Here is a 72089-nt window from a genome sequence, read left to right on the forward strand (position 1 = left end):
AAGCTAATGGAGAAGTGGAACGGCAAAATGCATCGCTGATGAAGAGGATCAGGATTGCTCAGGCTGAAGGACTTGAGTGGCAGAAGGAACTGAGAAGATATGTGGCAGTGTACAGAGGACTCGAACATCCTACCACCGGGAAAAGTCCAGCGGAACTTATGTTTAACCAGAAAATAAGCGGAAAGTTACCAGAACTGTGTGGGTCGAGCTCAACAGCTTTGGACGTTCGTGACAGAGACGCAGAACAAAAGGGTCAGTCAAAGCTGTATGCAGATGAGCGAAGAGGAGCACAGTATTCCAAAGTGGATGTTGGAGATATGGTACTGATGAAACAGGACAAGATGGACAAGTTTACTACCCCATTCAACATAACACCACATAACACCTTCTTCTCCAGCACTCAGAGAACACAGACGCTTTTTTCTTCAGCTCCCTTATCTGCTTCCCCAAGGCTCTTGTCCTGTCTGCCTACAGAGCACTTCTCTGCATTTCTCCTGAAATCACTACTCTTTTTTTTGGAAATATGGACTTAATTAACTGGTCATTCAACGTGATTGATAAGATTTTTTCTATGATGAGAACGGAGAAGGGGGCTCCCACCTGTCCCGAGGGGGCATTCGCAGCGGGATATGCACTCGATTCTTGGGAGGTCTGGCGAATCGTGTGCCTCTCTCAGTTGTCCATCAAGGACATGGAAGATTTGTGGATATTCGGCCTGATGATCACTGGATTTCTTCTGATTGGAGTGGGAAGATATCTGGTTTTCTGGAAATTTGGGAAGACGGGAGCGATTGGAGTGCGACCCGCACCCACGGATTGTGCCGCCCGGGCGGTAACCTCACAGACTGGGACGTTACTCGAGGTGAACCGTAAGCTGGACAATGTCCTCGCAGCGTTGCCTGTGTTAGTGCGCAAGATGGATGTCATCTCGGAGAGGGTCACCGGACGGTGTGGGGATGTTTAGAACGCATAAATTGGCTTCACTGGTGGACATGAATGGCCACTTAATAGACTCCAAGGCAGAGAGGAAAATTATCTCTGTCTGCCCTAAACAAAGTCTTGCTTATCCTTATCTGACGCCAAGCAGCCTCCAAGGCTGCCTTCAACTCACCCCCACGAAAGGAGGAATGCTGACAGATGCTGTGTCCCGACCTTCCCCCCCTGCCTTCAGATTGTGACTTCGGCTTCGAGGTCATCGGACTCTGATGTGTGTATCTGTGATGTTCGTGCTTCTATGTTGAGGAGTTTTTTTTGTATAATAGAGTTACTCCCCGCTGGGTCTAACTCTGCTATGCCTTTTTTACCTTACCCCAATTATCCTCATGTAACACCCTTTTCATCTAATGAAATGAGCGCCGTTATGGCTGCTCTCGTGACTGCCTGTACCTGTTTTTGTCTACATGTGTGTGTATTTAACCTTGGTCAGGTTGTGTTCACAGAGTCAAGTTCCTATGCTCTGGGTCGCTGGAGCGCTGGCAATAAAGCCGATTCTGATTCTGATTCTGATTCTAAAGTTGTAAGTAAATGTGGCAATCAGGTTGTTGTTGAATCTCCAGCTGGAGTACGTTATCGCTGGAGTACTTCACATGTGAAAAAGTTTGAAAGACAGGCGACCGAACAGGGGCAGAGTGGACAAGAAGAGATAAATGAACCCGTGGACATTGACACTGAAACACCACAAGAGGGCATAACCAGGTCTGGAAATGACCCAAGAGACTAGACCCCAGAGACTCAGAAAGATGCCCCAGAGACTGGGTGATTTTGTGTTAAGGTAATAGGTATTACATCTTTAAAGAAGCTTGAAGTGTTCGTAATAAAATGCAGACGTGTGTGTGGGGTAAATATACAATTGTTTGAGTGACAGAGGTCAGAGTTAAAGGGGTAACACTGGTGGTTCTTGGTGTGGGAGGTTAATGATATGTATTAAGGAGTAACATTGTTGTTTAAAAAAAGTGATGTCATGTATTGGGAACGTGATGACATCACGGGACATAGGAAGAAGAACAAGGAAGTGGGGGCATGAGATGAGGCTGGCGGGAAGCAACATGTAATGACGCAGTTGCTCATTAAAGCAAGTATTGATTCAATTCAGAGTGTCCTATCTGATTAATGAAGTAAGATAGACACACAACATGCTCCATTATCTAAATCTGCAATGCAATATGGTCTTTTTCCACTTTGGCTAAAGGAAACCACAAACATATTTTGTAATTCATTGGGTGCAGATGACGTAAATCTTTGTTTAATATAAAGCCCTCGTGAAAAAAGTAGTTAGAGCAGGATTTACTCTCAAGCTTCAGTGAAGGAGACTTAATTGCTTTTTTGACATCATCAGTGGACATCATCACCTTCAAAATCATCATTACCATCATCATCATCACCACGATCATTCCCATCATCACCATAATAACCATCATGAAAGAAATTGCCATCGGTACAAAATTTACAGAATCATTATTGTACAGTTCTACATGTATATATATATATATATATATATATATATATATATATATATATATATATATATATATATATATATATATATATACTCAGGAAGCAAAGATGGCGCCGAGTATGGCTGCCTTGTTGCGAGCTCCACCAAGCAACAGCTGTTTTTTGTGTTTACTACTTTTTCTTTTTCTTTATTTTTTCACGAGTAGCACATGTATCCTTGTGTACGACCGACAAACCTTACTGGACATAAAAGACAGAGTTTCTCATTGCTTCCCGGAGTTCAGGTCTTTCATCACGGACCCGCCATTTGCAGATCTCCCATTCATCTCACCTGAGACGCCTTTGTTATGGGCCCATGGGGGCCGCAAGCGCCGACGCAGAGGGAGAAGATCTGGCGTTCTGGTTCGACTTAGACGGCGCACTAACCGACCACCATTACCCAGTTTACTACTGGCTAATGTGCAGTCCCTGGAGAACAAGCTGTGCGAGCTTCGGGCTCGGATCTCATTCCAGCGAGAGATGCGGGACTGCAGCGCGATCTGTCTCATAGAAACCTGGCTTTCGGACAAAGTACCAGACACCGCAGTACAACTACCGGGGTTCTCCGTGCACCGCGCGGACAGGTCACAGGAGCTTACTGGGAAAAGCAGAGGTGGTGGTGTGTGTTTCATGATCAACAACAGCTGGTGTGATTATGCGAACGTGCACCCGGTCAAATCCTTCTGCTCTCCGGACCTGGAGTACCTGACGATTAAGTGCCGGCCATTTTGGCTACCGAGAGAATTCACAGCGGTGGTTATGACGGCTGTTTACATTCCCCCACAAGCCGACACTGACCGAGCACTCAGAGAACTGTACAGCGCGATCAGCAATGAGGAAACCGCACACCCAGAGGCGGCGTTTATTACGATCGGGGACTTTAATAAGGGTAACCTGAAGAAAGTCTCACCAAAACTACACCAACACATCCATTTCAATACACGTGGAGACCGGCTACTTGACCACTGCTACACCTCTTTCCGAGATGCGTACAAAGCCCTCCCCCGCGCCCCATTCGGCCAATCAGATCACCGCTCCATCCTGCTTATACCTGCCTACAGACAGAAGCTAAAACGGGAAGCTCCAACCCTGAGGGCGGTGCATTGTTGGTCGGACCAATCGGAGTCTGCGCTGCAGGATTGTTTTGATCGGGCGGACTGGGAAATGTTTCACGCGGCTGCTAGAGACATTGATGAGTACACAGACTCAGTCTGCGGATTTATCAGGAAATGCGTGGAAGATGTTGTCCCATCCAGAACAGTTAAATCCTTCCCGAATCAAAAACCCTGGATTAATGGAGGTGTGCGAACGGCGCTGGCGGCGCGGAGCACCGCCTTTGCCTCCGCGAACACATCAGACTACAAACACGCACATTACCACCTCCGGAAGACGATCAAAGCAGCCAAATGTGAGTACAGAGACAGGGTGGAGCAACAGTTTGACAACCCCCGGAGTATGTGGCAGGGACTAAACACAATCACAGACTTTAGAGGGAGAACCAGCACACCGCAGACCACGACCTCTCTGTGTGAGGATCTAAACGCATTCTATGCCAGATTCGACACAGCGAACTCCATGAGACCGGACAGTGAGCGCACCGCGGATGACGTCAGTGCGCACACTGTGTCTGAAGAGGATGTGCGGAGGTGCTTCAGGAGGGTGAACGCACGCAAAGCTACTGGTCCAGACGGGATTCCCGGCCGCGTCCTAAGGTCATGCGCGGGTCAGCTGGCTGGAGTGTTTACACACATCTTCAACCTTTCCCTCTCTCTGTCTGTAGTCCCAGCCTGCTTCAAAATGGCCACCATTGTCCCTGTACCCAAATCCTCCACCATCTCCACATTGAATGACTGGCGACCTGTAGCCCTGACCCCCATCGTGAGCAAATGCTTCGAGAAGTTGGTCAGGGACTTCATCTGCTCTGCACTGCCCGATTCACTGGACCCTCTACAGTTTGCATACCGCCACAACAGGTCCACTGATGATGCCATAGCCCTGACACTCCATGTTGCCCTGTCACACCTGGAGAAGAGAGACACGTATGTGAGAATGCTGTTTGTCGATTACAGCTCAGCATTCAACACCATTGTTCCCTCGAAGCTGGACAGGAAACTGCAGGATCTAGGACTGAGCAGCTCCCTCTGCAGCTGGATCCTTAACTTTCTGTCTGACAGACGCCAGGTGGTCAGACTGGGCGGCACCACCTCATCTCCCGTAACACTGAACACTGGTGCACCGCAGGGGTGTGTGCTGAGCCCTCTCCTGTACTCACTCTACACCTACGACTGCACGGCCACGAGAAACTCCGACATCATTGTGAAGTATGCGGACGACACCACAGTGGTGGGTCTCATCACCAACAAAGATGAGACGGCCTACAGGGAGGAGATCAGCGCCCTGACCCACTGGTGTCAGGACAACAGTCTCACCCTCAACGTCACAAAGACAAAGGAGATGATAGTGGACTTCCGGAGGTGCAGAGGAATACACCCCCCCATCACCATCAACGGCGACGCTGTGGAGAGGGTGAGCAGCTTCCGCTTCCTTGGAGTTCACCTGGCAGAGGATCTTACGTGGTCAGTGCACACGGAAAATACAGTGAAGAAGGCACAGCAGCGCCTCTTCTTTCTCAGGAGACTGAAAAGATTTGACATGAGCCACCGCATCCTCAGGACCTTCTATCGCTGTGCCATTGAGAGCATCCTCACTGGATGCATCTCCGCCTGGTATGGCAACAGCACCGCTTACAACCGCAAAGCTCTCCAGAGAGTAGTGCGGTGTGCTGAAAGGATTATTGGAGGTGAGCTTCCCTCCCTCCAGGACATCTATAAGAAGCGGTGCCTGAGGAAAGCGGGGAGGATCATCAAGGACTCAAGTCACCCCAGCCATAAACTGTTCAGACTACTTCCATCAGGAAGGAGGTTCTGCAGCATCCAGTCCAGAACCAGCAGACTGAGAGACAGCTTTTTCCATCAGGCCATCAGACTGCTGAACACGGCGCAGACACCTCACCCTCACTACTGAAACTCCAACATTACACGCTCCATACTGTACATTAATGCCACAGTTTTGCACATACCAGCCTCTGTATATATTATATCTCTTATCTTATTGTTTACTTTATTCATTTGTATATTTAGATTAGCCATTTTTATATTTTACATGTTTTTAAATTACTGTATTTTTACAACGCTGTTGCTGTGAAGCTCGCACACAAGAATTTCACTCGCATGTACTGTACCAGTGTACCTGCACATGTGACGTGACAATAAAAGTGATTTGATTTTGATTTGATTTTATATATATATATATATATATATATATACATATATACATGCTGGTATGTGATTTAAGACATCATTTAGTTATGCAGCATTGGCACCAATTATCTGAGGTTAGCATTGAAAGCTGCAAATTCAGAAAAAGCACTTAATCTACACAGGATGAAATACGTTATGTAGTAATGATAATAGCCACCCATGGGTTCTCAAGACTTAATATGTGTCTCTTTTTTTTTTTTGGTTTAGAAAAATATTAAATTAAATGCATGAGAGACAGATTTATAATATACTGCATAGTACTAAGCAAAATCTTACCAATGGGATGGGAAAATTTACATTTTGTTTTGAAAGAAAATAAATGTTATCTTTGTCAGAAGAAAGAAAAAACAAAGTAAACTGGTTAATAAAAACAGCCTTTCACTGGAAGCTTCTTTATAGAAAGATCTTTGTGGACATCTTTTTCATCTTTGTGCGCATGTGTGAGTGGCTGGGTGGCAAAAACAAACAGCATATGGCCTGCTATCCATACGCAATATAATCTTCTAAGATAGTGTGGGCCAATTTCCCGATATATAAACACTTTAAAACCTAAAGACAGGAGGAGGTTTAGAGAGAAGTTTAAAATCTGTATTGAAGACAAAATTAAAGTGAATCTTTAATGTTCTTTAAAATGGTAGAAACCATCACCTAAGGTCAAAAAGTTACTTTGGTAATCCATCCAAGTTTTCAGATAACTAGCAAGTGTTTAAAAAGCAAGTCACACCAAAATTCACTTTTTTTGCAGATAACTTGTATAAATGAGTGTCTAATCGTGTTGTAGACATGTGTAGTCATTATTTTTGCATTTTGGTGCATTTTCTTTAAAAATTCTAAATTTTGCCTAAAAACGTCAGTTTAGCACCCTCTTCAGCTAAAAACTATAGAACTCATTTATTGTGAGCGAGTTTGAATCCACTCTAGCTAATGGCTAACGAAAGTGATGCTATACGTAACCAAGAAAACCACTATGTAGCAGCTCTGTGGCTGCAAGTTATAAAAGCACCGTGGTCTCGGCCACGCCATGTAGCAGTTGGAACTCGGATTAGCCGCAAATGAGTGTTTATGCTATAGCTTAGCTATGTTCAGAATTAGCATTGAAGAAGAAGAAGAAGATTCCATTTCTATAGCGCCTCTCAAGATAAAAATCAAGAGGCACTTCACAAAAACAAAAAATGTAAAAATATAAAAAAGAATTTGGAAAATGGGTAAAAATATATTTAAAATGAGCAAAAAATAGACAATTCTGATTATAAAAAAATGTTAAGAGAGAGAGAGTGAATAAGAAAGAGGGAGTCAGAGTCCTATCAAAGCTTCTAGTATTATGGGCGACGTGGCACAGGAGTTAAGTGCTCGCTCCGTAATCGGAAGGTTACAGGTTAAAGCCCCGCTTAGTCTGTCACTGTCGTTGTGTCCTTGGGCAATACACTTAACCCACGTTGCATGCTGGTGGTGGTCGGAGGGACCGGTGGGGCTAGTGCTCGGCAACATCGCCTCTGTCAGTGCGCCCCAGGGCAGCTGTGGCTACATCGTAGCTCATCACCACCAGTGTGTGAATGTGTGTGTGAATGGGTGAATGACTGATTGTGCTGCAAAGCGCCTTGTGGAGTTCCAGGACTCTAGAAGGCGCTATATCAAATACAGGCCATTATAATTATTTAGCTTTAGTAGCTTGGCTATTAGATTTCGTAATTTAGTGTTTTTTACTGGGTTATTCAAGTTTATTTATACAACGCCAAATCATGACACGTCGTCTCAAGGCACTTCGCACAGTAAACATTCCAAATACAGGTCAGTTCAATAAGCCAATCCGTAAAAGTGACCTATATAAGAAACCTAGCAGGTTGCATCGAGTCACTGACTAGTGTCAGTCTTTACAGCAATTATCATACTAAGCAAGCATGCGGCGACAGTGGAGAGGAAAACTCCCTTTTAACAGGAAGAAACCTCCAGAGGATCCTGGCTCAGTATAAGCAGCCATCCACCATGACTTACTGGGGATGGAGAAGACAGAGCTCCCACCAACCAATTATCATCAGAGAGAGAATGTTTAAGTGGTTAGCAGCAGTGTTCAAGCCGATGGCCCCCTCTATGAGGCCACCACAGCTCAGCAGATGATCACTGTAGTTTCTTCTGGGGAACAGAACAGTTAGAGAAAAAAGTTAACAGCTGAAATAGCAGGAAATAATGCAGTTAAAGAGTAAATTGCAGAAGAAAGTAGTCGAGTGTGGAAAGTGGTCAGTGTGTCCTCCAACCAGGGCTGGACTGGGACAAAAATTCAGCCCGGGCATTTTGACTGGAGACCGGCCCATCACCTGTTTTTTTTGGAAAAGACATTAAGCCTTACGCTGTTTCTGACACACACCAACGTACACTTTCTTATTGGTAGTATTTATGTATCAATCTAATAAACGTAAACCTACACCATCCTTCCTATCCTGGTATTCTAAAAAGTAGGGTTGGGGGTAATTGATTATTTTTAAAATGATTATTCTGACGATTATTTTATCGAATAGTCGACTATTCTAATGACTATTTAGATGATTAATCTAGCGATTACTTTTCTATTGCACAATTAATAAAAACTAAAAAATTCTCAAATAAATTCCTCCAAAAAATTGATAAGTTGTTACTGTAAGAGAATAAACACTACAGGCCTTCCATTTTGTATAACACTGCTTTTATTGTGTTGCGGTTGGTTATGTTCTGGTGACGTGTAGAACTTGGGAGTGCAGGCTGCTGCCTGAGAGGTGGTTGGAGATGGAGTGTCTCCATGCTGCTTTGATTTGTTCACTTATGTGCATGAGGCAAGTGGTGTTACGACCCTTCCTGGGGAGTCACGTGTTTCTCCTATTTTAACTGTAAATCCTTCTAGCTGTTATATTTATAACAAGAAACAGATATTCGGACAGAATATTTTCACGTTTATTCGAATATGATTGTGGAACACACCCAGCATCATAATACATGAAGTAATATTTATGCCAATTTAAGCCTTTATGGGTGACCAGGACTCTGTGTTTATGAATGTGGAAGACACCCAGCATCCTGTGATGGCACTAATAACATCAAGAGATAATAAATAAGGTAATATTTAGGTCAATTTAACCCTTTACACGTGACTAGGACACTGTAATCAATTTTTGGCAAGGGAAATGATCATTTGTTGCCATTTTTGAGGTGTTTATGAATATGAAAGACACCGGCATCCTGTGATGGCACTAATAACATCAAGAGATAATAAATAAAGTAATATTTAGGTAAATGTAACCCTTTACAGGTGACCAGGACACTGTAATCAATTTTTGGCAAGGGAAATTATCTTCTTTTTTTTTTCTTTTTTTTTTTTTTTGCCATTTTTGGGGTGTTTTTGATGATACAGTAGACAGTATGAGTACAGTAACGTCAACAGATAATACATAAAACCCTTATTTGGTCAATTTTAGCCTCCATGAAAATCTTAGCGATTCAATCACTTTTTGGCAAGTAAAATGCCATTTTAGTTGTCTACAATTAAATCATCAATAAAGAATTTAAAGATATTTTGAGGCATTTCTTATAGGTAAACGGGAGGGTGTAGTCTATTTGGCAAGTGACAATCTTGATTTTATGTGCTGAAGTGCTTTTATCTTGTTACTTTTAAATAGAGCAATGTAATGAATAGCAACCTACACAGTGTCATTGTAAAGCCAAAGCTTGATCATTTTAAATACTTTTTTTCAAGTAAAAATGTGCCCCAAACTAGTTAACTGTGGCTCCATGTCAAGTGGACTAAAGAAAGGAAGGGGAAAAAATTAAATCGCTGGAGAATTGTTTATTTCCATTTATACAACGTTTACATTCAATACAGGGTGCCATTTTACATTGTTTATTTATTTTTTTAGTATCAAGGCTGTAACATAAAGAAAGCCAGTTCTTACCACAAAGTTTGTGGCACAAACCATCTTTCAATCGCAAATATTGCAAAAAGGATTAATATATCCTCATTGTGAACGTTTAAGACAAATAGCAACACTTAAAACAACTTCTGAACTGGAAAAACTAATGTGGCAAGGTGCAGAAAGGAATGCCCGGGCGGGATTCGATCCCCAGACTCCTGGGTGAGAGTCATACGCTCTAACCAGTCAGCCAAAGAGACATCTCCTTAGCCCAGTAGCCAGGGCGCATGATCAATCGGGACATTGAGACAGGACGCTCACACAACCACATCTTCCTCCCTCTTTCCACAAGCACGTCCTCGTGCTCCCGCGCAGGGTGCCACAAACACTGCCACACTAATATCCGCGATAAACATCTGTTTAAGTACCGGAAGAGGTTATCTTTGCTTTCTGAATGTCCATATTGCTAGATATGCTGAGTTTTAGGGCGAAATCCTGGGGAATTTTGTCTAGAAATGCAATTGCCTAATCGTGCGCGATCCCGCGGTGGCTAATCATTTTTTGGCAGCGAGTCAATTTATGGCACAACACCGGCTCGGGTTTCTCCTCCTCCTCCCTCTTTTCTTCTCCAACCTGTCGCTGGGCTGAGGCTCCATCACTTCCTAAATTGATTTTACTTGAACCTTCACTACCAAACAACTGTGAGATTTTAACACATGTGCCAGCACATGTTGGCCAGCATCAGCCTGCAGGGCCAGTTTCTTTTTTAGTCGAATTTTCTCCGCTTCTCCTTTCCGTTTTTTGTTCTCCATTTTGTTAAGCTCGTCTGTCTGTTTACTGAGATTCACAAACAACTGGCGGGTGCATCCGACCTCTGGCTATTGGTCCAGCCCAGAGTGTATTATTACCAATTGGCCAATCCACCAACTTTTACGAGGCGTCGCGTGGGGCGGCGCGGGCAAGTTGTCCGCAACAACTAGAGGCCAGGAAAAAAAAAAAAAAAAAAAAAAAAAACAGACACCGGCCCATAAAAGATGAAAGGGTTGGCCCAGCGGGCAGTTGCCCGCTATGCCCTATGGTCAGTCCAGCGCTGCCTCCAACAGTCTACGCCTATAGCAGCATAACTACAGAGATAACTCTGGATAACCTAGCCTTTTAGATGGAGGCATGTTGGAGGACGGGCAAGTGAGAGCCATCTTTGCCGACTGTACACTCCACCTCCCTCTACTCCCCCACTTGTCCAGATTGAGGCTAACATCAGATTTTAACCATAGGCCCTATCAAATAAAAATGTTTTAAGCCTAGTCTTAAAAGTAGACAAGGTGTCTGCCTCACAGACTAAAGCTGGGAGCTGGTTCCACAAGAGAGGAGCCTGATAGCTAAAAGATCTGCCTCCCATCCTATTTTTAGATATTCTGGGAACCACCAGTAAACCTGCAGTCTGAGAGCAAAGTGCTCGGTTAGGAACGTATGGAACAATCAGATCACTGATGTACGATGGAGTTTGATTATTAAGAGCTTTATATGTGAGGAGGATCTTAAAATCTATTCTGAATTTAACAGGTAGCCAATGTAGGGAAGCTAAGACAGGAGAGATATGATCTCTCTTTTTAATTCTCTTCAGAACTCTAACTGCAGCATTTTGGACAAGCTGAAGACTTTTAACTACATTCTGTGGACTTCCTGAGAGTAATGAATTACAGTAATCCAGTCTTGATGTAATAAATGCACGAACTAGTTTTTCAGCATCACTCCTGGAAAGGATGCTTCTAATCTTAGCAATGTTCCAAAGGTGTAAAAAGGAAATCCTACAAACCTGTTTAACATGGGATTTGAATGGCATGTCCTGGTCAAAGATAACACCAAGGTTCCTTACTTTGTTCTCGGAGACTAATTTAATGCCGTTCAGGTCAGGTGACTGACTAAGCACTTTCTTTTCTGAAGTTCCGGTCCAGAGATGAGAACTTCAGTCTTGTCTTGTTTTAAAAGCAGAAAATTTAGAGTCATCCATTTTTTTATGTCCTCAAGACAAGCCTGTAATCTACCCAACTGATTAGGTTCATCAGGGTTAATGGATAAATAAAACTGAGTATCATCAGCGTAACAATGGAAGTTTATCCCATGCTGTTTACAGCTCTCTGTTTAATGCCCTTGCAAGACGGATAAACAGCTTTAGACGGTACATGTCTGGAATTTTCAAACCATAAAACATATTTTTGCTGGAATTAATTGTCAGCAGAATTAAGAACACAAGGTTGATCAAGCCCCGGTTGCAGGATTTTAGCTTTGGCAAACTTCAGGATTTTAGAGCATGCTCTATTACCAGTCACCAAGCATAACACAAATAAACAGACAAATGAACACATTCACACCCTTCTGAAGGTAAAACAATCTTGTAAGCAAAAGCTTTGAGTAGTATCATACTTGATTGTTTTATTGTTTTTATTTTGTTAAGAAAGATTGAACTGGGTTGTTACTTTGTTTCATACTTGTACATGACTATATTTGCACCTTCCTTTGTTAGCACTACTAGCAAGCTATGTTAATGCTACATAAACAGATATGAACGGGACGTTATGAAATAATAACTGGTGACAAACAGATCAGGAACAACTTAGTCATTCATGTAATTTCTCTGTTAATATCTTCACTTTTTGTGTTTAAACATTCAGCATCTTCAACTCAACTCCTTCATAGTATGAATAAAATAATGATGACTGATTTGTAAGTATAAACTTATGTCTAACACATGTTTTATAGAATGTGTGTGCTTTTATGTCCACCAAGAGTCCTTATTTGTGTCAAGTTGCTGCATGTGAGAACATAAATCTCTGCAGCTTCCTCCAGTTCTCCTTATTCAAATGTAATTTAAGTAAAACAGTGACTGCAAATCTCTGATATGTAGTTTATGTAATTATTTTACCAATTCTTCATCTACCCACAAGTGTACAGCAGAAGGAACCACAACAACACCTGTGAGATGCAAATGCAGATGAAACCGACAGCAAACCAATTAATGTAGAGAACAAAACGTTGGCTACTCTGTGTGAGGATTGACAAAAAAACCATAAACGTTTTTTTTGTGATAATAAAATGTAATGAACTCATTTTTAATTAAATAAACAATTACATTTTATTTATTTCTTTATTTCAAACAAATAGTAATAAAATAATACAACTTACAAATACCTGAATGAAAAGGAGCATATTGAAAGAAATGCATATATATATATATATATATATATATATATATATATATATATATATATATATATATATATATATATATATATATATATTGTTCTGCCTTTTATAACTCAAACTGGATGTTATCGTTGTAAACTGCCCTGGAGCTCCCTCTAGTGGCTGCTTTGTAATATAGGTTTGGTTACTTTGGGGAAAAAAATTGAGAACGTGAAGAAGAAATCAAAGATGGTGGAAGGTGACGTCGTAATGTTATTGTTCTAAGCTGATACGGACCTTAAAATGTTGCTGCCTTGGATGAGATATGTCTGTAAGTATGAGTGTCGATAAAATGATCATTATCTTTTGTTTTATGTAAAAATGGTACGATAATTTGTACATTTGAAAGTTTTATCTTGTTAGCTTGCAGCAAGCGGGTAACAAGCTAGTTTACAATGTTAGTTAGCTAATACAGTATTTTGTACTTTCAGTTTGACGATGGTCAAAGAGAAGGCAATGGTCAGAGGCCATTCTTCAATAAATCAGCACAAAAAAGGAGAACAAGTCTGGTTATTGGAGCATCGTTATCTCGCTGTCTAGCAAGGTGAAACTAAGAGTCACAGGGCGAGGACAGCACAGTAAAAAGACATTAGCGCGGCGGGCGCAACCACGAGGAGCTATTTTCAGCGCATCAGTTATGAGTCTACGGTCAGGAAAGCAATATCAACTGGGTCTTCCAGAAGAGAAAAAAACATCAGACCAAAGAGAAACAGAACAAGTGCACAATGCAGAGGATATGGAGAACAAGGATAATGCAAGCAATACAGACACACAGACGGAGTCTAGACGCTCGCGAACATCCAAGCGGTCATCCACAAGCTCGGCAGCACTTAAAGCACGAGCAAAAGCAGAGATTGCACGTGCACAGCTGGCGTATTCAGAAAGGGAAGCAGCTATAATGAAACAAAAAACCGAACTTGAGGCAAATTTACATGTTTTGAGTTGTCAAAAGGCTGTTGCAGTTGCAGAAGCAGAGGTTGCAGTTTATGAAGAAGAGGATGAGGGACTTTCCAAAAGTGAACTGCCCTATCCATTGGTGGGACCACCCGCTAGTCCAAAACAACGCATGGCGGAGTATGTACAAAAACACTCAGATATTTGCCTTGAAGGATTAGAATTAAAAGTAGATCCACTTACCTGTCACAGAGTCGCACGAGAACAATGCGAAATGGCTATGAATGCAGATATAGACAATGACGGCTCACACAGTGCTCAAAAGGCTAATGTTAAAGTGGAACTCCAAACACAACAGAGAGAGAGACTGGATTCCCCCAAACCTTATCCGTACAACACTCTTCAAACATCAACAGAGATACAGGGTGTCCAGGATATTACGAGGTACCTGACAAGGAGGGAAAAGTTAAGTACTGGACTTTTGCAGTTTGATGACCACCCAGAAAACTACTGGGTGTGGAAGGCATCATTTCAAAGTGCTATTAAAGACTTGCATGTTACAGCTCAAGAGGAGCTAGATTTAATGGTCAAATTGCTTGGAGTTGAGTCTGGTCAGCAGGCCAAAAGAATCCGATCGGTCCATGTCTTTAATCCAGCTGCAGCTCTTAACCTTGTATGGCAAAGACTCGAGGAATGTTATGGATCTCCGGAAGTGGTAGAAAATGCACTGTTAAAAAAGATTGAACAGTTTCCCAAACTAAACCACAGAGACAACACAAAACTAAGAGAGCTGGGTGATGTTCTGCAGGAATTAGAATGTGCAAAAGATGGAGGATACCTACCAGGCCTCTCATATTTGGACACAGCTCGCGGGGTCAACCCCATGGTGGAAAAGTTACCCTATGGACTGCAGGAAAAATGGATTGCAACAGGAGCAAAGTACAAAGAAGAACATCAAGTTGCTTTCCCCCCTTTCAGTGTCTTTTCAAAGTTTGTAAGACAACAAGCCAAAATAAGAAACGACCCAAGCTTTGTCATCACACCTCCTGCCGACACAAGCTTCAAGAAGGAGAAAAGCTTCAGAGGCAGCAACAGGCAAGTGATTAGTGTACATAAAACGGACATCCCTGCAGACACTAGTTCACCTCAAAATAGTTACAGCAAGCTAATAGAAAGCCCTGACAAGGTATGCCCAATACATGAGAAACCTCACCCTCTTAAAAAGTGCAAGAGTTTCAGAGCAAAGCCCATAGATGAGCGCAAGTCATTTTTAAAAGAGAACAGAATCTGTTTTAAATGCTGTGGTTCTACTCAACATCTAGCAAGGGACTGCAGTGCGCAGATAAAATGCATGGAATGTGGTAGCGACAGGCATTTAGCAGTACTACATCCAGGTCCACCCCCTGCTCCAGCAGAGAGCTCTGAAGCTGATAAAGATGATGGCGGGGAGACACAGGATAGTGCAATTGCCTCAGTTGTTTCCAAATGCACAGAAATCTGTGGTGATGCAGATAGCCCACATTCGTGCTCAAAAATAAGTCCTGTGGTAGTATATCCAGAAGGCGAAAAAGAACGGGCTAGAAAGATGTATGCAGTGCTTGATGAACAAAGTAACAAGTCACTAGCTAAGTCTCAGTTTTTTGAGCTCTTTAATATTAAGACACGCTCAGAAACTTACACGCTCAGAACATGCTCAGGACTGTCGGATAATGTCGGCAGAACGGCAACAAACTTCATAATTGAGTCAATGGATGGTAAAGTGAAGCTTCCACTCCCAAACCTGATTGAATGCGACCTGATTCCAGATGACAGGAGAGAGATTCCCTCTCCACAGGTTGCCATGAAGTTCCCACACTTACAGAAGATAGCTGAAAAAGTACCTCCTGTAGAAGAACAAGTACCTATTCTGTTGCTGTTGGGAAGAGACATTATACAAGTACACAAAGTCAGAGAGAAAATCAATGGGCCACACAATACACCTTATGCGCAGCGTTTGGATTTAGGCTGGGTTATAGTCGGGGAAGCCTGCATGGGGAAGACGCATAAGCCCTCTAAAGTGAGTGTTCTCAAAACACATATTCTTCCGAATGGTCGTGCTTCATACCTCTGCCCATGTCCTAACACGTTTCAAATCAAAGACCAGTTAAACACCGCACCCAAACCCAAAAAGGACAAGGGAAACACAAACACAAATCAACTGGGAGAAACTGTTTTTGTCAGGACAAAGGATGATGACAAACCAGCACTGTCAGTAGAGGACAAAGACTTCATTGACATCATGGAAAAGGAGGTGTATCAAAACGCATGCAACAGCTGGGTGGCACCTTTGCCATTCCGCTCTCCAAGATCAAAGCTTTCAAGTAACAGAGAGCAAGCATTCAAGCGCCTCCAATCTCTCAGAAAGACACTGGAGCGGAACCCTGAAATGAAAAGACAATATATCGAATTCATTCAAAACATGCTGGACAACGATCACGCAGAAGTCGCTCCACCTTTGGACTCAAACAAAGAACACTGGTACTTACCATCCTTCAGTGTGTACCACACACAAAAACCTAATCAGCTGAGAGTAGTCTTTGACTCAAGTGCAGAATTTCAAGGACAGTCCCTTAACAAAGTCTTATTAAGTGGACCCGATCTAAATAACACACTGCTAGGTGTCCTTATGCGTTTTAGGAAAGAGCTTGTAGCATTTTCAGCTGATGTGCAACAAATGTTTTATTGTTTTGAAGTGCGAGAGGATCATAGGGATTATCTGAGATTCCTTTGGTATGAAGCTAACGATCCCGACAAAGGTATTTGTGACTATAGAATGAGGGTTCATGTTTTTGGGAATAGCCCTTCCCCAGCTGTAGCTATTTATTGTATGAGGCGTGCTGCAGTCGAGGGAGAAGAAGAGCACGGACAAGATGCAAAGCAGTTTGTGATGAGACATTTTTATGTTGATGATGGTCTCGCATCCACAGCAACGGTGGAAGAAGCTGTTGAGACACTCACAAGTGCTCGAAAGATGCTGGCACAGTCAAACTTGAGGCTACACAAAATAGCCTCTAATGACCACAAGGTAGTAGAGGCGTTTCCTGCTGCTGAGAGAGCCAAGGATCTGAAAGACTTGGATTTGGAGTTGGATGACATACCCCTGCAAAGGAGCTTGGGGCTACTGTGGAATCTTAAAGATGACTGTTTTACTTTTCGCGTCACCACTGAACAAAAGGCGTTCACCAGGAGAGGTGTCTTGGCCACTGTCAACAGTCTATATGACCCGCTGGGTTTCGTGTCACCCATCACAATGCAGGGAAAAGCTCTTCTACGTGAATTGACCTCAGAGCAAAAGGACTGGGATGAATCGCTTCCTGCAGAAAGAGAAGAGGAATGGAGCAAATGGAGAAGCTCATTGAAGGATCTTGAGCGGCTACAGATACCGAGGTGCTACCTACCGTTCTCCCAAGCCGTTGCTGAGAAAAAAGAACTGTGCATATTCTCAGATTCCTCCACCATGGCCATAGGAGCAGTGGCATATCTGAGAGCTCTTGATGGTGAAGGTCAGTGGCACACAGGGTTCATCATGGGCAAGTCCAAAGTAGCCCCAAGACCCGCTCACACTGTTCCCAGATTGGAGTTATGTGCAGCAGTGTTAGCCGTAGAGATGTACGAACTCATCAGAGATGAGATTGACATTGAAGTAGACACTGTCAGATTTTTCACAGACAGTAAAATCGTTCTTGGTTACATACACAACAACACAAAGAGGTTCTACACTTACGTGGCAAACCGAGTGATTAGAATCAGAAAGACTACACATCCGTCACAGTGGTTTTACATAGCCACTAGTGACAATCCAGCAGACACAGCCACTAGACCGATTGCAGCTTCTGCATTGGTTTCCACGAACTGGTTCAGTGGTCCTTCCTTTTTGACACAACACGACACAGAGAAGTCTCACTGTGATAGCTTGACACTGATTGATCCCAACACAGATGCAGAGATCAGACCTGATATAACAAGTTGTTACCAAAGCCTCAGTAACACAGCTAGAGCCATGCCGTTTTGAAAGATTCTCTCATTGGATGAGATTGTGTCACACTATTGCTTCACTAAAGCATGTGGCAGCATCATTCAAGAAAACAAACACAGAAGGTAAAGGCTGGAAGTGTTTCAGGGAAACTAACACTGTAGATGAAGTGTCTAAAGCAGCAAAGTTCATCATTCACACAGTACAAAGTGAAACGTTTAAAGAAGAGTACAGATGCATAAAAGAAAATCAGCCACTTCCAAGGCAAAACTGTCTTCAAAGATTAAATCCAGTTATTGATGAAGATGGGCTCCTCAGACTAGGAGGTCGATTGACACCTTCTAACCTGACAAAAGATGAGAAACATCCACTCATTATCCCTAAAGCTCATCATGTGGCCATCCTTCTTATTAGATACTATCATGAGAAGGTAGCACATCAGGGGCGTCACCTAACGGAAGGAGCGCTCAGAAGTGCTGGATTTTGGATTATTGGCAGTAAACGGCTCGTCTCTTCTGTTATTCACAAATGTGTTCTCTGTCGAAAGCTTCGAGGACGACTTCAGACCCAAAAGATGGCAGATTTGCCTGTTGACAGGCTGACACCAATGCCACCGTTCACTAGTGTAGGACTGGATGTCTTTGGACCCTGGACGGTCACCACACGTCGCACCAGAGGAGGAAGTGCAGACAGTAAACGCTGGGCTGTGCTTTTTGCCTGCATGTCCACGAGAGCTGTGCACATTGAGCTCATTGAATCAATGTCGACATCCAGCTTCATCAATGCGTTAAGGAGATTTTTCTGCATCCGTGGACCTGCTCAAATACTCAGATCTGATAGGGGTACAAATTTTGTTGGAGCATGCAATGAGTTGCAAATTGATCACAAGGACACAGAACTAAACTTATACCTGCAAGAGAAAGGATGCACATGGTTGTTTAATCCTCCACACTCATCACACATGGGTGGATCGTGGGAGAGACTTATTGGAGTGGCAAGGCGGCCTAGATGGTATTCTGTTGAAAGCTGTGCATGTCCAACTGACACATGAAGTGTTAAGTACATTCATGGCAGAAGTAATGGCAATAATGAATGCAAGACCACTTGTACCAGTCTCAACAGATCCAAACAAACCAAACCTTCTCACCCCAGCAATGCTCCTTACACAAAAAGTCAACGCATTATCTGCACCAACAGAAAGCTTTGGACCACCAGACCTCTACTCAAAGCAATGGAAGCAAGTACAGTGTTTGGCAGACTCTTTTTGGAAACAGTGGAAAAGTGAATATCTTTCAACACTACAGCAAAGGAGAAAATGGACTGATGATAAAACAAACATAAAAGCTGGGGATGTTGTGTTATTGAAAAATGCTCTCGCTCACAGAAATGACTGGTCCATGGGAAAAGTTGTAAAGACATTTGAGAGCAAGGACAACAAGGTTCGAAAAGCAGAAGTAAAGACTGGGAAAGATGGAAATGAAAATTTGCTTTTGAGACCCATCGCTGATTTGGTTTTGCTTTTATCAAGTGATAAATAAGTGTTTGAAATAGCCGTAACTGTTCTAAATGTTTATTAGAAAAGTTTGTTGTAGTGGCACAATTGCATTGTACCAGGCGGGGAGTGTTCTGCCTTTTATAACTCAAACTGGATGTTATCGTTGTAAACTGCCCTGGAGCTCCCTCTAGTGGCTGCTTTGTAATATAGGTTTGGTTACTTTGGGGGAAAAAATTGAGAACGTGAAGAAGAAATCAAAGATGGTGGAAGGTGATGTCGTAATGTTATTGTTCTAAGCTGATACGGACTGTAATAAAAGTAGCCGTGGGCAGCACGGGCAGAATATCTTGCCCTCCGGTCAGAACCTGAACACACCACCAGTAGGCAACGACTTATAAAAGACACACTTTATTGCACAACCAATAATAAAACACAACGATAAAACACCATGGCCCAAGCCCTCTCTTGTAAAACCAACTGTCCAGCATGAGTCACGTAAGCAGCGGTACTTAGCTGTCACGGATGGTGTGACCCCCATCCCCGGGGTCTGAGCTTCCAACGCCGTCCAACGCCCCGGGGTGTAGCTTGCGAGGACGGCGGGTAAATCCACAACATAAGTCCACTGCCAGAGTCCGTAGCGGCAGATGTCGGCACGGCCTTGGCATCACCTATGCCCAGCCCTAACTGTCTAAAGAAGGCGACCAGCCTTCCCTCCTGGCGCTGGAACACTAAACACCTGTTCAGCTATCTTCGTCGCCGGCAGCCCTACCCGGCTGCGAACGACCCCACCCCCCAAAGTCCGATGCCACAATGACGGGTCGACCACGCACACCTCTCAGTAGGTCTGTCACCCTTTTATCCTCCCTGGCCTCGTTATCCATAACGAGGACCAGCTGGTGTCCACTCACCACATCCTCGGAGCTCGACAGCTTCCGTCTTCTGTCCATCACACTCTCCCCCTCTTTGTCCTGAAGGACTCGCCCTCGAGTCCTAGATCTCCACATGATAATCCTTATGCCAAACAGGGGGTCTCCTCTGACGAACCACGCGTTGCTCCACAGCTCCAGGTCCCTCGACCTTCTCAGGGATACGTCCTCCCGATCCTCTTCCAACCGCACCCCCTCGAGCAGCCTCTCCATGCAATGGGGCAGGGTTGCTTGAATCACCGGAGCCCTTCGTCTCCGAAAACCGTTGAGCACTCCTGCTGATGTCCTCCCAGGTGGCATCCGGCTGATGAACCACCCGCTGTTCCGCAGCTCCACGTCTGTCGATCTCCCCAGGGAGACGTCCTTCCGGTCCTCCTGCAGCAGCACCTCCTCAAGCAGCCTCTCCACGTGATGGGGCCGGGTCACTTGCGCCGCCAGACCTGCTTGTCTCTGCAGACCGTCGATGAACCCTGCTGGTGTCCTCCCAGGTAGCATCCTGCTGACGCAGACTCTGCCTCGCTCGCTCTCGGGACCCCACAGCCAGCGGTGCTGCAACTAGTGGAAGAGAAGTGCACGGCTTAAGTCGGTTGAAATGAATCACACTCTCAGGACCCCCCTCAATGGGTACTAGCCTGTATAACACGTCTGTCACCCGCTCGAGGACCCTAAACGGTCCCCTATCTCGCCTCTGAAGCCTGGGACACACCCCTCGTCTCCTCAGCTTATTTCTGACCCACACTAAGTCACCTGCCGCGTAGAACCGGCGGGAGGCCCTAAAATCATGTGCCCTCCTTTGTTGCACCGATGCTCTGCCCTGATGGCACTTCACCGCATCCACCATCGTAGTGAATGTTTCCTTCAGCCTCGTCACATACTTGTCTACTGAGGCAAAGGCTTCACCTATCCTGGCCTTCAAGTACCCAGCATTGCCTCTTCCTACAGGGGTCTCAACAACAGAGAAGGGGGCGGGCATTTGACCCACGATACACGCCCCCTCTAGTTTCCCTGCACGTAAGGGCAGTCCCGACGTAAATGCCGGTTACAGCCACACTCCCAGCAGCCTCCAAACCTCTCATTTCCTTCCCTCCGGGAATATTCTTGCCTAGGCTGCAAGGTTGTGTTCTGAGCGTCACGACGGTGGGGACTAGATGCAGCAGGTACTGACAGTGTGTGCACCACTTCCTGGAGGGATTTCACCTCCTGTCTCAAGCTCTCAACCACCCCCATTAGCGAAGCAATGCTTTTATCATCAGCATCTTTCACAGTTATCCCCCTCACTCTTGCGTCCGATACTGAGCTGGTCTCCAAGCTCCTAATGAGCTCAAGCTCCGCCGCCAGGTCGATGGCTGCTTCAAGCGACGCGGGCTTGGCGCTCCGTAAACACACTCTCATGTCTCCATTCCCCTCATGAGCTATAAACTGATCTTTAGCCAACATGTCTCGTATATTGGGATCCACTGTCGGATAAGCTTTAACGACAGCCCGTCGTAATGCCATCCCAAATTCTCGGACACTTTCATTATGCCACCTGCGTCGAGCGGAGAAAACAGCCCTATTCCAATCAGCGCTGTCACACGGATCCAAACACTTCCCCATTTGCTCTTTTAACACGGCATAATTAGCTTTAACGCTCCCCGACAAGCCATTGTAAACCTCTCGAGCCTTGTCAGACAACAGAAGACACAGAAACTTCAGCTTAAGGGGCTCATCCCAGTTATTTACATCGGCTGCCATTTCAAATTGTCCAACCCAGTCTGCCCATTCGCGGCCAACACCGGAAAAGCTCTCCGGCATAAAAATCGGCCGAGCTGCTGTGCTCACGGGTTGATTTTCAGCTGGTCTCAACGGAGGAGGTGTGTTATTTTCAGGTTCTGACATTTTGGATTGCTAGATCCCACTTCTGACACCAGTGTAATAAAAGTAGCCGTGGGCAGCACGGGCAGAATATCTTGCCCTCCGGTCAGAACCTGAACACACCACCAGTAGGCAACGACTTATAAAAGACACACTTTTTTGCACAACCAATAATAAAACAACGATAAAACACCATGGCCCAAGCCCTCTCTTGTAAAACCAACTGTCCAGCATGAGTCACGTAAGCAGCGGTACTTAGCTGTCACGGATGGTGTGACCCCCATCCCTGGGGTCTGAGCTTCCAACGCCGTCCAACGCCCTGGGGTGTAGCTTGCGAGGACGGCGGGTAAATCCACAACATAAGTCCACTGCCAGAGTCCGTAGCGGCAGATGTCGGCGCGGCCTTGGCATCACCTATGCCCAGCCCTAACTGTCTAAAGAAGGCGACCAGCCTTCCCTCCTGGTGCTGGAACACTAAACACCTGTTCAGCTATCTTCGTCGCCGGCAAGCCTACCCGGCTGCGAACGACCCCACCCCCCAAAGTCCGATGCCACAATGACAGGTCGACCACACACACCTCTCAGTAGGTCTGTCACCCTTTTATCCTCCCTGGCCTCGTTATCCATAACGAGGACCAGCTGGTGTCCACTCACCACACCCTCGGAGCTCGACAGCTTCCGTCTTCTGTCCATCACAGGACCTTAAAATGTTGCTGCCTTGGATGAGATATGTCTGTAAGTATGAGTGTCGATAAAATGATCATTATCTTTTGTTTTATGTAAAAATGGTACGATAATTTGTACATTTGAAAGTTTTATCTTGTTAGCTTGCAGCAAGCGGGTAACAAGCTAGTTTACAATGTTAGTTAGCTAATACAGTATTTTGTACTTTCAGTTTTACGATGGTCAAAGAGAAGGCAATGGTCAGAGGCCATTCTTCAATAAATCAGCACAAAAAAAGGAGAACAAGTCTGGTTATTGGAGCATCGTTATCTCGCTGTCTAGCAAGGTGAAACTAAGAGTCACAGGGCGAGGACAGCACATATATATATATATATATAATCTGCCCCACTCACACCAGATTTGAGGTTTCGCTTAGATCAGGGATGCGCGAGCTGCCGCTAGGGGGTGCGCGAGGTGAAAAGTGTAATGGCTGCGGAGCTCAGAGAAGTCTGTCATATGTTACCATTAGCGTAGCCAGAAACTCATTTGTGGGTGGGCCAAAGAAAAAGTAAGTGGGCACAATAAATGTAATTGAAAACAAGTATATTTTTGCGCGTGTCCTCCGCATGTGCCCTATAGCTTCATAATAACAATGCGCCGAGCTTCAGCACTCTGGCCTGTGCACGCCGATATGTTCCGTCGCGCACGTGCGTGTCCTCCACATGTGCCCTAACTTCATAATAACAATGCGCCGAGCTTCAGCACTCTGGCCTGCGCACGCCGATATGTTCCGTATTTGATCATTTTTAACGGTGTTGGAGAAATCTGAAGGTGGTGAGTCATTCTGGCAGATTGTAATTAACACCTGTCTCATGCAGGTGTTCTGACGTTGTAAACCTCACACACAGAACATTGTGGATGTAACTAAATAACAAGAAATGATTCCCATTCAGGCCATTAACAGCGCGCTGAAGATCTGAAGTTCAGAGTGCGTCTGTCAGAGGTCAGACGTGTTCCGGCAGAACCATAGCTCACGGGTGCACAAGTGAGCACATCTGGGCTGGGCAGAAGTCATTTTACAACATTGGTTTAAATAGCGCGAGACGCGGTGACTTGAGCGGCTGTGCCGCTCGCGCACACACACAGATTCAATAAGCGCACACGCTGCTTTAACTCCGGCGTGCCGTCAGACTGAAGGCAGAAATGAACGCTGCCTCCACCGTGATAAAAACTTTTAAGAGGTTATTTTTCATTCAAGGTCAAATTAAGATATTAGCTTCTGGGATGAGTCGGGTCCGCTCCAGCCAGTGACTCCTCATGAACCTGACCACAAGTCCTGTTGCACCATTTGTTATTCCAGTCCGCAAGACAGCGGATCGCAGATTCAGCCACACCATGAAACAGCAATAAGTCGGTCTGAGGTAAAAGTGAACATCATGGCTATATCTTGTCCCCTATTGACATTTGATTATGCACAAGTAGGTGATCAGCTCAAGTTTACGCAGAGCAGACGGAAGGAGAGCGCTCTGGCCGCACAGGTTAAATGTTCCTACTTTAAGAAAACCGTTAAATTGCATTCTTTATGTGCTACCTGGGCACTCTAAATATTTATTTAAAATGAAATCAAAGGAAATTGTAATGGTATCGAATGTTTATTAATTACTATTTAAAAAATGAAAGTGATGGGGTATTTTTTAACCCTGTCTGTTTAGCTTGACATCTGATATATATCTATATATATATATATATATATATATATATATATATATAGATATAGATATAGATAGAGAGAGAGAGAGAGAGAGAGAGAGAGAGAGAGAGAGAGAGAGAGAGAGAGAGAGAGAGAGAGACATGTGGGGGCTGGGGGGGGGGGGGGGGGCGTCGACATGGTCGGGACATAGAAGGGGGTGCGCGGCTAAATAAGTTTGGGAACCACTGGCTTAGATAGTTGATTTCATATGAGCTTTATAGACCAATTGTAGAGTCCTATAATCAGCCAGATCGCCCAATTTTAATATTTGTACCACAGCCAATAATGCATTGGTTGGAGCTCTGACTACTTAGACTAATGATTGCTAATTTTTTGTAAAATCATAAATGGATTAGTGTATGTTTATATGTAATCCACAAATTTCAGTGCAATCCAGCATATATGGGACAATCACATGATTATATAAAACATTAAGCATTATATTTCAAAGACTCATTCACTCTGTTATCTGGTTATGCTAAAATGTCCACATACATTCAAGTTTTTATTTGTCTACACACACACACACACACACACACACACACACACACACACACACACACACACACACACGCACGCACGGACACACACACACACACACACACACACAGAGGCTGCACTCGCATACCGGTAAGCTAATGCGGGCGCGCTGACACACAACACAACTTCTCCTGCTACACTTCTTCTATAGGATAACAATTTTGATTGTTTTACTAGAAAATCCTGCAAATAAAATGTTTACCTCTCATCTGGACATTTACATCACACCACAAACAAGATAGCCGAAAATGTTCGTTATGCAGAACTGCAGCGATAAAAAATATGTCATTGGTGCTCCAGTCTTAGGTTTATCATATGGATCCAAACCATTTATAAGTCTGATTTTGTCCACATTCCGGTCCCCGACATATTTCTATAACATATCCCTGTTTATTCCGCATCCTTTAGGGATTTTATAATGTTGTTTAACACTTTCTTTCACCCAAATCCACTTCTTCTCTGCGACAGTACTGTTTGTTTCACGCTTTGTTTACACTTGTCAAGCTTCCAACATGTCCGCACACATCCCATAATGCTTTGCGTAATCACGTATGATCACAGTCTGATATTCAGGGTTTTCAGCTGTAATCATCACAGTTATAAGAAATAAAGGCTGAAACATCTGGATTTGCGTGGAACGAATCTGTGTCATCGTTTCACCTTTTAGGTTGTATTACTGACACTGATGCATTTTTGCTCCAGATTCTCGTTTTTCGAGGTTCACCTGTAGGTCTAACATGAAGTAAAGCGCTTAAATTGGACGTTTACTTTGAAGTCCTGACCGGATGTTACGTCGTTACCGTAACAACAAACTTGACATGAGGAAAAAACCCTTGAAGTTGTGGTATGTTGCTCGAACGGCGCTTATGTATTGAGTTGATAGCCATTTAACATCCTGTTTCCTCAGATAACCAACGAGTTAACAACACCTTTGGTGTTCATGTCTGTAACCAGGTGGGTGCTGCGGCTCTGCTAAACACGGAACTCTCTGGAGGCCCGGGAGGAATAAATACAGTTTAGCAAATAATACGTAGCCATCATCCGCGGGAAGCCCTGCCATGCCTCCTACCTGCCTGCGTGTTCTCTGATCACAATGAGAAATGAAACACTCGGAGGTCACTTCAGACTCTATTACCAATGAGGCTAACACCTAGCGTTGCAAGGTAGGCAGCAGCGGATTTACACTAGCTTGCTAGCTCGTGAGCCATGGCGGATAGCTTTGGAGAGGAGTGTGGCAGTGGTGCCTTTGGTTTAGGCGTCACCGAACAAGGCAGTGGAACCTTTCCTCTGCCGACTTTGGCCAACTCTCTTCCCGAGGGACACTCAGCAGCAAGCGGTGTAAACGCCAGCGCCAACTCGGCCTCTCCTCCACCCGCCACCACCGCACAGAGTGGCCTAACTGCTTTGGCTCCTGTCGCGTCTGCTGTCGGCTTTGGAAACACCTTTATTACGGGGTCATCACCACCTTTTATGGCAGTGTCTCCGATTGTGCACGCGTCCTCCTCTCTGCCCACCGTGGGGCTAGGGGTGGCAGGAGGGGGCCTCTTGTCCCAGATCCACGCCACTTCCTGGGATCCGACCCTCAGCACAGACTGGGACAACGAAAAGGCTTCCCAGCAGTGCATCTTGAGGATAAAGAGGTAAATTCTGTTTTTAATCAAGCCTTAAATTATTTCTGGATCCTTTCTATCATGTGTGTTTTTTCTATATAAGATACTCATTAGCCTTTGAATGAATTGTTTCTTGTGCTGCATCGTCTCCGCTGTCTAATCTCTGATTACTCAACCTTAATTCTGTCTTTTCCTTTTAGCTCTAAATTATAAATTTATTTGGGTTCTCATGTTTGTTGTTGTTGTGACATTTCATGCTAATTGTAAAGCATATTGAATTGCCCTTTGTTTGAAATGTGCTATAAGCTACCTTGCCTTTAATTCAGCTCCAAGGCTTTCCTACTAACCGTCACTGAGGTCTGCAAAACGATTATTAGCTTAATAAGAATATTTTCTGTAGAGTTTGCCTTTGCCAAAATAAAGAAATCATTTTGGTGACTGTGTTTAAGGACCCAAAAGTCATTTCATGCTGGGGAAAACCGAAAGTGTTTAACCAAAGAAGTAAAACCAGGAAATAGAACCTGATTCTGACGTCACTCACAAGGAAACCTGGTTTATTAGTGACTAAAATGTGTTGCTGATGGGATCATGGATCTCCCCTGTGCTAAAAGATTGCATAGGTTACAATATGACTATAAATAAAATTGTAAAAGGTAAGGAAACGCGTAGCACCGACACACCTGTCATTGGATCACAACAGAAATGAAAGCAGAATGCCTTCTGCAATAATAAAAAAACGCTAGTGTAGGGCTGGACGATATAGAAAAATATTCAAATTCAAATTCAAAACTACTTTATTAATCCCAGAGGGAAATTGATTGCTGTAGTAGCTCAGAATAATAATAATAATCAAGTCATCAAAGAGTTGTTGTATATTACAATGGCTGTTGGCAGGAAGGATCTCCAGTAGCGGTCAGTGTTGCAGCCAAACTGAAGAAGCCTCTGACTGAAGACACTCTTTCATTGTCGGACAGTCTTGTGAAGAGAAAGCTCAGGGTTGTCCATCATTTTCTTGATTCTCTGGAGAATCCTTCTTTGCATTATCTCCTCCAGCGGTTCCGAAACTGCCGAAACTCTGGCTGAGTCCTTGAAAGGGCTTGGAGTTCCTCCATCTTGTTGGGCAGTGATCTCACATTGCCCATTATGATCGATGGAAGAGACTGTTTGAATTTCCTCTTTCTCCGTCTCTGTTTAGCTCCCGCTCTGCACCCACGCTTCTTGCGTTTTAGCTCATTTGGGATTTGTGGCTTCAGTTGAGGTATTATTTCAGCCTTTCCAATGTTAATCAGTTGTTCCTGATTGTAAACCAGCTTGTTGCCATGGTTACGCATCATAAAAAATGCTCAAAAATTGAGAAAACCTAAAAAATAGCAGTAAAAATCCTCCAAGCTTCACAGCACCAGAAACGGAAAAGTAAAATGTCAAAACAAATACAGATTTTCTTGAGAAACTAGAAGAAAAAATGCCCAAGAAAAGGCAAAATTTACATACAGTCAACAGAGCTACTCCAACATGCAGCCGCCCAGAGCAGCGCAGTTCGTTAAAAATGTTTTTATATTCATCAATATAGATAATTATTAAAAAATATTTAAAAAATTGTAGAAAATATATTTTATGTGCAGCCCTGGCCGTTTTATTTTTGGTATTTTCATTTTTCTCCGTCTCTTCTTGCTGCGACATCTTTAGGATTGCCACAAACAACTATTTTAATAACCGACTAATCGCCAGTTTTGTTGACGATTAGTCGACTAATCGCCAACAAAACTGGCGATTAGTCGACTAATCGGGTCGTTCATAAAAGTTTAGCTTATTGCACCAGGATGCTCTAATATACTCATCTTTAGCTTCCAGGAGAGGTGTGACCAAGTCACTGCTTTGCAAGTCACAAGTAAGTCACAAGTCTTTTCAGTCAAGTCCAAGTCGAAGTAGAGTCCAAAGTCAATGATGTGGAAGTCCAAGTCAAGTCCAAGTCCTTAACTTTGAAGTTTCAAGTCATAATCACGTCATCTGTCCAACTTCAATTTAATGACAATCATAATAAATACATTCTAGAAATAAAACTTCTTAAAGCTTCATTTATTTGCTCAAACAAGCAGAACGTGCAACTGAATTATAAACAAAGTGCTGCTGCATTTAGAGGTACAACATCAAACCCAGAACGGAGAATGATTTAGGATTTTTGTCCATGTTGTGCCACTTTTGTGCTAAAATGTCAAATATGCTCAAGTCATCAAGTGAACAAATGCAAGTCGATTCAAGTCGCAAGTCATTGGCACTCAAGTCTGAGTCGTTGTGAGTCTTAATAGATTTTATCAAGTCAAGTCAGAAGTCATTAAAATAATGACTCAAGTCTGACTTGAGTCCAAGTCATAGGACTCGAGTCTACACGTCTGGCTTCTAGTCTGAAGTGTGATCAGCTATGTGCCATCTAATAATAAAGACAAGATGATAGCTTATCAAGCAACTTTAACTTTGTAACCTGTTAATGCAAATGCTGCAGTCACATGGTGGTAGGCACCTAAAACCAAACATGACTTGTGTTCACAAGAGGCATGGTGGCCAGGTTGAAGCTCTTCATCTTCCAATCTTAATTCAGGAAAAGGCAGGACACACCAAGGTATGCCTCTGTAGCACGGCTGGTCCACACGTCAGCAGTCAGGGACCATCGACAGCTCTGAGGGTCTGCTTTAGCATGAAGATAAGATATTAGTTAGTTTATTTACCAGATTAATAATTCTGTTCAATCATATCAAGTTGGTTAAGATTTAAGACAAAGAAAATGTTTTATGCTTTAAAATATATTTGTTTTTAATTGCTCAGTCAGTAACCTTTTTATTTTATCATAAAACACATTATATTATGTTTATTTCATGTTTCCACAGCAAAACTGAGTCAAAGATGCAAGCATGCCCGTGCACACAAACACACACACACACACACACACACACACACACACACACACACACACACACACACACACATACACACACACACACACACGCATGCACACATTCTTTAAAGGTTGTTTCATATCATGGTGGTGAAATGGTATCGGCCTGGTAGGTAGTGGTCGGTTGAACTGCTCGATCATCTTTGTGAAACCTGGATCACCAACCATGAACAGGAGTCTTGTGACCACCATGCCCACAATGGCCTTGGTCAGGACGTTAGCTTGCTGAGATGTGCACGCAACAAACTCGTCCACTGAAGAGGAGCACTTTTATTAACACTGTAACGTAGTGGGATGAAATAAATTATTAGTGTTTGTAATTAGATCAAACATACATGACATAAAAACTTGTTCTGAAGGTAATTAAATCACCACCACTACTGATGTTGCTACACCTATGAATACAAGTAGCTCTCTGTTGATGTTAGCAGCTAACAAGAAGTAAACTTGCCGAGGCGACTCTTTGTTCTCCACCATGACGTGCTTTCTCTTAAGGTGCTCGTCCATCGCCGATGTGCTTCTGTGAAAGGAGTTTCCCTTTGCTGAGTTAGCACTCTACTAGGGTTGTCACGGTGTGAAAATTTAACCTCACGGTTATTGTGACCAAAATTATCCCGGTTTTCGGTATTATCGCGTTATTTTTTAAAAAGTGTTACATTTTCAGACGACTAAATAAACCCTGTATATCAGGAAATATTGTCCTCAGTTTGTGTCAAAACTTTGCCTAAAATGTGTTCTTTTGTAATTATGTTGTTTATTTGTTTACATATTTCCCCTTTAGTCTTTAAAATACCAATATTTGCCCATAACTTCTTCTTTTTTGTCTGTTTGATGTCATCATTTTAAAAATATTAGATCAAATGATACTCAGTACTCAAGTAGCCTTCTAATCAGATACTTTTTTACCCTTACTTGAGTAATAAACCCTACATCAGGAAAATATTGTCCTCGGTTTGTGTCCTTCCAGTGAGCTTTGCAGATGTGGGAAAATGTCATCAGGCAGTAATCGTTGTTAAATTCATAATTATTCTCGGAGAGAGACCAACTCTTATCTGCCCCTGGGAGCCCCGTAATGCACAGCGTCATTTCAACATGGGGGTGTCCGCGACACGGTTTATATGCAGGTAGCGGCGCTGCGGCTGCTTTATATAGCGACTCGTTGCTTTCTCCCTCAACCCAAATCCTCAGATCACACATTTTAGCTAAAACGCTAACGTTAACTTGTCTTGCGTTGACTGTAGAGTTGTGGGTGATGGTCACGCAGATGTGTCATGAGATTTGAAGCGTTGCTGCCTTTCACAGACACTTTTTCTGCACGTGCTGCAAACAGGATAGCCGTCTTCTGTCAACTGTCCCTCGGCATTCTTCAAATATCCAAAAAATGCCCGTACTTCCCACTTTGTCTTTTTTGAGGGATAATAAATGTCCTGAGCGCTGCCGTCTCCTCCTTTGGCCATTATTTCAGCTTTAAGTTCAAGAAAGTTTTGGTTGTAAACTAGTGTTGTCAAAAAAATCGATACCCAGATATAAATCGATACTAAAAGTGGTATCTAAATGAGATATTCCATCCCTGTGGTATCGATATTATGGACTATTATACACAGCCTTCTTCAAGTACACCGACACGCACGACAGCCAGATGCCGTAAAGGAGCCTCCGCCTCCCAGACAAACAGAAGAAGACGCCGCATGGCTACATTGCAATTTCCCACGCGAGTTGTCTCCAGTCCAAGTTTTGTCTGCCAAATAAATAAACAAAAACATAAACAGCGAATTTGGGAGGCGCTTCACAGCCCAACTTAATTAGCATACCATGTCCGACACGTAGTTGTATATTCACGCTTATGTGCTTAAAGGAAACTCCCGTTTATTGCAACCCGGACGTAATTTCTAGCATGCAGTACGTTTGTTTACTCACGCTGACAACTTAGGTGCTACTTGGATTCCCCGGGGTATTTAGATCCATCGGCGAATCGCCGTCTGCGTATATATCCATATAACGGGTGCGGACGGGCACCCATGGTGCAGCCTCGAAATAAGACATTATCTGCACCAAAACATCTTCATGTCGATAGGTTTTGTTAGGAATCATTAACATGATTCCCCTGTTCGTTTGGAGCGGGTCTGGTCTGGGATTTCTAGGCGTAAACAGACTAGCTGCGGCTAATCTAACCGGCGCTTTTAATGACGTCACTGCCGTGCGCCAGTCTGTTTTTATTAAGATTACCGGTAGATGTACCTTTGTCCTACTGTGGAGAAATTCGTTTTCTCCCTTTATTGACCAACAGAGTTGTTCAAAAGTACAGAACAAAACATATGGCATTACATCTTATGACAAAAATGCACCTTAAACAGAGTTTAAGCAGCAAAAAATCACTCTGCAAATAGTGTATATATAGTGAGACAATTCATGATTTAAAGTGTTAACTTTCGCCAGTTTTTGTATGCACGTTTTAAAAAATGCTGATACTTGAAAGGTTTAAGCACTTAATACACTTAATTCTTAACATTTAATTTTTGTAATATAAATTGAGGAATGTTATTTTTTGAATAAACTTGTTCGATAAATGGGTGTTTTTGCAAACAGTATCGAAATCGAGTATCGAGTATTTTTTCAAGTATCGAATCGAGTTTGAAATTTTAGTATTGTGACAACCCTATTGTAAACAACAAAGTGCGCATGTGCCGCCGGCAACTTCAGCAGATGATACGGTGGCTGGTAAGGGTCACCGCGCCTACACCGCAGCCATGGTAATCCACAGAGATAATATATTTTTTGAAAAACAAGACAGTTGTTATTATTATTATTATTGTCAACTTTTTTACCGGGGTTTATCGCTACACCGGTTACCGTGACAACCCTACACTCTACAGGCCTTTCTTTTGTCTTTAAATAATGCTCCCAAACTTTTAAGCTAAGTTGCAGACTTGCCATGTTTTATTTCTCCGGTAATGAAGGCTGATCTGGATGGCTACTACTGCGCATGCGTCGCGGTGCAAAGTGGTGGCTCAGCAGCAGAGAGGCAGGAAGCTAGCGCTTCAGAAGGCGAGATAAAAAAAATGCTTATAAAAAATGATGCATCTACAACCTATTTTGTTTGTCGGTGCTGTTACGCCGTTGAGTCGACTAATCGTGACAGCCCTACATATAACATTTATTTAAATGTTTTTCCAAGTAACTCACCTTATTTTTCTGCTTTCTGCATAGGGACATAATGTCAATCTACAAGGAACCTCCACCTGGGATGTTTGTTGTTCCTGATCCTCAAGACATGACCAAGGTAAGGCAATAAAACGTTGAGACCCAACTAGTCATGTTTTCTGTTGACTAAATCCAATAAGATTTCTTCTATGTAAACTGTAGTGTCGGCATTGTGAGACCACATTGTAACATTGTCTGGTAGTTGTTTGTTATTTATTAATATTTCAAGTAAAGTATTTCACATCAACCAGTGAATCTTACACTTACTGCACACTGGAAGCGTAAGCGGCGCAGAACAGCAGCAGAGAGGTTTACTTATATCAATTGCTGCACTCCAGTGCACAAGTGGTCCACTGATCTCAGGCTCAGGGGGAGAGAATCTCAGAGTCTGGGGGCCACAGCAGCAGATGATCTGTCACCTTTGGTCTTTAGCCTGGTGCGCTACTTTGGTCACTGGACCTCAGGGACCTGCTGGGGAGTGCAGGGACTGAGAAGATCTAAGCGTGAGGAGTTGAAGGTGTGGATAACGGTCTCAAGTTCAAAGCGGGACAGAATGCGACTCAGCTTAGAAATGTTCCTGAGATGGAAGAAGGAAGAGCGAACAAGAGAACTGACATGAGAATCCAGGGCGAGAGCTGGGTCAAAGGTCACGCCGAGCTTCCTGACAGAGGGTTTGGTGTAAGAAGCAGGCTGACCCGCAGCGCTCCTCCGTGAAAGCGGGGGTGGGGGGTTGCACACATTCCACTGCTGTTTCTCACCAGTATCAGCTGATGGAGGGCTCTAGTTTTGTTATGCCGTTCGTGTCAGCGGACACGTTAGGGTCGGGGAGGGGGTTGGGGCATGACGCTTAGCCTGGCGGGCCGCCAGGCTTATAAAGCGCTGGGGGAAACCCTACTATCTATTCCTGGTTCCAGTTCTTTAAAGACATTACATGTTTTAAATGAGCCAGCTAACAACAGGTCCTCCTTGATGAAATAACCTTAACTTCAACATGAGTTTTATTTCTATGAACAATAACATCTCCTTTTATTTAGACAAGAACATGTTTTTGAGAAAGAAAGAAAAAGACTTGCAGCACAATCAGTGTTTGTCGGTCAGTAGCTGTCGGTAACAAGATGGCGCCTGTGCTTGGCTTAGCCGCGGTCACCGGCCACTTTTTCTAACTTTTCTCCACTAACCTCCTCTTTTCCACCTTGCTCCTGTCTGCGATCCTCTTCAGTAGTGTCCCTGCTACCATCTCCTATGATCGCCAGACTCTTTTGTCCTTCCGTTCGTTCACGATCACCCAAGATGCACCGAGGACGTACCTCCCAGTTTGTTTATCTGAGTGGCGCACTGGCCAGGAGCCAAATGACAATTCCAACCAGGGCACCTCCAGCAATGTTTATCCGGTCCCAGGAAAACGGAGGAAAAGAGGTAAACGAGCAGGAATTCAGGTGACAATAAGAATTCTCTTAAAGCGTGGTTTATCTAGTAAACATCGGCGTGATCTTCTAGCTTCTTGTCCGTTGTTTGGCGACCTGAGCGCCACTTCCTCATTCCTGCCAGGCCGCGTTGTGGCGTGATTTCTCCGTCCAAGTTTTTTAAGGTCTGTTTAACCTCATTCCTCAGTGGTTTCTCCTCCTGTTCCCTCCATAAGTGGTTTTGATAAACACCGTGGATCTAACCCTGCTAATTTACATCCACTAACTCCAGATGTTTCTGTAGTTTCTGATTCCTCCACCTCACTCAGCATGGCTCTATTAAATACCCCTCTGTTAACAAGAAGTCTTTCCTGCTCAATGATTTAATTCTCTCTAAAAACCTGGATTTTCTGTTTCTGACTGAAGTTTGGCAGCAAACATCTGATTATTCTGGTCTGACTGAACTCTGCCCGAGTGGTTATTCTTAGCCAGCCTCGGCGTTCTGGTCGTGGTGGAGGCCTAGCTGTTGTTTTCAGAGACCATCTTCCATGTAGCTCTACAACCTCTGGTCACTTTGCTTCCTTTGAACTGCAGCTGATTAAAGTCGGGCGTAAGGACCCGTTCTACTGTGCTGTGGTCTATCGTCCACCTGGTCCATATGGTTCTTCCTTCAGGAGTTTAGTGACTTTCTATCCTCCACTGTGAAGCTGTCCAGACTGGTGATTGTTGGTGACTTTAACATCCACGTTGATGATCCCTCCAATCACTTTGCCATGAATTTCTCCAGCCTTATGGACTCCTTCAGCTTTACCCAGCATGTTTCTGACCCCACACACACCAGGGGGCACACTCTAGACCTTGTTTTTACCCTGAGTCTAAATGCTGACAGTGTTTGTCCTGAGGACGTTTATATTTCAGATCACCATTGCCTTTTCTTTAACTTGTCAGTTTCTGCGTCCCCACCTCCTGCTCGCCGTATGGTTAGTTCTTGTTTTCTTAATGAAAGCACAGCTAGCAATTTTTCTGCTGCTTTTGATCCACCCTGTTCTTCTGATAACGACCCAGATTCCTTAACTTCTCATTTTAACGAGCACTGCCTCTCCATTCTGGACATCATCTGTCCTGTCAGAACCAGATCAGTTCCTGCAGTGAACCCTACTCCCTGGTTTGATGACAGCCTTCGCAGCCTGAAGCGCCAATGCAGAAAAATTGAGCATTTGTGGAAGAAAACCCATCTCCACGTCCATCTGCTGCACCTAAAAGATCTTCTGACATCCTTTAACTCTGCAGTCAGAGACGTGAGGGTTTCCTATTTCTCCAACCTGGTGTCCCAGAGCAAAGGGAACCCCAAGGTGCTGTTTAACACCATCAGTAGCATCGTCTCTCCTGCCTCTCCTACAGCCTCCATCCACTCTGTTACAGACTTTGAGAACTTTCTGTCTTTCTTTGTGGACAAAGTCAATAAGGATAGATCTAGCATCTCTCGTTCAGCCTTATCGCCGCCTCTCCCGACTCCAACCAGGCCCATCATCCTAGATAGCTTTGCTCCGGTTTCATAGTTAACTCTATGAAGACCTCTGCATGCCCCCTCGACATCTTACCCTCATCTTTGTTTAAAAGTGCTTTTCAGTCCATCGGTCCCAGCGTGCTCTCTATAATTAATGCTTTTCTGGTTTCTGGTCAGGTCCCTGCTTACTTTAAGAATGCTGTAATCCACCCGCTTCTTAGAAAACCAAGTCTTGACCCCTCTCTTCATAGCAGCTTCAGACTCATCTCTAAACTTCCGTTCATCTCCAAGATCTTGGAAAAGGTTGTGGCTAAACAACTCACAGCTGCTCTTGATGAATATAACATCTATGATAGCTTCCAGTCAGACAGCTCTTCTTAGGGTCTCTAATGATCTTCTGACTTAAAGTGATGCAGGGGACTGTTCCGTTCTGGTCCTGCTGGACCTGACTGCAGCCTTTGACACTGTTGGCCATCACCTGCTACTGGAGAGGCTGAGAGACTTGCTAGGCCTATTAGGAACTGCTCTGGAGTGGTTCTCCTCTCATCTTTCTGAGCGCTTCTTTTCTGTGGCCGTCTCCAAATTTAGGTCCTCCACCACCTCCCTTACCCATGGTGTCCCACAAGGTTCTGTGCTGGGGCCTCTGCTCTTCCTTCTCTATCTGCTTCCTCTTCAGCACATCCTGAGCTCCTTCAAAGGAATATCCTACCATCTTTATGCAGATGACATCCAACTGTACATCTCCTTTAAGCCCCATGAGATGTCAAAGCTGCAGCTGTTACACACCTGCTTAGACTCTATCAAAACCTGGATGGCTGGGAGCTTTCTTCAGCTGAATGAAGATAAGACTGAGATCCTCATCTGTGCCCCAGACAAGCTGGTTCCCAAAGTCAGAGACTCTCTTGGTCAGCTTGCTTCCCACACCAAACCTTCTGTCAGGAATCTTGGCGTGACCTTTGACCCAGCTCTCACCCTGGATTCTCATGTCAGTTCTCTTGTTCGCTCTTCCTTCTTCCATCTCAGGAACATTGCTAAGCTGAGTCCCATTCTGTCTCGCTCTGAACTTGAGACAGTTCTCCACACCTTCATCTCCTCACGCTTAGACTACTGTAACTCTCTTTTCACGTGTCTGAGCAGAACCTCCCTGAACCGTCTACAGGTGGTTCAGAATGCCTGTGCTCGGCTTCTGACCAAGTCCTCCAAACACACCCACATCACCCCGCTTCTCCTCCAGCTTCACTGGCTGCCAGTCAACTTCAGGGTTCATTTCAAGATCCTGGCTCTGGTCTATAGGGCCTTACATGGACAAGCACCATCATACATTGGTGATCTTCTTAGTCCCTACACCCCCAGCAGGTCCCTGAGGTCCAGTGATTAAAGCCTACTGGTTGTGCAGCACCAGGCTAAAGGTCAAAGGTGACAGATTATTTGCTGCTGTTGCCCCCAGACTCTGGAACTCTCTCCCCCTGAGCCTGAGATCAGTGGACTCAGTGGTCTCCTTCAAAAAGCAGCTGAAGACTCACCTGTTCAAGCTGGCTTTTGTATGACCTTCTTCACCACTCTCTCTTTGTTCTGCTCTCCCCACCCATTCCACCTTCCTCAGGATCCACTGATTTCCCTCTTTCCTATTCACTCTCTCTCTTTCTTAACATTTTTTAATCACAATTGTCTATTATTTTCAAAATTCTTTTTTATATTTTTACATTTTTTGTTTTTGTGAAGCGCCTTGTGATTTTTATCTTGAGAGGCGCCATAAAAATTATATTTTCTTCTTCTTCTCTTTCATCCTGACCACAACCAAAGTATGTAAGAAGCCTCTGGGATGAGAGTTTAAATGTCTCCAACATAATCAGAAAAAGTCCAGCTGTTTTTAATTACAACCATCAGGATGATTCTGTCCAGGATGACTGAGAACCTACACCTACATGCTGCAGCAGCAATTCAGTCATAAAAGAAACAAACTTAAATGTAGCTGCTGTCAGTAACAACCTATCAGATTTAAAATGTTAAAACTTGGTACCGTACATGGCTCTCTGCGGGGAGCAGAGCAGGGGCGACAGACAGTTGGTGTGATCAGCTCTGAAAAGCGTTTATCAGAATTTGCAGATCACATTTATTTTTCACTGAGATCGGCCGCGGATTCTCTTCTGGTCAGCATACTAGGAATCAAAACTAGGAATCGAAATAAAAAAAACTTTAAACAATTCCAGGAAAAACTGAAGGCTGGTCCCGGTTCCACTGGATTCTCGATGCCCAACCCTAACCATGGGTGAGGGATGTAGTGGAATTGTGCTTGTAGTTTAGCAGAATTGGTTAAGGGGGTTGGTGAATTGGTTACATGTTGTGGTAATTGTGTCTCAAGTACCAGAAAATGTGTGTAAACAATTGAGAAAAACTGTAACAAACTAGTGAACAGGTGAAACTTTGAAAACGAAAATCTGGTGCAAAAATTAATTAATGTCAGTAATCCAACCTAAAAGGTAAAACGAATCTACGAGACAGACTCATTCCATGCAAATCCAGATTTTCAGCCTTTATTTGTTATAATTGTGATGATTATAGCTTACAGCTTATGAAAACCCCACATTCAACATCTCGGACAATGAGAATATTTTGAAAAGGTTCAATATTCTTGACTCACTTTAATCAGCTAATGAATCCAGCATACCTGCAAAGGGTTTATGAGCCTTAGATCAGAGGGTGGGTGCTGGCGGATCAGGGACCACAATCACTAACACTAATGGGCCATTCCCATCTGTACCGGGTCGGCCCGGGCCGGGTAGCCCCAGTCGGCCCCAGCCTGGCCCGGTTGATTCCACACATCCTTGCCTTAAGCCCATGTGGGCTGATTCTACCCACCAATCAGAGGCTTGCTCTAATGGAAGGTGTGAATTTGCTGTCAGCAGTGGGTGTGTTGGCCCTGGTCGGCCTGAAGCAGACCCCCTCCAGAAGAGGGCTGAGAATGAGCCTTGGTTGGCCCAGAAAAATACCAGGCCACCCAGATATGTAAACAACCTACGCTACCCGGCCCGGGCCGACCCGGTACAGATGAGAATGGCCTATAACCCTAACCCAAACACACTTCGTATTAATTCAGACAAAGTCAGGTTTATAAAAAGTAAGAAATTTATTTTCTAAATAAATTAAAATGTGACAACTATAAACAAGACTAATTTGATGGATGAATCTAAGTGGATGGCATGTGATGTATGATGATTGAATGGTGTGTTTATCAGAACCTTGTATCTAGAAGAAACTGAGTTCTGGGTGTGAAAAGAATTTGGTTTGCATTAAACTAACAAAGTTGGTTCTTACCAAAACGGCATCAGACACAATCTTGTCGTGCCTACGTACCCAGATAGGAACCCCCGTGGTAGATCTGGAATGTTGGGAATCAGTATGGACCCCCAGGTACCGAAGTCCGCAAGATTAACCGCAATACCACTAGACCGGTCTCGAGTTGTTCCTAGGTCACAACAAACAGGTTGGTTGCATCTAAGACGGATGGACTCTGAAGGAGTCTTGGCTTTGTCAACTTTGTTCTGAAGGAGCAAGTTTCTGTGCCAGGTGTAGCAGGTTTTGACAGCTTGTCGAGAGATGCGGTGGTTAGAGAGATTCCTCCGGTGGCCAGCCCGGAGTTCTGCTCAAAAACCAACTGGATCACCCCGCAAGTGATTCTGTTTTAATATTCCCATATTATGATTACATGGCCAATCAGGACAAAAGAGGTTAAGAGGTGTTAACAAACAAACCTCAGAACACACACCGTTTCCAGATACAAGAATGTTCTAGTTCTGTGGATAAAGTATCTTTATGTGCAGTGACGTTAACTTTAACTTATATCTTATGAACATTGTGTCTGAGGGGAGATAATGATTCATTTGTTAAACCAAACATTACTGATCATAACATCAAAATGTTTCATTGTAATATTAAAATTCATTTCAACTTCATTGAATTAGACACCGATTATTCAAAAATTAATATTATCATTCATATAACATTTGTTCATTCAACCATATCATTATTTAATGATTATTTAACTTCATCATCTCTCATGAGAGTGTGCAATCCTGCAGTCGAATCAAAAGAAGGCTTTGTTTGGGAACATAGGCTGATGCCTCTGAAATGTCAACACGTACTGCCGAATCTTGTGGCTTGTTGGAAGATAGAATGTAAAATCCACTTTAGAGGATGGAACTATGTCTGTAGATGACCGGTGGCATGTAGGTCAATATGTAGGTGAAAAATGACCTTTTCTGGACGTGACAATGGTCCCAAACGTTTTAGACTTCTTGCTCTGTTTCTTCTTGTTTTTCTTTCCCATCATATAAAAGATGGCCGATCATTGGGCATAATGTTTCAGGCCAATGGCTGTATCTGATGTCCAACCTCTCAGTTCTTGGGTTTTATGGAACCGGTTTGTCATTTTCTTGAATGGCTCAGATCTAATCTCAGCTGCGCACAAACTCACCCGTTTTTTCCACATCTGTAGCACCAAGGGGTTTGTGTTAAGAACCAGTGTATCTGTGACTTCTGATTAAAAGTATCTGGTTAAAATGTATTCTGTGCTAAGTTTTGTGTTGTGTGGACATGTCCGATTTAGGAGTCTTTATTAGCTTGAGGTCAAAGTCTTGACCTTTTTACACGTCTCCCCCTTCAGATCCATGCCCTGATCACTGGACCATTTGACACACCATATGAGGGTGGCTTCTTTCTCTTCCTTTTCCGCTGTCCCCCTGACTACCCCATCCACCCACCCAGGGTGAAGCTTATCACCACCGGACACAACACTGTCCGCTTCAACCCCAATTTCTACCGCAATGGGAAGGTCTGCCTCAGCATCCTGGGGTGAGTCTTTAGTGTTTTTGTATTCTTGCTCTCATTCCTGCTGTGCAGTCTGTTCCTGAGTACTGGTTTGTATGTTTGTAGAACGTGGACAGGCCCTGCATGGAGTCCAGCCCAGAGTATCTCCTCTGTCCTCATATCCATTCAGTCTCTGATGACCGAGAACCCCTACCACAACGAGCCAGGCTTCGAACAGGTAAGACACATTGGCTGGACATGTTGGAGCAGGTACAGGAGTGCAGCTTTAAGTGTTTTTTAACTAACAGCACTTCAACATAAGTACAAAAAACTAAAACGAAATAATATATCTAAAAAAAAAAATCATAATAAAATATGTGGAAAATGGAAAATTTTAAATAAAATAAAAAAGAAGGAAGAAAAGAAAATGAATAAAAAAAAGGAATTGCAGGATCCCAGGAAAGACGGAACTGGTAAAAACAGAAGCATGAAGTGAAGGTGGTGAGGAAGAAGAGGATAAACCGAACCCAGTCCGAACAGATGAGTTTTTTTTTTTTTGTAAAGCAATGCTAGTTCTGTTCTTCAGTATTTAAAGTGTGTGTGCAGAAAAATGGTGGTGTTGCTGGACATTCTGCACAGTTTTATTTCTTTTTGTCAGACTCTGATCTAGGAAATTGCTGCAGCCAGTTTAACAGAAGGCAGAAAACTCTGGAGCAACCAGTGACTCTGCCGCCTAGCCAATCAGTGCCCCAGTCGTGATGCTGGCTCCACTCAGCCTTGCCAGGGACTAAAAATGGGGGAAAAGTAGAGGGAAAGTACTGAACCGTGTCCTTGGAAACTGTGGTCAGGCTGAGCTGCATCGGTCCAAGTTACTCTGAGCAGTGCTCTTTGAAAACTACCTATAGAGAGAGAGAGACCGAGTTCCTCTGATTGCCTTTTGATGGGAGTGGATGTGGCGCGTGCGCGGAATGCCACAAGCAGTTATTACTTTAACACTAAGAGAGCCGTAATTATTGATGGGGACACATCTGTAAAAGAGGAGGAAAAAAATAAACAGCACTACAAAAAAGTGAGGAAACGATAAAAACAGGATGTGATGAAATAATTTCTATTCATGTTTGTAATATATTGTGAACGATGTGACGCAGCTGAACCTTGATTAGAAGAAAAATCATGATTTGTACTGAAATCTCAATTTATGCTAGAAAAGGGAACGTAATTCAGTCTTTTCCTGAAATTGTTCAGTATTAAAAACATGAAAATGTTTAATTATATTGAATAGGGATGTGAATCTTAGAGCCACTCACGATTTGATTCAATTCCGATTCTCAGGGTGCCGATTCGATTCAGAATCGATTCTTGATTCTCAATTTAAATCGATTCACAATCAGTATTAACAAAGAGTGTCAGCTCCAGGATGAACTACTTTGTTGTACAAGTTAGTTAAAGCTATGGGACTTTTTTTTTTTACTTTAAACTGGCCATGCTCCAAAAATGCAAATTTACAATGTAAACTAGTGATTCTAAAACTGTAAACAGAAGCAAGCTTTTGACCAAAAGGCTACATTTATTTTTGCTTACCTTGTAAAATATAACAAATCTGTAGTTGCCTAACAGTAGGTTTGAAAGTAATAGTTACATGAGTAATCCTGAGTACTCATTTATCAACTTAGAAAATAAATATGAGAATATCTCAAATTTCTGAGTATGGAAAAAATTACATTCAAGTGCCCTCTTATCAGCAGATTCAAACATAAATCATCTCAATTTATGGGACCACTAAAGTAAACGGAGTACTGACTCTCCTAACAAAGATCAAGAAAGTGCATCTCAAACCTGTAACATGCCAAATATTTGAGTTCTTCGAATCAATTCTGAACCTTTGTGAATTGATTCTGAATCTTTATAAATAAGAATCCCAATTCAGACTTGAATCGATTTTTTTTTCAGCACCTCTAATATTTAATTGAAGTCAGTTTTTGTTCTTTATTGAAAGTAGTTAAAGGCTGACATTAAATTGCCAGGACTGCATTTAAAATGTTTTCTACATAAAATGTATTTTTTATTTTTAGACATTTTTTATCGATCAGTGTGATTCTTTTTTTTAATGAATATGCTTTTTCTCTAAATTGTCCAGCCCTACTAGCACCAGATATGACAACGTATCTATCTACTAGGACTGCAGCTATTGAATATTTTAGTATTCGAATGTTCTGTTGAATTCTCTATCGATTAATCGAATTTTCTATTTGATGACTTTTCAAGTGAAGTGAGACTGTGGTCTGTTGCTAAAAATCTGAAAATAAATTAACAAAATTATAAAAGCATCAACAACATGTATTAAATTGGTGTTGTCTAGTTCCCTTGTTCCCAACGGATATTTAAATGTAATAAATAATTTTTGGAACAAAAGTTGACTTATATTTAATTAAAATTATTGGTTTAATATCACTCATCCTTGTATAAACATATTTACATAAATTCACATGATCAGTAGAATTGAATAATTTTATTACCATGTAATGGTGCTTACACATTAGCGTTGGTTCAGTCCCATACTGGACCGGGATTTGGTTTCACATATGGGTCAGATGTGCCTTTGCAATTCTGAGGCAACTTGACTCGGAGAGCGCTGTGTGTGTGTGCGTGCGTGCGTGCGTGCGTGCGTGCGTGCGTGCGTGTGTGTGTGTGTGTGTGTGTGTGTGTGTGTGTGTGTGTGTGTGTGTGTGTGTGTACCTTGACCGTGCTGATGCTAATGTGTAAGCGCCATAAGCTACTAGAAATGCTACTAACATTTAATTTCTACTAGTAAAAAAGTAATTGTTGCAAATATATTTTATCATGTACGGGTTGGCATTATAAACCAGTTAAAATTGTATTCAAATATAGAAGTGTTTATGAATTAAATGCCAGAACGGCTTGCCATAGTTCTGCGGTGGCGTGTGGAGCAGACTCAAGTCGCTGACTCTCAGTAGCAACAACCTGACTCCAGGTAGCAGCTGCAGAGGTTCTGATCCGTACTGCTGCAGCATCCACACATAAACGGGATGGTGGGGAATTTCTTTAGCTTGTAGAGTTCAGTTATTCACAACCATCACATTTTTTCTGAACCCCTCTTGATCATGAGCTAGCTTAGCATTAGCCTATTTTCCCGTAGTTTTAACTCTTGATCCCAAACTTGGGACCATCTCTGCCTTTTACAATGGCTTCTGTTTTTACTGGTTTCTCCATTTTCTTCCACTGCACTTAGATTACCACGTAGTAAGAAGTGTTCAGACTGTGGTGCGCACATTTAACGAAGTTTCGAATCAATAAAAAATTAATCAAGGAATTTAATGAATTGGAAGTATTCAAATCATTTGATGATTAGTTTCAGCACTGCTATCCACTTATGGATACTGTGGATGGCTTGTCTTTGTAATCTAGAATCTTCTGGTTCTGATCCGTAACTGGCAACAGCCTCAAAAGTCATGAAACTACGGTGCCCGTCTGGTGACTCTGAGGGGAAAAAAATTACTCGTGGCCACGAGATACTTAATGCGTGGTAACGAGTTGTTAACTCGTCGCCACGAGTTATTAATGTGTGGCCAGGACATACTTTATGTATCTCGTGGCCACGAGTTCATATTTTTTTCCTTAATGTCACCACATGGGCACCATATGAAACAAGGTGAGAGTGTTACCTTTTGTCTGTACAAATGGCCTGGAGTACCCAAATGCAACCACCGGATGTCATTCTTACTACTACACACTGCACCTTTAAAGCTTAGACCACACACACACACACACATACACCAAACACTGTGCTCCTAACTGATCTGTATGATGCTCAGGAGCGTCACCCAGGGGACAGTAAGAACTACAACGAATGCATCCGACATGAAACCATGAGGGTGGCCGTGTGTGACATGCTGGAGGGTAAAGTTCCGTGTCCTGATGCTCTTGGGTGAGATAAACTAGCATGGTTCATTTAGTCTGTTTCTCTCCATGTTATCTTAATGGAGTATTGACTTCATTTCTGTCAGGAGTGTGATGGAGAAATCCTTCCTGGAGTATTATGATTTCTACGAGGGGGTCTGCAAAGAGAGGCTCCATCTGCAGGGTCAGAACATGCAGGTAACTAATGTTTAATTATTCAAATAATCTTTTCTAGTTGTAGTACTTCTGACTACTAAATACTAGGAATGCACCGAAATGAAAATTCTTGGCTGAAACTGAAAATAAGGAAACCAAGGCCGAAAACCGAAACACCAAAAGAAATAATTGTCAATAATTAGAACCATAGCATTTAAGACTTTGATGTGTACTAACCTCACTAAAATCAAGGATTGCAATAAATCAATTATAAAACCAGAAAATATTTATTTCCTGTTAAAAGGGAGTTTTCCTCTCCACTGTCGCTAAATGTTTGCTTAGTATGAGGATTGCTGTAAAGACACTGACACTAGTCCGTGACTCGATGCAACCTGCTGGGTTCCTTATATAGGAAACTTTTTACTGATTGGCTTAATTACCTGGCCTGTATTGAAATGTTTATTCTGTGAAGTGCCTTGAGACGACTCTTGTCGTGATTTGGCGCTTTATAAATAAACTTGAATTGAATTGAATGTAGCACTGGCATAACTACAAAGCACAATATGAATTAAAACTCAAAATAAAATTTTCACTTGACCACACTCGTGTACTTTCAATAATAATTAGGGCCGGGAATCGAAACCTGGGTCCCATTGTTTAAATTCCAAGGAATCATTGCAAACAATTCCCCTTATGAATTCCAGTCAGTGCAAATGACGTCACCACACACGTTTCGTAGCTTACTTCTCCATGTGCGTCGGGACAGACATGCAACGCCATTTTCCGTCCTTGCGAGCATGCTGGAGAGCCCTCTCAAAGACGGACGGAGTCAAACTCTCTTTTCTAAACATCCATCCACCCAGACGGAGAACTCAAGCTTGTGATTGGTCAGGACGCCGCTGTTGTCTATATCGCCGCCATTGCATCCTCAAAAACATATGGGCCATTCCCATCTGTACCGGGTCGGCCTGGGCTGGGTAGCGTAGGTTGTTTACATATCTGGGTAGCCTGGTATTTTTCCGGGCCAACCAAGGCTCATTCTCAGCCCTCTTCTCGAGGGGGTCTGCTTCAGGCCGACCAGGGCCAACACACCCACTGCTGACAGCAAATTCACACCTTCCATTAGAGCAAGCCTCTGATTGGTGGGTAGAATCAGCCCACATGGGCTTAAGGCAAGGATGTGTGGAATCAACCGGGCCAGGCTGGGGCCGACTGGGGCTACCCGGCCCGGGCCGACCCGGTACAGATGGGAATGGCCCAATAGAGAGCCGATGATATCTAGCGGCAGACACAGAGCAGCTTGAAGAATACATTGCGGAAAAACTCAAAAAAATATGAACGTTTTATTCCCCCGTGACTGGAAATGTATAAAGATAGTCAACAAGCGTTTTATTAGTGGACGGGAATGATGGGAAACATGGGTGGTGAGCACATGAAGAGGTGGAGGAGAATGAGTGACAAATGTGTCCGTGTTAAAAACACAATAGTAAATGCACTAACCTGGACCGGATACATGACAGGATACCACAGAACAGCCCTTTGTTGTCCTGGAGGGGGGTTTCTTTGCAACACACCCCAGGAGACGAAGTCCGAAGTTTGAAAACTGCCCCCATCAGGCCGCTCCCTACTGAGGTGGAGAGTGGAATGCACAGAGGTTGAATATCATCATATATTAGAGGAGAAACTCACAATACAGACAGGTCTGTTCATTATTGACGACGCTCTTTGTCTGGTAATGGCGGAGTCCGATTCTGAGGAGTAAATTTCACCCTCTGATGAAGATTTCACTTGTCTAGTGAGTAACAAAGTGACACAGCAACAACAGTCTGCGTGTTTCATGAGAGTAAAGACGCTTCACACACATGATCCAAGGCTCATTACAGTGGCCCTTACCAACCAATGTTGCCACACATGCGCACTTCGTAGTTCACAACCAAAACTTTCTTGAAGTTGAAATTATAGTCGAAGGAGGAGATGGCAGCGCTCAGGACATCTATCAGCCCTCAAAGAAAACAAAGTTGGAAATATGGGCATGTAAAGGATTTTTTAATTTCGAGGGACAGTCGATTAGACGGCTGTCCTGTTTGCAGCACGTGCAGGAAAAACATATCTGCAGCGTCACTTTAGCCTTTTTTACACAGCCTGCCGGCAAATCGGCGTAATATTACCGCAACGGTGTGTGTCTTAAACGTGCCGTGCCAGCATGGCGTTGCGCGAATTTTGCGCCATTCATTCCGCCTTGCTTGGTAGTAATATTGCAGTAATGGTCTGTCTTATAGACTGCTATTGCGCCATGGCACAGGGAGGTGTCACGATCACGTGGGGAGACGATGCCGGGCTCCGGCCGGTAAATATATTGAAATGAAAGTAAAGGCAGGCAGTAAGTTTTGCTTTTTAAACAAAATCAGGTGAGACAGCAAACTGGAGCACCGCAGCACTCCATGAGCGTCTCTCTGATGGAGCTGAAGCTCAGATCATCAGAGACTGCACAGGGACCGATGAGAACAGACACCTTTAGGAGTGGCTTGCTAAAAACCTTAACGATTGCAGCTTCAATCTCATCAAAGATGGCACGGCCAATGGACACACTTTTTAATTGCATTTTAGACATCAAATCCTGGATGGCAGGAAACTTTCTCCAGCTCAACCAGGACAAAACTGAAGTTTTAGTTATCGGTCCTGAGGCCCAGAGAGAGAAGCTTTTACCAAAATTACAATCGCTGTCTCTTAATCCATCTTCACAAGTGAAGAACCTGGGTGTCATCTTTGACTCTGAGCTGACTTTAATCAATCATATTAAAAAAATCACCAAAATAGGTTCTTATCATCTAAAGAACATCTCCAGAGTCCGCCCCGTTCTCTCTCGGGCCAATACGGAGACGCTGATGCATGCTTTTATCACCAGTAGAATAGACTACTGCAATGCCCTGCTTTCTGGTCTTCCTAAAAAGAGGATTTCAGGTCTACAGCTTCTACAAAACTCAGCAGCACGTGTCCTAACGAAGACCAGGAGGCGGGAGCACATCACTCCAGTTTTATGGGCCATTCCCATCTGTACCGGGTCGGCCTGGGCTGGGTAGCGTAGGTTGTTTACATATCTGGGTAGCCTGGTATTTTTCCGGGCCAACCAAGGCTCATTCTCAGCCCTCTTCTCGAGGGGGTCTGCTTCAGGCCGACCAGGGCCAACACACCCACTGCTGACAGCAAATTCACACCTTCCATTAGAGCAAGCCTCTGATTGGTGGGTAGAATCAGCCCACATGGGCTTAAGGCAAGGATGTGTGGAATCAACCGGGCCAGGCTGGGGCCGACTGGGGCTACCCGGCCCGGGCCGACCCGGTACAGATGGGAATGGCCCAATAGAGAGCCGATGATATCTAGCGGCAGACACAGAGCAGCTTGAAGAATACATTGCGGAAAAACTCAAAAAAATATGAACGTTTTATTCCCCCGTGACTGGAAATGTATAAAGATAGTCAACAAGCGTTTTATTAGTGGACGGGAATGATGGGAAACATGGGTGGTGAGCACATGAAGAGGTGGAGGAGAATGAGTGACAAATGTGTCCGTGTTAAAAACACAATAGTAAATGCACTAACCTGGACCGGATACATGACAGGATACCACAGAACAGCCCTTTGTTGTCCTGGAGGGGGGTTTCTTTGCAACACACCCCAGGAGACGAAGTCCGAAGTTTGAAAACTGCCCCCATCAGGCCGCTCCCTACTGAGGTGGAGAGTGGAATGCACAGAGGTTGAATATCATCATATATTAGAGGAGAAACTCACAATACAGACAGGTCTGTTCATTATTGACGACGCTCTTTGTCTGGTAATGGCGGAGTCCGATTCTGAGGAGTAAATTTCACCCTCTGATGAAGATTTCACTTGTCTAGTGAGTAACAAAGTGACACAGCAACAACAGTCTGCGTGTTTCATGAGAGTAAAGACGCTTCACACACATGATCCAAGGCTCATTACAGTGGCCCTTACCAACCAATGTTGCCACACATGCGCACTTCGTAGTTCACAACCAAAACTTTCTTGAAGTTGAAATTATAGTCGAAGGAGGAGATGGCAGCGCTCAGGACATCTATCAGCCCTCAAAGAAAACAAAGTTGGAAATATGGGCATGTAAAGGATTTTTTAATTTCGAGGGACAGTCGATTAGACGGCTGTCCTGTTTGCAGCACGTGCAGGAAAAACATATCTGCAGCGTCACTTTAGCCTTTTTTACACAGCCTGCCGGCAAATCGGCGTAATATTACCGCAACGGTGTGTGTCTTAAACGTGCCGTGCCAGCATGGCGTTGCGCGAATTTTGCGCCATTCATTCCGCCTTGCTTGGTAGTAATATTGCAGTAATGGTCTGTCTTATAGACTGCTATTGCGCCATGGCACAGGGAGGTGTCACGATCACGTGGGGAGACGATGCCGGGCTCCGGCCGGTAAATATATTGAAATGAAAGTAAAGGCAGGCAGTAAGTTTTGCTTTTTAAACAAAATCAGGTGAGACAGCAAACTGGAGCACCGCAGCACTCCATGAGCGTCTCTCTGATGGAGCTGAAGCTCAGATCATCAGAGACTGCACAGGGACCGATGAGAACAGACACCTTTAGGAGTGGCTTGCTAAAAACCTTAACGATTGCAGCTTCAATCTCATCAAAGATGGCACGGCCAATGGACACACTTTTTAATTGCATTTTAGACATCAAATCCTGGATGGCAGGAAACTTTCTCCAGCTCAACCAGGACAAAACTGAAGTTTTAGTTATCGGTCCTGAGGCCCAGAGAGAGAAGCTTTTACCAAAATTACAATCGCTGTCTCTTAATCCATCTTCACAAGTGAAGAACCTGGGTGTCATCTTTGACTCTGAGCTGACTTTAATCAATCATATTAAAAAAATCACCAAAATAGGTTCTTATCATCTAAAGAACATCTCCAGAGTCCGCCCCGTTCTCTCTCGGGCCAATACGGAGACGCTGATGCATGCTTTTATCACCAGTAGAATAGACTACTGCAATGCCCTGCTTTCTGGTCTTCCTAAAAAGAGGATTTCAGGTCTACAGCTTCTACAAAACTCAGCAGCACGTGTCCTAACGAAGACCAGGAGGCGGGAGCACATCACTCCAGTTTTATGGGCCATTCACTGCTGTACCGGGTCGACCCGGGCCGGGTAGCGTAGGTTGTTTACATATCTGGGTGGCCTGGTATTTTTCCGGGCCAACCAAGGCTCATTCTCAGCCCTCTTCTCGAGGGGGTCTGCTTCAGGCCGACCAGGGCCAACACACCCACTGCTGACAGCAAATTCACACCTTCCATTAGAGCAAGCCTCTGATTGGTGGGTAGAATCAGCCCACATGGGCTTAAGACAAGGATGTGTGGAATCAACCGGGCCAGGCTGGGGCCGACTGGGGCTACCCGGCCCGGGCCGACCCGGTACAGATGGGAATGGCCCATTAGATTCACTGCATTGGCTCCCCGTATGTTTCAGGATCGATTTTAAAATACTTTTAATGGTTTTTAAGTGGCTTAATGGTCTTGGGCCTTCTTCTCTTTCAGCTTTTACCGTATGAACCCCCGCGGTCTCTGCGCTCCTCTGACAGCCGTCTCCTTGTCATCCCTAAAGTCAGGACTCATATTCACGGCAAGGCGTCTTTCCAGTACTACGGTCCTCGCCTCTGGAACAAGCTGCCAGGGGATCTCAGGGCTGCTGAGAACGTTCATGTTTTCAGAAACAGGCTCAAGACTCATCTTTTTAGCTTAGCTTTTAACTGACTACTCTCACTTTTTAAATTATTTAATTACTTAGGTTATTTATTTATTTATCCAAGTATATTTATTTTTTATTTAATGTATTCTTTCTTTATACGTGCTTTTTAAAGTTTTTTACCATGATTTATGATCAACATTATTTTAATATCTATATAACTTTTTAAATTACAATTCTCATTTTAGCTATTTTGATTTTATATTTTAACCTTAATTTAACCTTTTTCCAGTGCTTCCTCTGTGGGAGCCCTCTGCCCCGGCGGCGGTGGTCGGCTGTGGTGGCCTGGGTGCTTTCCAGGTGTGCCTAGGTGGAGGTGGGGGTCTCTGCCCTCCCTGCCCTGGGCACCCTGTGTCAGTGCCTCGGCTGCTGCTGTGGATCTGCTGCTGCTGCCAGGGCGGATGGCTCCCCTGATGGTGTTTCCTTATCCTTTTCTTAGCTGGTCTGGCTCATCTGATCTCAGTCAATCGTGTTTTTTACCATGGGGAAGTGTGTGTGTGTGTGTGTGTGTGTGTGTGTGTGTGTGTGTGTGTGTGTGTGTGTGTGTGTGTGTGTGTGTGTGTGTGTGTGTGTGTGTGTGTGTGTGTGTGTGTGTGTGTCAACATTGTGTAACGGAATTGAAGTGATGTAACTATCTAGAGTTGTATTTTAATACACTGTAAGTAGATCACTTTATTATAATCAGAAGAATATGCTGTTTTTATCATCAGGGAGTTCATTTAAACATTCTGTATTGACTTTGAGACAAGAAAAGAGAGAGAGTTGGGATCGTTTGAGAATCTTTAATTTCGTAATTATAAATTCTAAACAATCTACCAGGACTAACTCTGTGATGGATGAAAATGGATTTGGATGTTGTGTTGGTGCGTGTGTGTGTGTGGTTGGTTCAGACTCCTTAGGCTGACGTCATTGAATCTGGTCGTCTTTGTTATGACTAGATATCACGAGGCTTATAAAGTGATGACATGAGCTGCTATTTTGCCGTGTACGTACCCAGTGGGGGCCTCCCAGGTAGATCAGGAAATGCCAGGTCCTAGGACCTCGGATGTGTACTGGAGCTGTCGAAGCAGCGGTCGCAGCACGTCAAAGCCCGTCTGAAGGGTCGACCCCGGTACCAATCAGCAGCGTCAGCGGGTGCTCTTATTTTGAAAGGATGTCGTCTGGTTGTTAAACGACGTAAATCTCCAACTTCACAGTTCTTAGTTTAAAGAAGAAAACACATCTGGCCAGGCTGTGCTTCTCTTTAGGATGACGGTGACTAGAACTGAAGTCAAAATGGAACTGCTTAAAAATGCGTAGCCTTGTTTTATATCTCTGAATTGTTTTAAGTTTCAGTAAACGGGATTGGACACTTTAAGTCAACACCAGATTCTCTTGCAGCAGCCGAAGGCTCTGATTGGTTGGAGCAATGTGTCATGCGTTTCTATGGAGATGAGGGTCAGTCTGTCTGTGCAGTAGTCCTGTTTTCATTAAACATAAATCATGACATATTTATTTCACAGATCATTCACTTGATTATTGTTCATCAACATCTGTTTCGAATAGCTTTAATCACAAATTAAGTACTTTGATTATTGAAAGCGTTCTTCTCCTTCGGACTCTTCTCCTGGAATGTAAACAGTCTGAGGAACACCCGACCTTGGCGTTTTCTACACGGGTGTTACTGTGTACAGGGGCAGCTGTGTGTAGCTGAAAATAATGAACTTCATAACCTTACAACTTGACATCAGTCATGGAGAGGAGGGAACAAGGAGTGGACAGTAGAGAGGGGGGACGGGTGCAGGGAGGGTGCTAGTTTAGAAGATGCTCTCTGAAGAGCAGGGTCTTCAGGAGTTTCTTGAAAATTGAAAAGGAAGCCCCTGTTCTGGTAGTGCTTGGTAGGTCATTCCACATTTGTGGAACGATGCATGTGAAGAGTCTGGATTGTCCTGAGCGTGGTGTAGGCACTGCTAGCCGACGGTCCTGTGATGACCGGAGCGGCCGGGCCGAGACGTAAGCCTTTGCAAGAGGATTCAGGTAGATGGGAGCCGTACCATCTCGGACTTTGTATGCTAGTGTTAGCAATTTGAATTTGATGCGTGCTGCTAGCGGTAGCCAGTGGAGCTCAATGAACAGAGGGGTGACGTGTGCTCTTTTTGGCTGATTGAAGACCAGACGCGCCGCTGAGTTCTGGACCATTTGAAGAGGTCTCACAGTACAGGCTGGAAGACCAGTTAGAAGGGCATTGCAGTAATCGAGGTGGGAGATGACAGTAGATTGCACCAGGAGCTGGGTGGCATATTTAAGTTCATTCCAGGGGTTTTATTGATGTTGCAGGTTTGAGTAAACAGAGCATATGCTGTGATTTTCACCCATGCTTCTTTCATCCCGTTGCCTGTTTCAGGATCCGTTTGGGGAGAAGCGTGGTCGCTTTGACTACCAGAGCCTGCTGGTTCGCCTTCGTGCCACCCACCACAGGATACGGGAGAAAAGCCTAGCAGAGGATGACCGCAACAACAACGAGTCGGACTCGGACAGCAGCTCCTCGGGAACAGACCCCGATAGCCAAGGCGGCTCTCAGCCCTGACTCACGGGATCAGAGAACTCTGATTGTTGTTTGATTTGACTTTTTATTGCTAAAGCAGAACATCACAGAAAACGGCAACATGCCGTATTCATGGCTGTGAGTCCAAATAAGTCCAGGTGTCTCTCAGAGGGGAAAGATCTGTCACTGAAACCTATCACCTACTAATTCATTGTTGGTAGTTCCAATCAAGTTCTTTGATCTCTCCAAGCTAAACCCGATGTTGCTGATATGTTACGCAGATCTTCTAAATGATCGCCCCGACGATGACCCAGCCTTCCTGTCTTCTTTATGTCTCGTCTCAAATCTTTGAATAGAAAGTAGGCTAGTCACAGTTGAGTGCAGAATTCTGCTTTGACCCACTAGACTGAACTGGCATTTTCTAATTTCACTGGGGAGACATAAAGATGTTGGAGAGGAGAGGTAAAGGGAAAGGACTTAGAAAATCAGTTATGGTCCTGAGAAGAAACCTGTCTGTTGTAAAGGACGTGCTTCATCTTCTCTGTGGGGTAAATGAATGTCCATGCCCTCTGCTCCAGTCACTGGGATGTTAAATATCAGAGTTTCACCATCACTCAACTGCTTTTCCTGGTGAGCAGGGCAGCTGATTCAGATTTATCCTCTTATGTCAAGTTGGTTCTTTTCCCATCATCACTCCCTAACCCTCCAAGCCCGGTTCTGCCCGACCTTTTGTACAGATGATCTGGAGAGGGAAAACGTGTGTAATGTACTGATAAACCACCCTGTAGATGTGCTCAGTGCTAAATGAACAGCTGATCCTCTCACCTGTCATCATCATTGCTTGTTAATCAGCGCTACCCTCCTTTTCTTAAGGAGGAAAATGTACCAGTTTAAAGGTTTCAGAGTTGTAATCACGCACACACACACACACACACACACACACACACACACACACACACACACACACACCTGGGATGCTGCAGTCTGATTTCTTACCTTCCTCATCTGATGCATCAATAAAAATGTCCCATCTGTAGGTCGAGTTCTTGTTTGTGCGCCGTGGTCTGATTCCACTGCAGCAGTCTTCTGTGGAATGTGGTGTTAACGGAGTTGTGGCTTTACCCTGAGAGGACCACTCCTAGTAAACTATTACCGTTAGTGTCAACAAAAGGGTACGAAGCAATAAAACTGAAAATTTAAACCTGGCATTTAATTACAGTTTCTTTATAAAATCTATTTAAATGAAGATTTATTCTACACAGCTTTGTTAAAAGCATAGAAATGGGCAGAAGGTTTAACATTTGCTGCACCTCTAGAATATGAACGATAACCCAACTGCTAGTGTTTCACTTCTAACAGAACAGAAGTTTTCCTCGTGTCTGAGACCAGCTCCAAACCGATCAGTGAGCTCGTCTTAGAACAGCTCCTGGTGAAAAGTTCAACTCCACACATTTGGAAGGTGTATAGAGGAGCAACCATATGAAAGCACTTCCATACATGAGAACTTGTCTGTCCAGATGGTCCTACTGATCAGACTGATGGGGGGGGAAATAAAAATCCTGAGCTCCATCAGCATCAGTCACTGGCATACGACTTTTCCTGTTTCCTTATGAAAAACGGCTCCTAGAAGGACTTTTATTGCCAAATGTTGATAATTGTATACTTTGAAATGGCTGTGGGTTAAAGGCTGGTTCTTGTGGCTCTGTGAGGCCCGTTTTACAGAAACATGAGAACGTGTGGCTCTTAAACATATTTGTGTTTCATTCTGGTGAAGGTCAGAATAAAGTTAAGCCCTGATGAACAGAAGCGGTCTCTGTCCTTGTGTGGGTTTGGCGCAAAGGAAGTGAATCCCAGTCTGAGTCTGACGTTGTGCATGTTTAAGCTCCTCGCCATCTCAGCAGGAGCTGCTCCTATAACCCACATCTCTGCAGACCCGGAGCCCGCAGATTTAGGCCGACTCAGGCTTGTTAGACAGCTCCGCCCACTGATGGCTTTCAAAGATGCAGGATGTTTGGAGAGTGACCCATCCTTTCCACTGCACGTCGAAGTGTCCCTAACAGGCTGCAAAATGTACCACGCAGTAATTCACTGCCGTTCTAGTGGATGAGTTCCTTTCCACCAGCAGCGAGGTGTCACGGTTTTGACGCGCCCCAGAAGCGAGGGCACACCATTATATATTTCGAGTCTATTTTTGATGCGCTACCCTTCCAAAACACATCAAACTTCGAAGTTTAGACCGAAGTCGAACACAACGTCCGGCGTGCAGTCTGCCATTTCCTGTGGACTTGGTGACCAACGTAAACCGAATAGAAAGTAACCCAGGGACATAGTTGTATGCATGCAGCTGTCTTTCTTGTTTTTATTGTGTGTGAAAGTCTGAAATCACTTGTGTTGCAATTCCCCTGTCATTTTGGGACATCACAGGATCAGAGTGTCAGAATTGCTCCTGGTTGGGAATGAGCTTGCAGGTAGAATGACGCCATCACCTTATGCGACCGCTTTCACGGCCAGTGGAAAGCCGAGATAATCAATAAGCACATTTGGTATCACATCATATGTTCTATCGAACTGTCAAGACTAAATTTCATTGTAGAGTTAAATCTGACAACAAAATAAGTGTTTTCTTGTGTTTAATGTAAAGTAGGCTAAGCTAGGAGCTAACTTAGCTTAGTGGAAATGACGGCCTAAACTGCACTTTTAGATTATATTGAAAATGTTATCGGCTAACTTTTTCCATAAAAGTACGAAATTGTTCTTGTTTTCTGAAAGCAGTAAAGCCATTACTTTAAATGTTACTTTTATTATGCAAATTTGTATTAAATACTTTAAAGAAAGGAATGCTGTTCAGATAGTTAGGGATATGAATATTAATGTGAATATAAACTAAAGCGTGTCTGCTGCAGAGCATTACAGTTCAAACTGTGCTAAATAGTTTTTAACTTTGTGCTTAAGCTTTCTTTTCTCTGCAGACTCCAGGAATTATTTGGACAAAGAGAGCAAGCTGTGGGTATTGACTGCACAGACGGCTCATTCGAGCGTTTCTGCTTTTTCATCAATAAGTAAAATTATATTCTTGTACCTTATTTTGCTGGTTGAATGGAGGGAAATACTGTGTCATTTACCTGCTTGGTCAAATATGTTAGTGGGGCTGCATAAGAAACTTGAGCGAGTGCCCAGCTGGCTATTCCCGTTTCCTGTGACATGCAGAGTCAGACCGCTAACTTGTGGATCTCTAAGGGGGATCATAGAAACACCTCAGCTCTTGTAGTTGACGCTGCTTCACGTTTGAGTCACTCAGCTGCACTTCTCTTGCTAATTGCTGTTTGAATGGGGGAAAACTATGTGTTTACCATAACACTGCTTGGTCTAAGATGAGTTGAAATATAATGTGTTGGTGTGGCTGCTGGGTAATGAAAGTCGAGTTACAAAAGCCCTCTCTACGCACCTCCTTACAAATAATGCTGGCAAATCGGTGTAATATTACAGCAACACAGTGTCTTATAAACGTGCTTTGCCGCTGTGGAATTTTGAGATATTTGTTACACCTTGCTTGGTAGTAATGTTGTGGTAATGGTCTGTATTATAAACAGCTATTGCTCCATGACGCAACAAAGGCAGGTGCCACGATGACGTGGGGAGTTAATGCAGAGCTCTGGCTGGCAAATATATTAAAAATGATGGTTAACACGGGCAATAAGTTTTACTTTTTGAACAAAATCGGCTGACAAGGCAAACTGGAGTGCCGCAGCACTCTTGAGCGTTTCTCTGTTAGAGCTGAAGCTCAGATCATCAGAGACAGCTCAGGGACTGATGGGGACAGACACCTTTAGGAGCAGCTTTTTAAAAAAGCTTCATGATCGCTGCTTCAACTGCAATAAAAAGCAAGTTATGTCCAAGATAAACCAAAGTCGCAGAGACTGCCCCATATCCCCTTTATGCCGCCATTGCCTAATCTTTTATACAAATGACAAATGCCACATTACCACCTTGTTCTGACCACTTCTATATGACCTAAGGCTCCCTGATGCTGCCATGGCGTTGCAGCAAATTGACGACATTGTTTTGTAAAAACGGTAATATTCAATTCAATTCAGTTTATTTATACAGCGCTAAATCACGACAGCATTCGTCTCAGTGCACTTCACAAAGTAGACATTCAGGCTCTGTTGTTCCGCCGCGGTCAAAGATCTGGGAGTCCGCCTTTGTCGACGGTCCTGGCACTGTCGACACTCCTGTGATGGACCAGTGAAGCCTGATATCCTCAATCAGCTTACCTAGTTATGATTGGCCATATATTCGTTACTTTTGCAATTGAATTTAATTGAACTGAAATTGAATTGAGTCGCTCCACTGCGATTTTTTTGCTAAGAACGCCCAGAACAACTTGGTTAACTACGGGTTAGCATGTAGCTAATGTCTCTGATCTCCCACAGTGGAACATGAGGTGATGTAAAAGGCCACGACGCCCAGCTACGATTGGAGCGGTCTGAGGCTCTGCTTGTAATTTAATAGTCCCTATCCATATTTGATCTCCACAGTCGACTAGCATGTCTACAGCCTCACATGGAAGCCAGGCGGCCATGCGGGTGGGCGACCCCGGTCCTCAGAGCCTCTCTTTCGCTTCTTGGGTTAGCTAAATTAGCTAGTAGCTACATTGTTTCATTTGTCCCAGCCGTAACAACTCCACTGTCAGCTCCACCTTCTTTCCCATTTTTGGATTTTCTGAGCATGACAAGACATGTGACACAGTCAAAATGGCGGTGGTGGGAACCTCCCATTTTAAATCAAAAACATAAAATTTAAGCCTATGGACATTATTTGTCCTGTATATGGTCCAGTATATATCGATGGTTAATTATAATTTTTTGGTTCCGCCAATTTGAGACAGTGTCGTGTGCAGGACCCAAGGGTCCTGCACACGACACATCAACAGTCAGTGCTCCACTCTCCGTGTTCTCCACTCAAAATAATCCTTGGTACGCTGAGAGTCCATATAAATAATTTAATTTAGGTAGAAACAAGATCTTTTTCCAGGCTGTCCCTGGATGTGTAAGATATCCAGCTTCCACATAATTAGAACCCTACTCCTGGAGGAAAACGGAACATTTTCATCGGGAAACCGCACCAGAATCGTTTGGAATAATTTGGAATCGTAGGATGTCCAAGGAAGATTCCACCTTTCTCACCTCTGCTTGGCTAGAGGAGTTCTACTAGGATTGGCTATTTCATTTAGCAGCAAACCGTCTTCCGTCGCTAAGCGTAGATTGTCTTGTCACCAACGGTACAGCTGTTTGGGGAGTTTTGGAAGAAAATGTGAACCTAGTGCTTTAATAACCATTCTGTCCTGTTTTGCTAAATAGTTTTTGTTTTCTGTTTTATTAAAAAAACTGAAAAATGTAAAATGTAAACTTATAATAAATCTTTATCACACTCTTGGACTGTTTTATATCTGTTGGCTCTCAAGCATCGTGGTTAATTTATTACAGATATTCCCCCTGAGGAGCTGGCCCAAGTGGCTGGGGAGAGAGAAGTCTGGGCCTCTCTGCTTAGGCTGCTGCCCTCGTGACTCAACCTCAGATAAGCGTGTTGGGTTATTTGTGTATTAACTGACCTTGGTCACCTTGCTCCAGGGTTCTGTCTGACCTTTGACAAACTAGTTAAAATTTGCTGGAATTGTCTTGATCTCATTCTGCATAGACTGAAGCAATACTTACCAGCAAAAAAAAAAAAAAAACGGGTTTACAAAATACTCCTCATGGTTAGGTTGGGCATCGCGCATCGATTGGAACTGGTTCCAACTGTTAGTGTTTCCCGGAATCGTTAAAAGTTTTTTTTTTCGATTCCTAGTTTCAATTCCTAGAATACAGACGGAAGAGGAATCTCCGTGAAAAATGAACGTGATCTGCAAATTGAGTTCAACGATTTTCAGAGCTGATCGCATCAGCTGTCTGTGTGCAGCACCGTCCCCCCTCCCCCCACCCAGATATAAACAAACGTGTCTGCCAGACTTTTACTCCATAATGTAAACTTTAACTCCTGCAGTGTAGAGGAAACGTGTTAAATACGTCAACATGGTAGATTTAATAGAAGCTTTAAAGAGCAAACTCTGGACGGTGGGAGGTGAGTTTGTCTCACTGCAGAAATAAAAACACACTGAGCGTCAGCAGTCAGACGCAGCCACTCACCAACACTCGTGTGTGTGTGTGTGTGTGTGAGCATCAGAAGGCTGAACAATAACCAGTAGAATAATTAAAGTCATCAACCTAGAGCAGCTTCTCCAGTGGACCACACTCGCTTCTGCCACAATAAATAATTAAAGCTGCAAGCAGCGTCGTTCGGCCCTCGCAGCTCTGCACCGCTCCGGCCTGGCTGGCAGCCCGGTGCACCCGGTCACGTCCGCGGAACATAAACGTCGACCACCCCAACATCAGAAACAGCGAACGGTCTCCTCATCCGCACCTCACTCTGACTCAGCATCTCCTCTGAGCCCACCAATAAATTACACATCTCACCATTAGGGCATACTCCATCTTTACCAAACTGGGGGTGTGATGACACAGACCAACTTAAATGCTATCCTGACCCCGTTTTTTGAAGTCATTGAAGGCTAAAGTTATCTAGGAGCAAGGCCGGATTAACCATATGGGCAACTGGGCACTTGCCCAGGGCCCACGAACTCTAAAGGGCCCAAGGCAGTATCTGTCACCTCCCGCTTTATATTAAACTAGCGTGACTGTCCTGTTTTCCCCGCACATGTCCACTTTTCACTCTCTGCCCGGGCGTCCGGACTGGGGGTTCTTGTATTGATGAAAATGTCCGGCTTTTCATCCAGGAGCAGGGATCGAATTATGGGGGAGCTGGATATCCTACACATCCAGGGGAGCCGGAAAAAAGTTTTGTACCTATATGACATCATTTATGGACTCTTCTGAGCAGAGAGCACATGTAGCGATGATCGTTGGTGTGCAGCGCTCCAGGCAGCTGCTTCCAGCGCACGATCCATTCTCAAAGTGGCGCAACCAAAAAACTATAATTAGCACACGATCGTTCATGTCCGCACATGTTCTCTATTTTCTGTCTTATTTGTGCCTGAAGCACTCTGCTACTGCGGAGCTCATCCCCTGTGCTGTGGTGATTTCATCTCACTGACGCAGCATCGAAACGCGCTCTCCGCTTTCTGGTCAGGAGATCCCTTTGATCTGCTCAAAAGTAACTGCTGAGGTGAAAAAGTATGAATCCAGGCAGCAGTTTTTCTGGAGAGTTTAGAGAAGATGCAGGAAGATGAAAGACAGACAGGACAGGAAAATAGATAAATAAAAACAAGAAAACAAAACAAAGTGTTAAAAAGTAAAATGTAGGTAGATTTATCTCCACTACACGTTTTTACCAGTACAAAGCAATAAGTTATACACATGTAATTTTTATACATCTGATACAATTCAGATCACCTTCAAAACTCAGTCACACACCCAGGGCCGTTTCAAGACATTTTGGGGGCCAAGGCAAAATGCCCCCCCACGTTATGAGGGGTATGCGACCACATAATTGTGCCCCCCCCCACCCCCATAACTGGGCCCCCCCCCCAGAAGCCTCTGTGTAATTCATACCCTCTCCAGTAGTATTAGTTATACAGTGTTTGTAAAAAAGACTCAGACATTACTGACATGTTCTAATATTATCAGATGAAAAACTAAATGATCAGACATGCTGTCTCATCTGCTTCTTTTCTAAACTTGCAAAAAGTAACAAAACCATTTGAAAGCCACTATTTGTGGATTCTCTGAAAGTTTCCATGGAGTGTGTGACAACTTATTTTTTCATTGATCCTATCGTCTAATCTCACAGCTGAAACAAGCATCCTTAATAATCTGTGCACAGGAAGCTTACCGGTGCTGTAGTAAAACAAAAGGTATAATAATTTATTATTAATAAAACCTTGTTGCAGCACTAAAGCAGAAAAATGAGATTTTGCAATAAATATGCAAAATATTTACATATGAATTGTTTTAGAGCCCTTTTATTGGCAGAATCTGATATTAATTTAGTTCTTACAAAAAAAGGATTGCAACATGGTTTGTGTGGCGTTGCCATAGTGTGACGTCATAGGCACAAATCCCGTCCTCTTTTTTGGAAATGGAAATATGGTCACCCCATATTCAACAAACTGTCCACCCGGGCTTTTGCGCTGCACAGAGACTTCGCTGCCTATGACCGAATATCAGTTGAGAGTCAGTCTCATGCAGACTGACCAATAAAGAGAGGGCCTCAAGTTAAGACCCTCTCCTCATTGGTCAGTCCACACGAGGTGGGTCAAAGGTTACTCTGGGCGGGTTACATTATGTCAGGCATTCAAGTATTGAGTATATTTACCGCATATTACAGTAAAATATTCTGTATGTGACCACATTATGGTGATCCTCGGGTCGTGATGATGGGACCCTTGAATATTGTTGCCCAGGGTACGACAAAGTGTTAATCTGGCTCTGTCTAGGAGGCGCTGTGGCCAACTTCAGAAAAATCCCATTGAGGTCAGCTTTGGCTGACAAAGATGGTTTTCTGTTATTTCGGCATAAATCAGACGTTGTGTGTGTTATCTAGAGCCAGAGCCGAAAGGGGGTGGAGCTACAGGGGTTTGAACCAACAACCACATCAATGATTTTGGTGCAGTCATGTGATGTCACAAGCCAAGTATAATGCAATTCTGACCTTGTCTTTAGAAGTTAATAAAGTTTGAACCCATCTAGGGGGCGCTATGACCATTTACAACTAAATCCCATAGAGGTCATCTTTGGTCATCAAAGATGGTTTTCTGTTAATTTGGCATCAGTCAAACGTTGCATGGGTCATCTAGAGCCAAAAGGCTGTAAGTGGGCGGAGTTAAACTGATTTGAACAAGTGAGCACATGCATGTGTTGATTGCAGTTGTGTGATGACTCCCACCATGTTTCATATAGTTTGGAGCTTTTTTGCTGAAGTTACAAAGGTTTTATTGTATCTAGGGGGCGCTGTCCCAAATTTAGGAAATATTCCATGAAGAAGTTTGTAGGTTGACAACAATCATTTGTGTGTAGTTTGGTGTGAATTGCATCATGCATGTGTTATTCAGGGCCTAATGTCTGTCAGGGGGCGGAGCTAAAGTGATATCAACCAATGACCAGAGCATTGTGTTGGGTGCCTTCGTGTGATGACATATAGCAAGTTTGGTGCAGTTGTGACCTCGTCTGTACGAGTTATTACAGTTGTAATGGTATGTAGGGGGTGCTGTGGTGATATTATACAACGTTCACCAACCGTTTGTGCCTCATTGGCTAAAGGGCATAATTGTTGATTGCCATGTTCAGTCTTGTGCAGATTGGAGGCTGTTTGCGGAAGTTACAGTCAAACGTAAGGTCACGGCGTCACACCAGAATTCGCCATGGCATCAAAGCCCCTCCCTTCCTGGAAAGCTATCAGAACTGTCATGTTGACTAAATTCAAGGGGACAAATATGGGCATTTCACCATAAAACAATTGGCTTCCTGTTGTCAGGGGGCAGGGCTTAGGTGATGTCAGCTGTCCACATTGTCATTGTCTAGAGATGTGGTCAATGATCACACAGACTGTTTGGATCTGATCATGCACATGGGAGTTATTACGTCAATAATGTAATGTTTGAGGCTTAGCCACGCCCATACCTTTAAACTTTTGAAAAATCTGACGGTTGAATGTTTTTCCCCTATGTCTTAAGAGTATATAGCAGAAGCTTGAAGGCGATTGGTGAAAAGGGCTATGGGGCATCACTCTCCAATCTACGTGTGCGAAAACTACTAAATCGAGTACTTGGACCAAAATGGCTGACCTCCTGTGCGACTTTGTGCTTGGCTCCAAGAGACTTTTTTGTAGGTCCTGAGACACCACATTAGTGTACCAAATTTCTTAATCCTCAGTCGAAGCGTGGCTTGGGGCTGACTGTTTTAATGGTCCTAGGCAGGGGCACAGCTACCTACGTTATGAGGGGTATGCCCCCCCCCCCCCACACACACACACACGACAGCATCCCGTTGCCCATAAGGTCTTTCACCAGCCCTCTCCTCTGCACTTCTCTGTTCCTCTTCCTCTTCTTCGTGTAGACCTCTCTGTTCTCTCTTCTTCATCATGTTTACCTCTCTGCTCCACATTCTCCTCTGTAGTCATTGACTTGCCTTGTCTGCCTGCACTTATTTTTCTTAAAGGACAAAAAGATGGTCAGTAAAATTCTAATCATACTAGAATTCCAGGTTTTAATGGCCATTCTAGTATATTTATTCCTATCTGTCATCACTGGTCTCGAGCATTATTTAACATCTATAAATTACTACTCATGAAAATGCACTTGATCACTATAAATAATATTTTAAAATTGATCACTTGGTATTAAGTGAGTGTTCATTTCCACTTAGTATTAGACCAACCTGTTGCCTTCCTCTCTGTCCTGATTCTTTATCTGTCTTCTTGTTTCCATCCTCATATCTGAATAATAAGAAATTTGAATTTAGAAATTTAAAAAAATACAAGACTCAAACTACATATAAAAACATTATATTTTAGTTTAAAATTGCAGGAATTTAAGAGCAAATCTGAAGTGCATCACCCAATTAGATAATTTATCAGAATTATCACTCAACATCCAATTAAACAAAGGATTACTGTCAGAAAAACTAAATAACCACCCCCGGTTCCTTTATTTTTCTTGTGATTATCTGTTACATATTTTTATTAATATTCGACAAACAGAAACCCCTCCTCACTTAGATCTAGCTTAATCAACAACACCCCCCCCACCACCACCACCACCACCACCAACACCTCTGCTGCTCTCACGGAGATCCGACTGCCAGTGTTGCCAACTGTTTTTGACTGAAAGTAGCTGAAGTTCCCCCCGAAAGACGTTAGATGTCACCAGATGACGTCACGTGCTCATTTGCATAAGACGTGATGACGTCACCACGTCTGCGTCGTGACGTAATCGGTCTTGTAGAGTAAATCAATCAAATAAAACCCACGTGATTTTATAAAAAATGTATTTAATTTATTTTTTAATATTTTATTAAAATGAAAAACCCATAGAATACAAAACAGCACCTTTTTATAAAAGTTTAAAATGTGCAATGTTTATGAACTCATCATAGAGTTCCAATGTTCCTTGATCGCACCACAAGTGGTGCGAGCATCGACATGGGTGCGAGAAGCCAGCAGCCATGTGCGATAGCGACGCTGCCCTGCGGTCAGCCTACCAGTGCCAGCTGAGCTCAGCTGCCGAAATGCGGCAGGATGGCGGAAGGAGTGGTTGCCCTTTATCTAGCTCCGGTGGCTATCTTAAATAATGAACTTGTTAATAAACTATTTGCATGCGAGAGAAAAAAACTCACTGGTCATATTATATCACCCTTCACAACCAGACGAAGGAGTTTCAGCAAAACGTAAAGTGTGTGTGAGTCAACAAAGGAAGAAGAAAATGGCTAAAGCTAACAACAAAGCTAACAAAGCTACTCACGACGACTACCTCGCCCCAGCGAAGATGAGCACAAACTCAAAAGGTAAGAAAACTTATCATCACCCTGCAAAGCTGTAACTATTTCAATATTTACACTATTAACAACAATGAAACAGTTTTATCTATTAGTTTCAGTTCAGATGTTTTATTAACAATAGATTAACTATTTAACATATTTATTTAAAGGCCAACCACATGAACTATTGACATATTTACAGTATTAACAAAAAGGATTTTTTATTGTAGTTCCAGTTGATATTTTTTACTTACAATAAATTAGCTATTATACAGCTTGATTTAAAGGCCAATCACATGAACTATTGACTTATTTACAATATTAACAGAGTTTTTTTTAATTGGAGTTCCAATTTATTTTTTTTATTAACATATCACATAAACTATTGACAAATATTTACAAAGTTAACTAATTTTAATGTTTTTTTTTAATCTGCTTACTCTAGATCATCGAGGGCCCTGAGGCAGAACTCCATGTCCTCTATACAAGCACTATCAGTGCTTTCCCTCTGAGAAGCAGTGCTGGATGACTGCATGCTTGGACCTGGACAACTGTCTGCTTTAAAAGAGTAGGCAGCAGACGTGGCAAAGAGATTTAGCACCTTATCTGGCAACTTGTGCTCATAACACGTGTTCCCAGCTAGTCTTAAGCCATATCTTATGTGGAGGATGGAGGTGAGAGTTTGGAGGGACATGCGGCTTCTTAATTTGTTTTTAATGACACCCATTTGGCTGAAGAGTCTTTCTACTGCAGCATTTGAGTGAGGCAGCGAAAGAACTGCAACTGCTGCAGACGCCAACTCTTCAAATGGGTTAAGGCCTGCTGCATCCCTGTGCTTTTTGACCTCAAACCAGAACCCAGTGGTGTTGGCTGTTTCCTCCCATCTCTGAAAATGGACACTTCTCCACTGATTAATTATGCGGTCAGTTGTTTCAGGATCATATCCTAATAAGACCATCAGCTTTGCCATGTCATCTGGGTTCTTGTTTTGTTTCAGGGTCTCTCCGACGCTGAACAATGACATGTGCTGAAGAATTTCCAGACTGTCCGGAAGTCTTGCTCGAAGCTCATTGGCTAGGGCAACGGTGTAACTAATACACCTCCGTCTCACACAGTCCTCATCCTCAGGGGAGATGGTAAGCTCTGCTGTTTTGGACTCAAATGCAAAGCCAAGATACGGCCTGGGTGAGATGTGGTTCTCTATTGGGTCTTTCAGGATGTCAATTGTAGCCCCAGGATGAAGAACTCTGCTGCACACAGATTTAATTAGTAGAATTAAACAGTCCAGGAGCTTGAGAGGATCTGTTTGCTCTCCCTCAAAGGCCTTCACTGCAGCCTGCACCTCACCAAGGATTGATTTCAGGTAGGTCAAGTACAGTAGGTTCTGTGGGTCAGCATACATTGAATGCAAAACGTCTGCCATGTAGCAATGCTCGCTTGTCTTGGTCAGACTAAAATGGAGCTTTAGCTCCTCCCACTGACTGAGTAGTCTTGATACAGCAGGTTCTATTGAAAGCCAGCGTGTGGCACAGACTCTTGTTATGGCCAATGGCCTCTCGCCACAGTTTATGGTTTCATAAACTGTCCTGTATGCTTCTTTTCTTTTAGGGGAGATGGAGAACCAATTGTAGGTTTCCCTGACCAGGAACTCAACACTGCGAGGAAGAGTGGTTTTGGAAGCAGAGCTGACAGCCAGTTGCAAGGAGTGACATACACAGCGGATGAGAACAAGGTGTTTTATTTCTTCTTTAAGAATTTTGTGAACACCATTGTATATCCCTGTCATTACTGATGCATTGTCTGTTCCAATGCCAAGCAGGTTCTCCTTCTCAAGGCCAGACTGATGGAGAAAGGAGAGAACTGCCTTGGCGATGCTCTTCGCATCCCCTCCCTCCAGCTCAAGAAGGCCAAGGAAGGTGTCCACCACGTGTCCCTTTCCCTCACTAAAATAGCGAACCACAATGCCCAGATATTTGGAGACACTGACATCTGTGCTTTCATCAAGCAAAAGGCTGTATTTGTTACTGCCAATGTCAGCCACCAACCGCTGTATGAAATATGGAGCCAAAACACCATTTATCATCTCAGTGCATTTGGTACGGTGCATCCGAAAATTTTGGGCAATAGTAGAATCAGGGAAAGCTGCTTTGCATGCTAAACCAATGTGGTCACATGACAAAATTGAGCAGTGATCACTGATAGCCAAAGCAATTGTGGCCTCTGCCTGCTTCAGTGTGTCCGTTTTTTTGGCAACGAATGTCAGTTTGGGTTGGCTTGCCTGATTGTAAGGCTTAGCCTTCTCGATGTGCTTCTGGGTAGCTGCATGCTTTTTAATGTCTGACAACTTTGCATAGAGGTCTGTTTTGCAGTACATGCAGGTAGCTCTAATGTCACTACCTGCATGTGGTTTCAGCCAACCTTTAAATTCAGGTAGTGACTCCCATTCTTTGCGGTACTTTTGGAAATAGGATTTTGGTTGTGTCATTGTTGTAATGTATTTACTTTGCCAATTTGTCTAATAAAATGTTAAATGTCTGTTTTTTATCGAAATCTGTGTCACTATGATGAAGGGAAAACAAGGAGGTGGGACAGGATGAAAGAAGTAAAAACAATTTTTTTAATTTTGAGTTGGGGAAAATGTGAGGTGAACTGAGAAATTAATAAATGGTAAGCAATAAAAAAAGGCTGGGGACACTTTAGAAAGAGGAAGGAGAAATAAATGTTTAAAAGATGAAAAAACGTATATAGGAATTAAAGAAATTATTGCTTTCTAAGCAAAAGTAAACAGTGTAAAGTAGCCTTTAAAAAGGCTGTTTAATGTATGTTCAATTCTCTATAGAACTGATACAAAGTCTGAAAATAGGTGGATATCTGTTGGTGGGTGGCCAGTGTGTGACTAACAAAAGGAAAAAATTGGTCTTAAATCCTTGGATATTTCTTTTGTACAATTAAATTTATTTTCTCTGTAAAACAAATTTATTAGTTGGAGGGTGAAAACCCACAAATGGTTTGATTGGTCAACGGGGGTAGCATGATCATGCTGCATGCACATGCGCAGATCATTTTCTTTCTGATCATCTGGAGGAAGGACACGGTCCTGTCGCTTCAAATGCATCTCTAATCTGCAGGTAAAGTCGGCATCTCGGCAACAAAGTTGTAGTCGAAGTAGCTGAGGAGGGTCGGAAATGTCACCAGAATTGTCGCTAGTCGCTTTTTTGAAAAACAGTCGTTAAGGGGGTCTGAAAAGTCGTTATAAATGGTGACAGATTCGCTAAGTTGGCAACACTGCCGACTGCTCGCAGAAGCCTCTGTGGGATTAAAACCCTGATCTTGTGATCGATACAGAAGACACCCAGAACCTGTCATTTTACTAGGGCAGGCTAGCAGCCCTTTTCTCCCATCATTGCTTCAGTGCCCCTATGCGTCGCATACACTGCATACCCACTTTTTGCGCCACTGGTCCTAGGGGCCGCTATTTAAAAAAAATAGGCCATGCCCACCAGATTTTCACATTCGATTTTTTTGGGGGCCGGACTAGGATCGCTCACCAGAAGTTTTGTGGCGATAGCTTTAGAAATGATGAAATGGGATTCAAACATATGGCCACGGCGGCACGCATGACTTCGCCGCGCCGCCACAGCGATTTGGGACCTATCACAGTAAAACATAACCTTTTTGGTCCTGAGGGGGCGGGGCTTGTGTGATGTCATCATCCAACATAAATTTTTATTTGGGGCCGGATGCCGAATGACCACAGAAGTTTTTGTAATTCTACTCTATTTTGTTATGAAGTTATAGCCATTTATATTTTTTTTGGCAAGTAGTCGAAATTCGAGGCCTGGCCCCACCCCTCAGCGTATAAGAAAAGTCAGTTTTATTTTTTCTATTTGATTGCCCATCCCTTTTGATCAATTTCACAAAAATGTCGAGATGATAGTGTGAAAAATGATCAAGTAAATCAATCAGAAGCGGACCCTAAAAGCGGCTAAAAAGGGTAAAAATTGCCATTTCAAGCCAAAATGGCCAACTTCTTGTATGATGTTGACCATGGTTGCAAGAGGCTTTTCTGTGCGAACTGTTGAGTACTACAAGTATACAAAATTTCATAACTGTATGACAAACTAAGGTGTATGGATGGGGGTATTTTTCCACATTCTAGGGGGCGCTGTGGAGCTAGTTTAATAGATTTTTTGGCACCTTCAAAATACAAAATTTTACACCATGCCTGACGTGTGCAAACATTCCTAGTTTTCGCGTATGTTAAGGCCTCCAAAAAGCCAATTTACTTGGTGGAAGAAAAATAAACAGAGCAGATACAATAGGCCTTTGCAGCGCTTTCGCTGCTCGGGCCTAATTATATAATAATAATAAATCACACACAAAGCTGTGAACATTTTAATTTCCTTTCTGAACTATTTCTGTTGAGAGTTTTAATGTTTAAATGTGTTAGATTGTTACTGACAGCTGCTACATTTAAGTTTCACTTCCTGTTCTGACTGAATGCTGCTGCAGCATGCAGGTGTAGTTCAGTCATCCTGGACATGACCATCCTAAGAGTTTTAGCTGAAAACAGCTGGACGTTTCTGGATATGTTGGAGACATTTAGCCTCTCATCCCAGAGGCTTCTTCCAGACTTTGGTTGTGGTCAGAAACAAACACACTGGTTGTGCTGCAAGTCTTTTTCTTTTTTTCTCCAAAACATGTTTTTGTCTAAATGAAGATGATGTTGTTGTTCATAGAATTAAAATTCATGTTGAAGTTAAGATTATTTCATCAAGTAGGACCTGTGGTTAGCTGGCTCATGTAAACATGTCATGTCTTGAAAGAATCGGAATCGGGAATCGATAGGAACCGGAATGGAAACAAGGAATTGGAATCGGAATCATTCAAAATCAAACGATGCCCAACCCTACCAATGTTCAGATGGTGTTCAGCACAACTGCTATTATTAGAAATTAGAAATCTAGAAATATTAGAAATACGGACTCTTTTCCATTATTCAAGGCACACATCAAAACACACTTATTCAAACAAGTCTATTCCCTTTAGACCTAGACTTAAGAATGTTTCAAATTTTTATGGATCTTATTTGTTCTTTTTGCTCTATCAACCTCTGTTGTTTTTATTGTTTTTATCTTTGTTAAATTGTAAGGTGACCTTGGGTTTGAGAAAGACGCCCTCAAATGAAATTTATTATTATTAGTATTGTTATTATTATTATTATTATAACTGGTAAATATGTGCTGAGAGAGCTGTGCAGCATCCTGGTCCACCAGATGTAGGAGCTAGTGGCACTTTCGGGTCGATAACAAGATGGCGCCTGTGCTTGTTTTAGCTGCGGTCAGCAGCCACTTTTTCAAACTTTTCTCTACCAACTTCCTCCTTTTCGACTTACTTTTGTCTACGATCGTCTTCGGTATGTTCTTGGCAACCATCTCATGATCGCCGTACTCTTGTCCTTCTGTTTGTCCATGCAAACCCAAGATGCGCTGAGGATTTACTTACCTATCTGTTCTAATTGAGCAGTGCAATGGCCTGGAGCCAAATGCTGATTCCCACCTGAACGCCTCCAGCGATGTTTATCCAATCCCAGGAAAATGCCGGTGGAAAAGAGGTAAATGTGCAGGAATCAGGGTGAGAATAAGACTTCTCTTAAGCTTGGCTTATCTAGCAAACATCGAAGTGATCTTTTAGCTTCTAGTTCTTTGTTTGGTGACCTGAGCACCACTTCTGCATTCTCGCCAGGCCGCCATGTGAGGTGGTTTCTCCATCCAAGTGGAGACTCCTCCACCCCACTCAGCATGGCTGTATGAATTTTCCACCCTGTTAACAATTTGCTGGGTTCCTTATATAAGAAACGTTTTTCTGACTGGTTTAATTAACTGACCTGTATTGGAATGTTTACTATGTGAAGTGTCTTGAGATTACTCTTGTCTCCATGACAACCCAGGGTCCAGACCAGGAAGCAGAGTTGTAGTTTAACCCACCCCTCTGCAGCATCTGTACTGTTACCCACCCACTACCCCATAGAGACAGTGTCCTGCCCACGGCCAAAATCACACAGATTAAATATCAGGCTTAATAAAGCAAATCATGGAAATCTCATAAATATTAGAACAAATTCAACTGAGCAGAAAACTAGAAAAATTAAATGTGGGTTATTGAAAATTAGATCTATTTTTTTCTAAGACTTTGTTAGTTAATGACTTGATTTGTGATAATCAGATTTCTTTGCTCTCGCTCACAGAATCCTGGCTGCAGCAAGAGGACTATGTTAGTTTAAAAGAGGGGACTCCTAATTATTTAAATCATCATATTGCTCGAAGTACAGGGCGAGGAGGTGGAGTAGCAATCATTTTTCATTAGGACTTATTAATCAACCCCTTACCAATTAAAAGCTACAGTTTGTTCGAACATCTTATTCTTAGTTTTCCTAATCCAGATTGCAAAACTGTAAAATCACTCTTGTTTGTAGTTTTGTATCGTCCACCAGGCCCTTACTCTGAGTTTTTGGATCAGATCTCTGATTTTTTATCTGATAGGTGCTAAATACTGATAAGGTCATTGTAGTGGGGGATTTTAACATTCATGTGGACATTGAATTTGATAGCCTCAATGTAGCCTTTAGTAATATCTTAGACTCAATTGGTTTTACTCAAAGAATACATAGCTCCACCCACTTCTGCCATCATACAGTAGACCTTGTGCTGACTGATGGCATAGAGTGTGAGGAAATAACAGTATTTCCACATAATCCAGTCCACTCGGACCACTTTTTGATAACCTTTGAGTTTTTTATAACTGAGTTCTCGAGACATGAAAGTAAATTTCATTTCACAAATTGATGCTTTAGTTCATAATAATACTTATTCTTTACGTGTGGCATTAGATGATGTTGCCCCTTTAAAAAAGAAGGTAATTAGGGACAGGAAGTTGGCCCCCTGGTTTATAAGCTTAGACAAACTAGAACTGCTTATTTCTCCGCATTACTTGATGAGAATAAGAATAATCCAAAATTTCTCTTCAGTACAGTTGCCAAACTCAGAATCATAGCTCTGAATCATCTATTCCCTTAGCCCTCAGCAGCAACGACGTTATGGGATTTTTCACAAGTAAAATTAATTCTATTAGAAACAAAATCCTTAGCATCTTCCCTAATGTGATTTCTTCTTCCTCAGTAAGTGAGGCAGCATCAGAGGTAACTGTAGAACCTCATCTGTGTTTGAACAGTTTTGATCCAGTTGAGCTTTCAAAGTTTCAAAAATATTAGCTTCATCTAATCCTTCAACTTGCATTTTAGATCCAATCCCAACCAAATTATTTAAAGATGCATTTCCTTTGGTTACTGCCCCCATTCTAGATATAATCAATCTATCCTTAGTAAATGGATATGTACCACAGGATTTTAAGGTTGCTGTAATCAAACCTTTACTTAAGAAGCCTTCTCTGGATCCAGATGACCCAATGAATTATAGACCAATATCTAACCTTCCATTTTTATCCAAAGTCCTGGAGAAAATATTGGCCACCCAAGTATGTGAGCATTTAAACTAGGGCTGCACAATATATCGAAAAATTACCATCATCCCGATAACAGGACTTGCGATAGGCCCATCGCAATGCACGTCAAAAACTGCGATAAATGTTTGGTT

At 43.3% G+C, this 72089-nt stretch overlaps 2 protein-coding genes across 2 annotated transcripts; one reads left to right on the forward strand and one right to left on the reverse strand.

Moving 5' to 3' along the window:
* Nucleotides 1-19949: 19949 nt before the first annotated feature.
* Nucleotides 19950-25387, reverse strand: LOC129163691 (uncharacterized). The gene is made up of 2 exons (XM_054741915.2): nt 25268-25387; nt 19950-20813 (listed from the first exon to the last, which is right to left on the reverse strand). Exon 2 carries the CDS (start codon nt 20751-20753, stop codon nt 20073-20075), a length of 681 nt encoding a protein of 226 aa, XP_054597890.2. The 5' UTR covers nt 20754-20813; nt 25268-25387; the 3' UTR covers nt 19950-20072.
* Nucleotides 25388-26043: 656 nt separating this feature from the next.
* ube2z (ubiquitin-conjugating enzyme E2Z) lies at nt 26044-53184 on the forward strand. The gene is made up of 7 exons (XM_015942584.3): nt 26044-26705; nt 32833-32905; nt 40400-40587; nt 40669-40780; nt 44376-44488; nt 44568-44658; nt 52769-53184. Exons 1-7 carry the CDS (start codon nt 26272-26274, stop codon nt 52949-52951), a joined length of 1194 nt encoding a protein of 397 aa, XP_015798070.1. The 5' UTR covers nt 26044-26271; the 3' UTR covers nt 52952-53184.
* Nucleotides 53185-72089: the final 18905 nt, after the last annotated feature.

This window comes from Nothobranchius furzeri, chromosome 18, assembly GCF_043380555.1.
Source record: "Nothobranchius furzeri strain GRZ-AD chromosome 18, NfurGRZ-RIMD1, whole genome shotgun sequence".
NCBI classification, from domain to species: Eukaryota; Metazoa; Chordata; class Actinopteri; order Cyprinodontiformes; family Nothobranchiidae; genus Nothobranchius; species Nothobranchius furzeri.

Coding starts and splice junctions, on each gene's coding strand:
- LOC129163691 (XM_054741915.2), bottom strand. CDS start 20,753: ATGCTACCTGGGAGGACACCAGCAGGGTTCATCGACGGTCTGCAGAGA.
- ube2z (XM_015942584.3), top strand. CDS start 26,272: ATGGCGGATAGCTTTGGAGAGGAGTGTGGCAGTGGTGCCTTTGGTTTA. Junction 26,706..32,832: donor TGCATCTTGAGGATAAAGAG/GTAAATTCTGTT, acceptor CTTTCTGCATAG/GGACATAATGTCAATCTACA. Junction 40,588..40,668: donor GTCTGCCTCAGCATCCTGGG/GTGAGTCTTTAG, acceptor GTATGTTTGTAG/AACGTGGACAGGCCCTGCAT.